We start from the raw sequence: 71,344 nt of genomic DNA on the forward strand, positions 1-71,344 counted from the left end.
ATAGTCATCCACTCACATTTTACTATTTGTCACTTTTTCTTTCATTCCTCTATGTCAAACCACCCCAACCCTTTTGTTTAATCTATTCTTTGTATGCGGAGATATTTCTCTCATTGGACTTTGGGCAACCTGGCAGGGGCCTACCTCCCTTTAATCTAGGGTCGCACACAAGATTATTTTCTACCTGAGCCATGGTGTAAAAACCCAAGGTGTAGCAGTCTAACCCTTGTCATCAAGTATGGTCCTCAGACCAGTAACTTCAGCATCCTTGAGAATCCATTAGAAATGCAAATCTAAGACCTCATTCTAGATCTGTGGGATTGGAAACTCCGGTGTCTGGGCTCTTGCAGTGTGTGTGTGTGTGTGTGTGTGTGTGTGTTTGAGAGAGAGAGAGAGAGAGAGAGAGAGAGAGAGACACTGGGGACTGAACTCAAGGCCATCACAATGAACTACCTTCTTTTTTATTCTTTATTTTGAGATTAGGTCTCACTAAGATGCTAAATTGCCTAGGCTGAGCTCAAATTGCAATCCTCCCGCCTCAGTCACCGGTGTGCTGAGATTAAAGCTGTACACCACCATGCCTGGCTCTTGATTCACGTTTTAACAAGTGCCATAAAGGATCCCCATTCTTCTGATGTTTGAGACCCATCACTCTAAGCCAGGTTCTCAATGCTGAAATTAAAGGTTGGCCATCTTCACCTTGTTTCTCACCCACATGATTTTTCTGCAGTGCTTGACTATTTTTCAAGCTCATCTTTCCTGGCTTCTATAATACTTCATGCTGTTTCTCCTACTTTCCACCTGGTAAGTTTTTTTTTTTCTCAGCTATTTTGCTTGGCTTTTCCTTCTCTACATCCTTTAAATGTTGTCACTCATGGTTCTGTTCTCAGCCCCCTCTTTTCTTGTATCCTTGAGTGATTTCATCTATTTCTATCATCTCTTATTTTTAGGTACAATGCTCCATCCAGTGATGTATTTCTGTCTTCTCTCCATCTTCTGCCCTGGGATAGCAACAGAGTTCAACCAATCTCAAAGCAAACACATCACAGGGTTTCTATTACCAGCTCAAAGCTCCTGTTACTGCTAGGTCTCTTAACCCCTAAAAGTAGATCTTAAAAGACAAATTATAAAGCCTTCCCTAATGCTCACATTCTGAACTCACCTCAGCCTTCTGATTCAGTCTTCCCAATCTCTATATTTTGTCCTTTCTTCTCATCTCTGATCTTATGTGGTGCTTATGCTTTCTTACATAGGAATTTGTAATAAACTTTGGTTGTCTTCGCTTTCCTCCACTTCTTGAATTCTCAGTGTCTTCTCAAAATGTAGATCTGAGCAGGGTGTGGTGGCTCATGCCTGTAATCCCAACACTCGGGAGGCTGAGGCAGGAGGATCATTGCAAGTTTGAGACCAGCCTAGGCTACAAGGTTGAGCTCAACACCAGCCTGAACTGCATAGAGAGACCCTGTCTCAAAAACACACATACACAAAATGTAGATCTGAGAATGAACTTAATTTGACCAACAACTGAGGCCTCCACTGTGGCCTCATGTCTCACTTGAGTTTCTGCTCCTGCCCCCCTAAACAGAACACTCACAGTTCTCTAAGCATAGCAGGCCCCTCTAAATGCTGCCCTTTCCCCAAGCTGGTCTTCAGCCTTTAATTCGACATCCCAATCTGCTCTTCTTGTCAAAATCCTCCCATAATGGCCAGCATGTGGGTCAGATGGTGCCTTCCCCTAGAGGGCCTCTCTGACTTCCCAGCTGGGGCCGAGTCTCTTCTCCTCCACCCCCACCCTGAAATTCCGTGCTGCTTTTTGCCAATTGAGCTCACTCATTCATGCATTAGAGCCACTGATTTGAATCTCCCCCTCCTCTGTACCATCTGGCATGACAAGATTGCCTTTGTCATCTCTGCGTTTTCAAGCACGTAGTAGGTCCCCAAGAGTTGCTTGCTGAGTTGACCTGAATTTATTGCATTGCTGCAGTGTTTTAGGCAACAGAGAAACAGGGATATGAATGTGTACAGAGGCAGGGTCCACCGAGAGGGTCCTCCCCAAGAGGTCATCTCCTGGGTCAGTGCTCCTCAGGATGTCTGGATGATGAACACCAGCTTGCAGGGGAGAAGGATTATGTCTTAGGAATCTGTCTTGGTTTTGGTCCCCTGCTTGCTTTCTCCTCCCTCCCTAGCAAAGATTTCGTTTCCCTCCTCAGCTGTGGTGGTGGAGAGTTCCCCAGCTGCGGCATCTTTGGTCTGCTCTGGCTTGCACTGTTTGTTTATTTCCCTGGCAGCCTTGCTGTGGCTGTGGTTGCCAGCGGAGCTGGGGACAGTCAGCCCAGGCCTGTGCACAGTGACTCTAGGATCTACGCAAAGGGTTACTGCGAGTGGTCAGGAGTGACTCTGGGCACTGGCCCAAGCTGTCCAGAAGATTTCCCCCCTGACCATCCAAGAGGAACTTCAGACAGAAGTGTCACATGGCATGCTCTCTCCATCTCCTCCTGATCTCTCTCACTTTTCTTGCCACCACAACCCCTAAGTCAGAGGTTGGGCAGGCAGCTTTAGCAGAGGCGACAAGTGACACTGAGCATTTCCTGCATGATACTCATTCGTGCCTAATTTTTTTCTCCTCTTTGAGAAAGTTGACATTTCACTTGATATAAGTTGCCTAGCCATTCCACACCCTAGGCCAAAGAGGCTTTGCAGGTTGTAAAAGGTGAGAGACAACCCTGAAGCCAGGTCAAGGATGTGGGCTTTGTCTGCTCCCTTTCCCCATCTCATAAGGTGAATGCTTCCGCTCTGGTCTGATTTTGAGTAAAAGCAGGTCATTCTTTGTTCCTCCTTGTCAGTCACCTTGCCAGTGACCTCCTGTCTCACCTATACATTCTGTCACCCCTTTGTGCTCTGCTTCTCCCTAAATTCCAGAGAGCCACCAGCCCCTTGGAAGCAGCTGCGATGAATAAGCTGCCAGCAGGAGAGCCACACAGGCAGTGCCATCCTGCTGGAGCCCGCTGTCCTCCCCCACTGACTGTGCGGCAGTGCGCATCATCTGTCAGAGGGTCCCCTCCCCTCCCTCCGCCTCCCCGCCCCCTCCCCGCTGCCTGCTTGCTCTTTCCTTTTTCATGAGATGCAAAGCCTGGTGCCGAGCAGAGTCAGCAGGAGCAGCATGGTACAGCCGCTCTTCTAGGGGGCTGTGCTGAGGGGCGCCTCCAACCACCACCCTGTCCCATGCACTACAAGGTGGCTGGCTCTGTCGCTCGGGGCCTCTCCGAGCCATGCCCAGCTGGGGTCCACAACAGCCACCTCTTCCCAGCTGTACTGCCCACCACCAGACAGGTAAGGGAGAGCAGCCGCTTCCAGCAGGCCTGCTTGGTGGAGCCTGCTTGGTGGGTGCCTAGGTCAGCCAGTCGAGCCTTGAGTCTTGCTGGGAGCTGCAGGATACCTTGAGGCAGAAAGGGACTGTTCTCCTGTCATAAACCCCACTCCTCCTCTGGTAGAACTCCCCAGAGCAGGGGAAGCTTGACAGCTTTGTCCAAAGCAAGGTGCAGGGAGGTACCCATCCTTCTAGCCGTAGGTACTAAGCTGGAAACTTCATCGTTGTTTTTATCACCCTGGACCCCAACTCCTCAGTTCCTCCGAGACTTGCTTTCTGGTTCAAGGGGATCCTGTTTCTAGGCTCAGATCCCTTAGGGGGCTCTGACACATTATGGGTTGATGTCTGGACATCGCACAATTTCTTTATTCTTAGTCTCATTCATGTCTTGTCTCACCGTTTGTGAATGGGTCACCGGCACAGCAGTCTGGTGGCACACGGCATCTGTTTTTGTTCCAGACAGCATGTAGGTCTCCAGCACTGCCAGAGACAAACATTCATGACACATTCTGATGCAGCAGACTCAAAACAAGTTGGAGGGAGATTAGGGTGTACTGGAGGTCACTGATTTCTAAGCAGCAAGCTGAGGACACAGGATCTACAGGATGGCGAGTCCTTGGCATGTCTAGATGGTGAGTCCCTTGGAGTGTGAAGGAGGAGGATGGCTCTTCCTTTTGTGTTAGAGCTACTTAGTATCAATCACTGTTTGACCACATATTGAAAACCTTGTAGGTCCTTGCCTTGGGATGCAGGCTGTCTACTGACACAATGAAGAAAAGTTTAACCCTATTCTACACCTTCGGGTGATTTTGGATCTCTTGTTCCTACAGATTTGGAAAACTAGGGTGTTCTTGAAGGTTGGAGGAGGTGCTGGAAAGTAGGAGTGAGGTAACTGTGTTCATGAGATTTTAATACTGCTTGGCAAAAGTTAAACACTGAACATCCCGTGTAGTATTGTGCTGAGGATGGCTGTTGCTGTCCTCTTGGGAATGATAGGTCCGTAAGCAGTCAATAATCTAGCTTTTATTAGCTGTTTTCTCCTACTCGTCAGTAGAATAGGTTTTCTGGAAGAAGCTGGTGTTATGGGTGGAAGGCCACTGGGAGTGGGTAGAGGGTGTGTATAACACTGTCCATGTCTTACTGTGACCAGGTCAAGGAAGCTGCTCCTGGGTATCAAATCTTTTCTTTAGCAAAATTTCACACAGTTTCTAACACACAAAGAAATCTAAAAATTCACTCATACCCTTTGTTGAGTTAAATTAAATCTGCTAATGAAACTAAGATCTTTCTCCCATCAGTCAGTGAGCTCCGACCCGGAGAACATGGTTTTTTAGCCACATTAGCCATGCTACAAATTCTAGGTACCCTCAGGGGACAAGTGAGAGGGTGGATGGATGGATGGATGGATGAGCAAAACCCATTATGCTTGCATTATGACAACCCCTACTAATGTGGCTCTCAGTGATGGAACAGCAGCAGCTGCAACAGTTGAACACGCAAAGATATAGAGTGATGGATAGCGCTGGAGGTCCTGAGTTCAAGACTTCTTGACCATTAACTGAATTACCCAGGGCCCTTTGCATGGGGTCACAGAGCACCTTCATTTTGCTACTCTGGGAAATGGGAGCACTAATAAGTGCTCCACTTATTTCAAAGGTTTTTGTAAAGTTTAGCTAAAGAAGTAATATAATGCTAGCTTCTCACAATCCAGCTTGAGGAATTTTGCTCGACTCTTTCCCTAAATTATGCCATATAATCCTCTAACTTCCCAGGACATAGTGGCCATAAAGACTCAAGGAGGCTCAAGTTGAGCTAGAGACATGAAAGAATTTTGTAAGTTGTGATTGTGCTATAAAAATAGAAGTTGTATTATGTGTAGTAACTTCAGGGCTTAGGGCATTTTCTGGATTAATCCTATTCCAGGCTTTCTGTTTTGTGCTTTCTCATTTCCTCTTTCTAGAGACACCTGCATCTCTAGAGATGCTAGAAACACTGCTTAGCTTTCCTCTGTTACTCGTGTAGTAGGACATTTTGCACTACCCTAAAATATCATCATTCTCATCAGGACTTTCGTCAGTGCTCTCTGTGTGCAATTTCGAGAGGCTTTTGAGCCCTTCAATAGAAGGTCCCAGGATGAGGGTGTCTTGGGAAAGCTGAGTGGCTTAAGGTTGATTCCTACCAGGGTGTTGCCTGTCAGGAAAAGTGTGAGGGAGAATTTGTTCAGCATCTGTGCATCAGAGCATGCCCACACAGCCCTCGTCCCTCCTCCCGCCCCCAGTGCAGACGTTAATGTGTACCCGCCACATGCCTGAAGGCAAGGTGCCTCGCTGAGAGTCCTCATTTCCCAGAGGGCTTTGCGGATTTAAGACCAGGTTCCTGTGGGGGAACTATCCCAGGGTGCCAGTCTGTGCCGTATTGTTTCCTGTTGGTATGGCTAAGTGCCATTCACGGCTGGGTAGCTGTGGAGTAGCCCTTCTTTCTGCCTGATCTGGGTGATGGGTTAGAAGGCAGCAGGAATGGAGGATGTGAAAGCCTTTGCCTGGAGTCATTAAAAATGGAGGATTAGAGAGAGCTTATTTTAGTCTCACTGTTTGAGTGTCCACTTTGTATGCTTTGATACTGTGACTTGAGCAACTATCTCTAAGATGATAATATGTAATCTATTAACTGATGATTTCTTACTGTTTTTTTTTGTAGTTCTGTATTACTTGTACCCTTACACTGCTTTGTTTTGTTTTTGTTTTTTCTCTTTTTCCTTTTAAATAAAATTTAAAAAAAGAAAGAGCTTATTTTATATTCAGCATAGGGGGAGAATGCTGAAGCCACCTTCTGCCCACAGCTGTGGACCCTGATGGCAAGTGGTGATGCTTTTATTACTAAGAAGGGGAGGAGATTGATAACTGGTGCCCTGGCATGCAGAGATAGGAGGAAGGAGCCACATTTCAATTGTGGCATCATCTCCTGCTTAGCACTCCGCCCTGAGGCCTTGAAAGCTGGGCCCTCCTATGTCCCACCTCCTGCAGCCTCCATCTCCACCCCCACTTTGGTGTTGGGCCTCTGCTGCTTTCAGTGTGCCTTTGTGTTTTCTTAAGGCTGAATAATTTCCCATCTAAGTTTGGTTCTCTGTCTCTGTAGATTCTTACCCTGTAACACCAGAAGTTAGCATTGTCTTAGTAATTCTGACTTCAAATATAAGAAAGCAAGGTCCTAAATTAGAGAGTCTGCCACGCGACAGCAGTGTTGGAGCCTGAATCCTTGTCACTGACCCAGAACACTGTACCATTTCTATGACTCCACTGGCTCAGCAGCCAGCATCCTGTTCCAAACATACAAACGTGATCTGCTTTGCCTTCCTGCTGGCTAGTTCAGGTCAGCTTAACAAACGTTTATGTGCATTTTCTTAGTGGCAAACACTGTGCTAAGTTTTAGAAATGTAGAGGTGAAAAACACACCCTTTGCTTAAGTAATGTACGTAGGAAATATAAGATATCCATGCCTGAAACACGACAGCACTTGGTACTCAGGGATACTTAAATGTTAGTGGAATGAATAAATGAAGGTTGAATACATAAGCATACTGTCTGGGACCTTGGTGGACTTAGGGTCTGGTTAGGTGGAGAGAGTTACGGGCACCTCTCTGCACCGAGTGTTAGGTTGAAATATACTCAGGAGCCATGGGAACTCATAAGGTACTTTACCATGGGGCTCAGGGTAGGCTTCTTGGAGGAAGTGCTCTTGAGGGCAGCTTGAAGGATGAATAGGTTTTAATGAGGTCAAAGGCATTCTAGGCAGAGGAGATGGAGCAGAGGAGGCCTGTGATGCATGTAAACTTGGTGAATAATATGGAGCTGTGGGATAGAGAAGCTCAAAATAGGGGAATGGCAGGCGACTCTCAGAGTAGACAGGACCCACTGGATTTGATGCTCATGCCAGGATATTTGTTAAGCTTGAACTTTAAGCTTAAGCCAGGAGGGCTTGGAGATTGCCAGAATGGAGCACTGTCATACTTGGGGTCTTAATAGGTGATTATAGCTGCAGGGTGGAGATGAACTTATGGACATGGGCTGGATCACAGAAATAGGAGACTGAGGACATCTACTAGGGCCCTTAAACTGGGACTCTGAGGACATGAATCAGGGCAGTGGTAGTAAGTATGGAGGGGAGGAGACAGATTTGAAAACGCTGAAAGAGATTTAATCAGTATGATTTGGTAATTGGTGGAAGAGAGGAAATGAGAGAAAAGGAGTCTCCTCTAATTACTTCTCTATTTCTGGCTTGACTTACTCAGTGGATGGTGGTGTTAGAAACTGGTATCAGCAATTTCAGAGGAGACAAAGGTCTGTGTGTGTGTGTGTAATGGGTGGGTAGAGTGGGGATGGCAGATAAAATGGGTAAGGAAAAGAAGGGGATATTTCGTGCATGATTTTTAGGCATATATTTGCATTTGTTGTGACTCTGGATTCTCTTTAGGGTGTACACTCAGTAACCTGCAAGCTGTAGGAGTGTATACAATTGGGAAAGGGACCAGAGTCAGTATACTTTGGCCAAAATGAGATTGTGCAGGCAGCGTGCAAGGAGAGAACAGCAGTGAGTCAAAGTTAAGAGGGGAAATCCCAGCATTTATGGGTTGGCAAAGGAGAGAGATCTAGCAAAAAAGCTGAGGGGACGAGCTGCCAGAGTGCAATGCCAGTGAGTTCAAGGGGGCAGGAATGCGATAAATGAATGGCCGTAGTGGCAAATAAGCCAACAGGCCTTAACAACAAGGACTGCAGTGTCCATTGGACCTCACAATATCAACGTGGCTGTTTCAGGAGATGCATTATAAGCCAGATTGCAAAGGATTGTGGTGGGATAGGAAATGAGGAAACAGAGAAAAGACCTTTTTCAGGCAGCCAAAGGGAGGAACACCCAAGAGTACACTTTTTTTTTTTTAATGAAATGAGCTTAATTGTTTTATTGCTAAGTGTAGAAATACATGGAGGAAGAAGAACAAAGACAGAGATTTGACAAAGCAGGACTCAAGTGAAAAAAGATGGCTCAAGGCCACAGGAGGAGGGACTGAATAGGCCCTCTGGGAGCAGTGGGAAGGAAGAGTGTGAGTGAATGCGGATAGATTGGAAGGGTTTAGATGGGGAAAAGAGGCCCGGCCTCTTGGTACTTTAGACCTCTTATCTTGATGAGCCAGGAGATGAGGTTTGGGAAGGATCCTACAGCTACGCCAGCTCTCCCCGCCATTCCCTTCCTTCTTGCCCTTCAGCTGCTTTCATGGAAACTGGCTGCTCACCAGGAAGCTAATCGGTAAAAACTTGAATTTAGGGTTTAAGATCAGGATCAAAGTAGGAACAGAGAAGGGCTGGAGAGGTGAGCAAAGAGGCAATCATATGTATCTTCATCCAGCGCTAATTTGTGGTTTGGAATTGGTGTTTGCAGACTGACGGCTCTGCCGCAGCAGAAGGATGAAGTTGGGACCTGCTCAGGAGCCATGGGTTTGGAATATTGACTATGTCTCGAAGAGATGTGGTCTTGAGCAATTTTTTTACAGTTTAATTTGTGCGGTTGATATCTAACAACCAATACCTGCCCCACAAGTGTTAGCACTACTCTCACGGAGGCAAATTATAGTTTTTTGGCTTCGTTTGCTCTTTTCCTGAAAACAGGTTTATTTGTAGGGAGGAAACTTACGGTGGAAGGGCCATGGGAAATCAATTCCCACTCAAATATCCTTTTCCTGTTTTTCACTTAATTGTCACTGGTCACACTGTTCTTAAAACTTTGTTATGCACAACTTTAAACATATACAAGTCAAGAAAACAGAACCACGACTCCCTATCCACGCACCCCCTCGCCCCAGTGTCCTCATGTCCCCTTCTAGAAGATGTAAAAGCAGTGCACAGATTGAAAATCATTTCAACCACAAACATTCCAGATCTCTAAATGATTCTCTAAAATGATTAGGTCTCCTAAAGGGAAACAGCCTCCATGTCAGTATCACACTAAAAATTTAACAGTGACTTCCTAAGATCATTAGAGACCCAATCAGTGCTCTAATTTGCCTCATCATCTCATCACATTTTTATAGTTTTCAATTTGAATCAGGAGCCAGCATAAAGCCCAGGATTTCATTTGGTTGATTTTTTAAATGTCTGTGAGGGGAAGAAGGTAGAGCGTGGAGGAGATAGCTGGGCTCCAGGTATAGTACTGAGCACCGTGTGGTCCTGTCTCTAATTTTGTACCATTTAATTTTAGGATCCTGGAGGAACAATTACAGGTTGTTTACCACTGCCTATAAAGTTTAACTGTAAAATTTCTTTCTAAACACCTTTAGAAAGCAAAAATACAAAGGCAGTGAATAAAAAGAAAAGGATACCAAGGAAAAAAGCCTATGGTGAGTAGAAAACCAGTAAGCTGGTGGCAAAAAATAAATACATACATAAATAAATAAAATAAAGAAAAAGAATCTTTGAATAAGGACATTCTGTTTATGTAGCACCTTTTCCCAAATAGCTAATCAAATTGCTTTATCTAAAGAACCCCTCTATGTCAAGCGGGGGAACAGTGGGAATTCTAGTTTCCATTTCACTGATGGTAAAACAGTGGAGAAGGCCAATAATGAATGGTGGTAGAGGTGGCTTACACTTCAGCATTTATCACTTTTCACGTATCGTGATGTCATATTACAGGACCAAATTAATGCTTACAGCAAGGTTGTGACATCAGTACAGTTACTACCAGTATCTTTTTTTTTTTTTTTTTTCCTTTTGGCTACCAGGGATCGAACTCATGACCTCGTGCTTCCCAGGCAGGCACTGTGCCACTGAGCTACACTCCTGATGTACAAGTATCTTCAAGCATTGTATTCGTCAAGTATATTCAAGTACAAGTATTTTACCCATGGTAGACATGAGGCTCAGAGAAAACAAGTAACAGATCTAAAAATTACAGAGCTGGGATTAAAACCTACAACTGTCACTGGACTTCCACATCCCACATCCATCTACTCTCCATTAAATTGATAACCTCTCTCTTTCTTCCTTCTTTTTCTCTCTCTCTTTCTTTTCTTTTTCCATTTATGTGCTCACTGGAAAAATTCCTTTTAAAGGAAGTGAAGATCACCTCCAAACATAATGTTACAGGGCAGGGTACTGGACTCTGCAGAGCATTTCCCATGGATTTTTCTCATTTCTTTCTTATGTTTACCCTGGAAAATAGGGCATGTGTTAGGATTTGTATTTTACATATGAGAAAAAGTTCAAAGCTCCTGGTTTTGTTAACTGGTGATCACAGAGCTAGTAAGGTTAGTGAGTGCCACAGAACTAGTTAATGACAGAATAGAGTCAGAGGCCTCTTCCTCTGATTCCAAATCCTGTGCTTCTCTGGCTTTCTTTGCAAACCTCATGGGTTCCCAGCTTTAGCTACTGACCTCTCTCCCTGTCCCCTTCGAAGTTCCTTAGGAGCAGTTGAAAAGGGTTATTACAAATTCAATATCTGGATGCTCGAGCTGATGAACAGGAAATGAGGCTGCTAATGCTCAGAGGAATGGAATTGAGATGCATTTTTTTTTTAAGACAGAATTTTGGGCCAAGTGGCCTCTTTCTGTCCTGCCCTTCCTTGTGTCCTTCCAGTCTCCATGGAAACCCCAAATCAATGCAGCATATGTTGATTCATGTTTCTGCTGTTACTAGGAAGCTATGAGGTGGAAATTGCTTTTAAAAGATTTGTGGAAGAGCCTGAGCATGCTGACCAGAATTCAAATCTAATATCCAAATGACTGTCTTATTAAAAGCTTTTAATGTGCTACTACCCAACTAGGTGGTATATTGATTAAATAAATACCCAAGGGCATTTGGCAATAAACCTCCTCTTCTAGCGTGGCTTTTCAAAATATTGTATTGCGGATTTTAATTCTCTTTATCTTCAATTTAATTGCATTTTCATGGCCCGTGTGACAACACCAGGTGCTCCTTTTGCTCGAGATTAATTCTACCATGTCCTGCCTGGGTTGTTGGGTACTTTAAAAAAGCCTTCTGTACCGGTGCTACTGGCCCTGAATGCCATTAATATTCTGTTGACTTCAGTCCTGACCGGGAGGCTGCAGAAGTCTAACACATTTCTGGTGTTAGGAAAGCACAGTGGTTTTTCAGACATTTTCATGCACTCAAAATCAAATTCAGCCAGTTTATTAAACACCTGCTCCATGTACAGCAGTGAAAATTGATAGCAAGGGAAGTAAGTCATGTAGTCTGTGTTTTCAGTGTAGACAGTCAGTTCTGGGGATCAGAAACCATAAATCAAAAGGGTTTGCTAAGACTGTGATGTGCTTACCAGAACCATCCTGTTAAGGTGGTGGGACTGGAGGAATTCCTACTGATTGAAGAAGTTCTGAGAAGGATTGGAAAGAAGAATTGTGAGCTTGGAGGTCACAGATTTTGAAAAGGAGCTGAGAGTTAAGCAGATCCAGGGGGAGACATCCTGAGCAGAGGAAAAAGCAGAAGAATCAGGTGCATGGTTGTGTATGAGACAGGGAAAGGATTGTAACAGGATGTAAAACTGGAGAGGCAAAAGGGGCCAACTAATGGCGAGGCACAAGGAGGAGCTGCAAAATACAGCAGACCCATCGAAGATTATTGTACAGATGATCGCTTTACGGTGCGTGCTCACCAGGTCACTGCTGGTTGTGTAGTGTGCAAGAAGATTTGCAGGTGGGTGGGGCAAGGGAGAGGTCATTTGGGGGAGGACATGCAGGTGCTGGGAGCTGACTCCCCACTGACACAATGCCAGTGAAAGGAGTTAAGGACTATTTCAGAAATATAACGAGATTTAAAAGCAATTCAGCAAGAGGAATGGGGAAAAGAAACCAAAAAAGTCCTTACTTGTCACCTCCAAGATGAAGTGATACTGTGGACAGAGAGAACCTTGTGGGAACTGAGTTCCAGGTGAGGAAATGTGGCTGCTGCATGGCAGACCGAGTGTGCGGAGCTGTCCAGCAGACCTCCGTGCTGCAGCCTGCAGCTCCGTGGAAGCGGACGGCGGGCTGTGGAGAGGAGCAGAGACTGACACGCGCGAGGGCGGGTTTTCCTGACAGGAGAGCTGTGGAGTGAGAAGAGCAGAGGGAAGCCGGGCAGCACAAGCAGCCAAAACAGGGCTCATCATCACCATTTTCCTGGGAAAAGCCACGAGTCTTGGCCAGTAGAAATGCCCTGTGCTATTTCCAGCCACTAGGTTGAGAGGAGCAGTCAGAAAAAAAATCTGGACCTTTGTATTGCTGCGGGGCTCAAAGCAGGGGAGTGCAGAGTCCAGGAGGACTGCTCCATTCTCCGAGCACGTAGACCCTGCCTCTCCTTGCCTGCTTCTTTTAGGGGAGATGAGCGCGCTGGAATGCTTTACTTTAGGCTCAGCTTGGTTGTGCCCTGGAGTATTTTATGCTCCTGTCTTTTTCGAAGATGATTTTAGAACTTTTCCACAAAAGGAGACTTAGGTCTGTGTTTCTCAAGCAGGACTGCTTTGTGATGATTCCTTGGTGTTTTGGTAGAAATGTTTGAACTGGTTTTAATTTTCTCTTTTTCTGCATGGTCGTACACTTTCATCCCTCTGCTCTTTCTATTCTTATATATCCTTTAACATTTATTAATTGACTTGAACATTTGACTTATTGACTTTCTGTGACTATATTATTTCTCTAAAGGCTAATTGCAGACTCTGATGGCTGGTTAATATTGACCAGTTTCCACTTGAGACTTGGGCCCATCTGCAGCCTGTCCTCCCTCTCTGGTGCCTTTTCAGCCTGGATATCAGACTCAGTAGCATGAGAGGAAGCCTTTGGCCTATTGTTGCAGCGCGGTAGAGAAGGGTACCTCGGTGATGCCACGTCTATTATACTGTGATGTGCTCAGTAACACAAGTTTGATATCAGACACCAGCCCTGTCCCTTATCAATGGCTTGTCTCATGTTTTCCACCTGTAAAAGTGTTGACTTTGTAAGTTTCTTGTGAGTTAGATAAGATAAATTCCAATGCAACTTGAGCATAGTGTCTGGCACTTAGTAAATGCTTATCAAAATTGTGCATAGCCGTGTACATTAACGATTAGCTATATAGATTCACCTTCTGGTATAAATAAGGTTTTATTTTATTTGTGCACTTGTTACTTATGGTGCAATGTACCAGACAAGTGTCCAGAAGTGAAGGATTCTCTGTCTTCTTAAATTCTAAATTCCAGCTAGCATCACGGTTCAAGATAAGAGACATAAAAATTAGAAAAATTTTATTTTGTATCATATCTCATTTTGCATCTGGGGCTTCCTTTGCCTGGCAGAGGGGTGCTGTGGACATCATGGGGGAGAGAGAGAGAAAGAGAGGGAAGAGAAAGAGAGAGAGAGAGAGAGAGAGGGATGAGTCACTATGGAGGCAGCATCAGAATTTTTATTCCACCAGACAATGAATAGCTTTGACAGAATCATTTCACTGTCACAGTATAGGTTATGCACCAATAGATGTGCCCAGAAAGTCTGGATCCGAGCGTGACGTAGCAGAAAAAAACTCTGTTGTTAGTCATAAGACACAAATTCTTGTCCTTGTGCTGACTTGCGTGCTATGTCACCTTGAAAAAGGCATTTACCATGTCTAGCCTCAGTTTTTCTATCTGTAGCATGGGATAATGAATAATACCTTCTTTACTGCATGGGATTTTACAATGACAGTGCATGGAAATGCTTCATACATTTTACAAAGTCACATATATGGAATCTATTACTTTTATTTTAAAGCCATCACTTTCTGTACAGATTTCCATTACCTTCTTGGTTTCAGAAATGACTTGCAGAAAAAGCTACATATATTTGGAAAAAGTTGGTTGTTCTTGAATAGATACAGAGACTCAGGTTTAGAAACCCAGAGTGAGGTAAACAAAATAAACTTTATCCCAGAACAGTGGTTTGCAAACTTTAGCATGCATCGGAATCACCTGGAAGGTAAAACCAGTTTCTGATGCTGTATGTCTGGCAAGGAGAGGTTGAGAACTGGCATGTGCAACTCATTCTCAAAGTGATGCTGAGCTGCTGGCCCATGCAGCAACCTTAGAAAACTACTACATTAGGACAAGCACGAGGAGTCTTCCTTCTGGAATAGAAGCAGGCAGTGTGAAGATCCATGTGGGCACGGAGGTTTGGAAGAGAAACTGGAAGGGACCGAAAAATAGGGATGATGTGCAGATGAGGCAGAACAAAGGGAAAAGTCTCACTGTCACAAACGCAAGGCGGGGGAAGTTGCTAGGTGATGGGTGAGGGAGAGAGGTGAGTTTCTACTGCAGGAAAAGCCAGGTGAGAGGCAAGAGCACAGGGTTGGAAATATGCATGTTTGGGGAGGCGGAGGAGGTGGAAATTTCTCATTAAGAAGTGGGAAGCAGGGTGGTTGGCACTGGTAGGGGTAGGCGAGGAAATGGCTTGGGGGGAGAGACGGCTCTGTAGAGTGAGGGACGACGGAGATGTAGTGGAGAGTGGTAATTTCAGGGCTGTGTGGATTGGTTTGGTAGTTGTGGCACAATAGAAATTGGGAGAAAGGGGGTGGAATTTAGATGTGTGACCTGCCCCACAGCTTTCTTGCTCTCTGCATTTATCACATCACATCACACCCAGCAAGACAGCCCCCTCCTCCTGGCTCATTAGGAGATTTGATTCGGCTTGGCTCCTGCCGTCAGCAGCTGTCTGGGGCAAGATCTTTATGCTCCCTGTGCAGCAACGGAGCCCTCAGCCAGCAGCAGAGCTCATTAGGAGGGGCCCCCTGGACACTTGATTTTCAGCTCATTGGTGGCCTGAAAGAGTTAATACTGACTCTTCGCTGGGTGCAGAGAGAGGCAGCCTGGGCTGTGGGGACTTCTCCCTGAGCTGCAGCCAGAGAAGCTTCAGGTTAGTGAGGCTGAGGAGGAAGGTGCAGGCAGCGTGCCAGGTCAGTCCGCTCAGGGGCACCTCCTGCGTCCTGCCAATGAGGATGGGCACGCAGACTGTGCCCGGGAGCTGAGCTGCCGCCAGCCGGGTGTAGGCTGCTTCAGTATTTACTGGATGTGACAAGCAGAGAGAAGAGCTTTCAGTGGGGCCGCTTGCTGCCTGGCTCAAGTGGTGGGAGGTGTGTTGTGTGCATGCACGCTTGTGTATATGTGTGTATGCATGAGCCTGTGTGTCCGTGCAAACGTGCCCTCCACCCGCCAAGAATTCCACTGCTAAAAAAAAGATCTGCTCTTTCCTCAGAGCTCCTTAACCCGCAGCCTCTCTGACCATCCAGTTGGCGAAGAACTGCAGGCCATGAGAACTGGTCAGCGACAGTGAGTACCGCTTTTGCTGTTCTCTTTCCTCTCCGGGGTGCCCTGGTGTGCCGATTGCATTATCCATATTTAATTAACTTGCCTCTTCATGCATATTGATTGCTTTCTCCCTGCTGAGGTTCTTAGTTTCTCTCTCCGTCTTTTTAAATCTTTGCTTTCTAACCTTTGTTTTTTTCTTGAGTTTTGTCTTTTCTCATTAGGTCTCATCCTGTCTGCTCCAGTCACCTGTGACTTGGGGCCCACTTATGTGGATGCATGCATGGTTGGGGGGCAATCATACCTTTGCATGTCCTGAGCTCTGGGTGATCTCTTACTCTGTCTCCCATCAGTCCTGAGCCAAATGGGATAAGAGTGCTGATGTGTCAGAATGGACCAGGCAGGTGGGACAGAGGATCCTGCTGGTTCTCATTTAGTGGAGCCCAAAGCTGGGCTCATCAAAGAGGTGCGGGTTAGTGGGCAGAACGAATTTGAAAGAGAGAGGCAGGCATCTGAACAGCATGGGCCAGCCAGTGTGAGCTGGCAGTGGAAATAGCTAGGGTGACAAGGTAGGGACAGAGAACTGCCCTAAATGACCCCTGCCTTAAATGACCTTGCTGTGTTCCGTGTGGGTAGTAGTATCTGCTTCTGCTCCACTGCAGGAGAATGAGGCCCCTCTGCTGGAAGATATCACACGAGCAAGAGGAAATAAGACGTAGGTGACCCGAACCTGATTTTCAAGGGACCCTTATAGCTGTAAAGGGCATTGATTTCCTGACTTCTGGCCAAGCAGGTACTAGTCTAGTTAGGACAGTGACTGAAGAAATGTCTCTGTTTTCAAGGGAACACAATCCATGGGGATGAGACCTGATATAAAACCTAATGTTTTTCTTTTTTTAGTTTTCATAAAACACTTATTTTAATTAATTATAGCATTCTTAGCAAAGCAGTTTGAAAAAGTATTTGTGAAATGTTCAGGCTAATATCAAAGCATTATTAATGGCGCAGCTCACATAGGTGACTTATCTATCTAAATTAGGTTTTCTTGAAAATGGATTTTATGCGCGGTGTCAGAGTCCCCCCAGGGGAATCCTTTATGGATAGGCTGTTCCCCTCATGTGTTTCTTCCTATCAGTTCTCTCTGTGGGAACAAAGGGCCTGAAGCACCGAGACCCTCAGGAGAGAGAGTCCAATCAACCTCAGTATCCCCTTCCCCCACCCCACGTCCTCCCTGCTTCCGGTCAGGAATGGGTCAGGAGGCTGAGGAGGGTCACACAGCCTCCACATGGGTGAGAAAGGATGACCTGCATGCTCGTTTCCTCAGTCTGTGCCAGGGATCCTTTGCAAAGGAGCGAGCCCTTGTGGAGAGGGTACCTGCCAAGGCCCCCTGGAGTCAGTCCCACCTCCCTCTGGTTCCCACCTTCCGCAGGTATCCACAGCCACCCACCCAGGGCAGGACACTTGGAGGGAGGTGAGAAGCACAGCAGGAGTCAATCAAGTTATTTTGGAGCAAGTATTGGCTCCCCACCCTCCCCTCCTGCTTGGTCACTTGGGCCCCACTCTAGTAAGAAAAAGACAACAGTAATTTTTGGTTTTCCAGGCTCATGCCTCCCTGGGGGCGCATGTCCCAATTTCTGTTGATGGCCAGTGGCTGGGGAAGTAGAAACTCCTGACCAACAGTCCGCAGTGCAAAGCCACTTATTTGATCTTCTCCATCCTTGGTTGGTTGCCCTTGCTGAGAAGCAGCGGGTGCTTGTGGGGGCTGGGGTGTTTGTGCATGGGGAGGAGTTCCTTTGGTAAAGAACCAGCTGAAGGACATGTTGGGCAGTCCAGTGAGAGAGGGTGGCTCCTCTTACAGCAGATTCTTTGATTTTAGGTGAGAGGAAGTGAAAGGGTAAATCCCTGAGCCCAGTGGTCTGGGTTCCTGCTCTGACGTCCCTGCAAACCAGCCCAAGGGTTAACGATAACCGAATGCCTGTATGGCTGCCTTACTGATGCCACGCAGGTAATGGATCCCTGACCTGTTTCCTTGTCCCTGTCTCTCTCCTCTTTCTCCACCTCCCCACCTCTCCTGACTTTTGGCCCAAGCCTTTAGACCTCTGGGTGGTCCTCTCATGCCTGTCCCCCAAGCCACCTGCATGAATTGCCCTGGTGATGCTGTGTGCTTCTTGCAAAGTCATGGCTTGCAAGCAGGGCTGACCTGAGCTCTGTGCACTGACCAGCAGGACCTCTTGGCAGTGACTTATGGGTGGGGTGAGGGATGGTGCATGGGCTTGTATGGAATCACTCAGGACCTCTACAAGTTTCTGGGCCAGGGGTTATAAAGAGAAGACATCAGAGGAGAATGCTACATGGAACTTGAACTTTGACACTTGCTTCTGTTCCTGTTGTTTTAGATCTATCTAGGAAGAGTCCAGTTTAGGTACCTGGAAAGATGGAAAATAAAAACAATGTTGTCTCAAACTGTATTTTGTTGAAGACTTACAAACGGGGAAAATCACGATGACTGGGTAACAAGTAGTAGCCTTACATTGGTTCCTGCTAAATCTTGTTAAGTGGCATCCATGGATTTGCTGCTTTTTGAGAGTTCTCTTAGTTGTTCTTCAGGGTTCAGTGAGCTGACTGATGATCCTAAGGCACTGAGGAATGAACTAGTTGACTGTATGTAGGGTTCTGGCCTCATGAGGCCTGAACAGGACCTGTCTTGGACTCATGGAAGGTGGTGGCTCAAGGGCCTTTGGTCAGCTGCTTGTGTGGCCTGGTGGTGAGTATCTGTGATTTTAAGGAGTGAGTGGACACATACATGCTCCTGATGTCAGCAGAAAGAATACCTATAGCCAGGGTATTGAAATGCCATGAAATAGATGGCTTCACAGAATGTCCTGGCTGACGAGGTGCAGGCCATTTTTCTGCAGGAGAGAAGTTATTTCTGGAAACTTGGATATTCTAGCCCTAAGAGGTTCTTCAGAGATGTGCTGTGGAATACAAATGTTGTCCATTCCTGCCAAATATAATGCCAGCCCAGTAGGCATTTGTTGGATAAGATTTCTGGCAACAAAGACAATTACCAGGATCAGGGATGGAAATTCATCTGAAGTATGTAGAAGTAACTGGATTGTATGACTTCTAAGGTCTCTGCTCAATTCTAGGATTTGTAAAAAAGGAGAAAAGTATCCAGGACTTGCTTGAAGGACTTGCTTTCAATATGGACAATGGCATCTGCGAGGACCCTTTCCCTGGCACGTTGCTACCAGTGCCCACGTGGCAGTTCCCTTTTATAAATCAGTCTGGAGTCCTGATTTGGTGACAGTTCTTCTCACTCACCTTTGCCTTCAACATGAGAGGTTACCGTGGTTAAAGGTCAGGGGTCTACTCTGTCAAGGGCCAGAGAGTAAATATTTTTTAGCTTTGTGGGCCACCTGGTCTGTGTTGTAACTACTTAACTTTGCCCTTGTATTTGAAAGCAGCTTTGGACAATATGGGAACAGTGATGTTATGTTCTAATCAAATTCCATGTACACAAACAGATGCCTTGTGGGGACGTAGCTTGCCAGTCCTTGGTTAAAGGGAAACAGGGGCTACTGTTAGAAGCAGGAAAGAAACATTAGTATGATTTGTCACTGGATCCTGTCATTGCGAGGGTCATTTGGAAAACAAAATTATATGAGAAATTTCAACATATACCTTAACATTTTAAAAGTACTTATTGAGACAAGTCAAAATATAAATAGGCATAGAAGAGTTTGGTTAACCACATAGAAGAATTGACAGAGGGGATATTGGTTCTTAATTATGGATTGTGTCAATTGCCCTCTGCCTCACTGCAGGAATCACTCTTGCTGGGCTGAGCCTTCTGTATCTGTGCCCTGTCCGGGTGAGGATGAGTGGGGAGAACCTTTGTGGGGGTCACTTGCCCCGAGGTCTGTGCTGCAGCTCTCTGCGCTGTGCCCTGTGTTCCACAAATCCTCCTCTACTCTGAGTGTGAGGACGACTTCTGGATTTTGCAATTAGGAGCTGCTGCTCCTTGGCCCTACAAGGGGGAAAGCAAAATGTGAACTGTTATTTTGTCACCACTGTGTTTCCTTTCCCCACAGAGAATCTTAGTTTAGAAATTTTTCCAAGCTAATGATCATCACTGACATATTAGTGACTACATCACTGATACTTGCCTTGTCAGCATTAGAAATCATTCATCTTCTAGGGACGGGACAGGGCAGGGGACCTATTGCTATGCCAGCGGGCAGGCTAAGGTGTGAGTCCATCCCTTGGCTCTGGAGATGTTCCTGGCCTGTTCTGCAAGCTCCTCAGGGGCCACCTGCCTGTGTGGGGACAGGGGATGCCCTTTGACACCTGCAGCAGCAGCTCCAGAGCCCTCTATAGAGCTGATGGCTATGATCCCTTCTGCCCCATGCTTGTTTCAGGAACAAAGGGATGAGGACTCGACTGGGATGCCTGTCTCACAAGTCAGACTCCTGCAGTGATTTCACAGCTATCCTTCCCGACAAACCCAACCGTGCTCTCAAGTGAGTAGTATGGAGCCCCAGTAGGATGCCCACCAAGGGCTGCTGAGTTGTATAACCTAGTCTTCTCTAGTGAGCTGGCAGCCAGATAACCAAGGACAATGCATTACTGCCTCTCAGCAGCTCCTGTGATATCCCTGATGTGAGTTGAAGGAAGGCGTAGCTTCACTGTGTCAGCATGGGGGCCCTTCTCCTCCTAGGAGAGCCGTGTCACGCATCTTCTAGGTGCTGGGGGTGTCGAAGGATACTGCTTGGTTCTACTTAGTTGTCAACTTGAGTTCTCAATCTGGAAATAAACATTGAAAGCTACTCTAAAAATATGCTTAGGTGCAGATAATCTGGATTCAGCGCCTGTTTTGTGCAGGAATTGTATTAAATGATGTCACAGATGTCACCTCGTTTCACCTTTACCCAGCTCTGGCATGGGCATCATTATTCCCTTTTCAGAGGCGAAGAACTCAAGGTGACAGCAAGAGACAGAGTCATGGGCTGAGTCTCGCTTTTCTTATTCCAACAGCAGTTTCTTTCTGGTGTTCCCATGACGTCTTTAAGTCATAATGTTACTTAGCTTTTGTTCAGATTGAAAACCAATACCCTGAATTTGCACCCTGAGGTTTTTCTAACCATTACTTAAGGATGTACAAATTTACAGCAACAGAATTGCAGGGTTCCAGCTGTAGTCTTCATTTGTCCCCCGTTGTTCCAATTTGTCCTCCTGAGCAAATCTTTGTGGTGGCTGAGGAGGAAGAGGTCATTTTAAAAAGATGTGTCTTCTTTCCTAGGAGATTATCCACTGAGGAGGCTACGAGGTGGGCAGATTCCTTTGATGTGCTTCTCTCTCATAAGTGTAAGTAGACGCTGGTCCCATTGCATGGTAGTAAATCGTCCAAGTGCCTCCCAGCCTCCATGTACTGGGCTGGGGTTACAGATGTTTTAAGTCCTGCGCTCACAGAGCCTCCTGACTAAAAGAACAGAAAAATAAGAAAATGGGTAATTTAATGCTTTGGCCGAGGTTTTCCTTTTCTATTTTCTGGTTCAAAGTCTAGTCCCAAAAAGCCTTCATCTTCTCAGCAATTTTAGTCAGAGAAGATTTAGTACCGGAGTCTGGAGTATAGGCTTTGATGAGCTGCAAGAATCTGGGTTCTATTCCAGATGTTGTTTATAAAATGAACTGACCCCTCCCTTTCCACCAGAGGACCTGGGGCGGAATCTTTACCTCCTAGGAATATTTTGTGCATTTCATTTTCTCTTGAGTTGACAGAATTTTGAATTGTCTTTTTTTATTTTTTGAGGGATTACTAACTTAGCCGCATTGTATTGTTTCTGAATAGAAAACAACTTCTGCTTTCCCTCATCTTCCATTTCTTCTTTCCTCAGCTGTTAATCTTTTGTCTCCTACAAAGACAGAAGGGCTTGTGGGTATTTCAGCGTGGGGAGGGTAATTTGTCATTAGTCAAACTTTCTTCTTTTTTCTCTTCATGAGCAAGTCTAGATTTGTTGGGCTTTGAAATCCCAGGCGGCATTCGGTGCACGGAGAGGCAGAGCAGAGGTGGGAGGAGAGAAGATGTTGTGAAGGGACAGGAAGGTTTCAGACAGACGTTCCGGGTTCCTCTTGAGTACGTCAGGCCAGTGCTGGGAGTCCAAAGTGATCTGGGAGCAGAAAGCTTTGAGCTGGTGTGTTGTTTCCACTTAGTTGGGGAACATGGTTTGGTACAATTAGGGCACTGTGCAGCTGGCTTAGTCACAAGATAGTTGAAGGGTCTTGACGGTGACACTGTGATTTTTAGAAGGTATTAGAAGTGAGTTTGCTTTCAACTTTTTGAACAGTTCCCTCCAACTCTGCCCTGATTCCTAATAAACTAATTAAAGAGTGCTTTTGAATAGATTTTAAAATCAAAATCTAAGAATAAGTACATATTGTAACAAGTAATTTTGTGAGGCAAAGAGTTACCTAAATATTTCAGCAGTTATACTTAGGCAGGAAAATAAAGTAGCATAGAAAAACAGCATATATAACATCTGGTCATACTCCAAACAGTACGTTTACACAATGAATTTGCCAAATTAATGGCATATGTATGGTAGATAATATTTAGGATTTGGCAGTAATGCTTTCTTAAAAAATGAGAATATTTTGATTATTTCTCTTGAGTCACATTTGGCTAAGTAAATGTCACTATCAATTTATACCTTCTTTTGTGGCTTGATTTGATTCAAGGTCATTTTGAAGTTCGATTTCTATTTCAGCCTCACAACTGATTTCACTTAGTTCAGATCCCCAAGGCTGTTTCTTCATTCTAAAATGGGGTTAGAATTACTTGACACCAGCATCCAGGAAATTTACTAAGTGGACAGTTAGAGGATTTGGGACTCTTTACTGAAAGATGTGTTGTAAGGGCATGGTGTATTAAAATAAATGATACTTTGCCATATGAAATGCAAAATAAATGTGCCTTGAGGATAAGGTTGTGAATTTTGTAGCCCATTTTTAATATTAAACTGTTATGTACAAGATTTATGGAGGTGAGGTTAGTGATTGGATGATTAAAATATATTTATGTCGTGGCAGTGGAATACCTGGAGATTTAAGAGATTTAATTTTGCTTGATTCAGTGATTTCTAGCTCTGAAGACACTTGGCTCTGCTTTGGCAGGGATGGTTTTGGTTTCTGGGAATGTAATAAGCCTTTTCTGAGATGAGGATTCTACTAAGGGGTTATGAGTTGACACCACTTTGTTGCTTTGTACAATGACTACAGAAACAGGCTTTTTGAACTTTGAAGTTCTATGATCTTTCTGGGAGTCTGATGTTCTGCTTTTTAATTTCTGTTTAGTACGGAATTTTTTTTAAAAAAAAACGGTAGTGTGAATGTCCTTGAGAAGAAAAGGATCTTTACTGAGGGATTCTTGGTAGAATTTAAAGCCTTAAACTGAGTGTTTACTACTCTGTGAAAGCTAAGGAGAGTTAGTGCCCAGGTTAGTTTAAAGGGTGTTGACAACTCTCTAAAAGTCTAAGTAATTTGGGTTGGTGTATGACTCAATTAGCCCGATTAAGCTTTTCCAGAGGGATTGTGCTTGTGCTGGTCCCTTAGGAGGTGCAGTGTTGATGAGAGGTGTGTGGAGCTTCTGATTAAGACAATCAAATGTCATGAGAAGTAAAGAGTTCCTGAGTGGGCTCCAGAAAAATGTTTGATCGTCTAGCAGCCCTCCTCGAGTTTTCTATTTAATAAAATCCAAAAGATTACTTTACCTGTTTCTCAATCCATAAAGCATCTTTGCCATCCTTGCTATGCCTGGGTGTTTGGGGCACTCTTTCGTTTTGAAAATGATGTGCTTAATATCAGTATGTGCAGAATCTGTGCTATGCAGCTGGGAAGGGGAACAAAGATAAAGAAGACACCGTCAATTCCTGATGGAGAAAGCACTCTGAAAAGCCTGGCGCGCATACCAACTGTAACAGGAAAAAAAAAAATACAGCGTGCTGGCTACACACTAGGTGGTCTCAAGATTTCAGACAGAAATCTGGCACCCAGCGTTCCTTCTAAACTCTGTCTTGTCAATATTAGAAGTCCTAATTGATCTGGGAGCAGAACAGTTGCTTTTAGTTTAGAGCATGGTTTCTATTTAATTCAGGAACCTGCTTTGGGATTAAATGCAGAGCACTAGCTGATAGGTGGCTTGGTGCTCCCGGTTTTGACCCAGCTCGGCTGCAGGATGGTGGGGTTACCTTGATGGAGCCCCCCAGTCTCTTAGAATTCCGTTTCCTCACCTCTATGTGGAGGATCAGGAGTAGGAGCAGGATGCATTGGAGGTTGGATTCTGTTCCACTCCTTTGTCCTAAGGTTTTCAGTGTAGCAAGCACCGAGCCTGGGCAATAACAGGTCACGGACAGCAGGTGGTTCGACTCAGTGCTGCCTGCAGGGTTATGTAAAATGCTTCAAAGCTGGAATGACTTCAGCAACCAGAAAAGGGACCAAAGGGCCCTCCTTGTCCAGGTCCCTTCTTAGCAAGGCACCTAGTGGGCTCAAATCTCAGGCAAAAAGGAAGTAATTTAGATAGTTTTTAAGGCTTAGCATTGAAATTATCTAGAAGGTAAATATTTGGAGTGGTTTTCTTTTCAATCGTATTTGTTTACCAGTGTAGTACAAAGAGGAACAGTTTCCAGGAAGGTCTGAGAGGAAATCACTTTCTAAGTGTTCTTTCTCTCTCCTTATTTAAGCTAACAAATGAAATGGAATTTGAAATTGCTGATAGCTTCATTGTAAGGATTTCTAATGTTTGTTAATTTGATATGTTTTTTCCTGTTTATCCAGTAACAATTAGACTTACCATATGAATTGTGCTTGAAGAATGCTTGAAGGGGTGTGTGTGTGTGTGTGTGTGTGTGTGTGTAAGCCTTTTCACCTGCCAGCTTTACCCAGGACAATGAAGACTTTTAGTTTATAAGAGATCTTTTGTGGCAGGTTGCTTCAGAACAGGAAGGAAACTGTGTGTCTTCCCTTTTATTCTTCATAAGCTTCAGGCATATGTTTGTTATTTTGTCCAGCTTTTAAGGGACATTCAGTCCTAAATGCTGAATAACTGAATAAATTCTCTCCTTTCCTCTTCTTCCTTCCTTCCTTCCCTTTCCCCTTCTCCTTTATTTCTCTCCGTCTTCTTCTTTGCCTTCTTCCTCCTTATTTTTTAGACTCATTCCCTTCTACTTCATGCCAAGGGCAGCTTACCCTGCATTTCTTCCCCTTCTCTCTCTTGCTTACCTGTGACCCCAGCACCTCACTGCCTTTATCTGGAGCTTAAGTCTTGCTTCTTTGTTTGTACAGGCACAGAGTGTCTATGCTGACTGCCAGGCCCTGAGGAACCTAGGTCAGTGGAATGGGACTGTTGAAAGCGCTTTTGCATTTGCAGTGTTATTACCTATCTCAGAGTTATTTTCTAAACAAAACCCATAAAGAGGCTTTTTGTCTTTAAAAAGTAGTCCATTTTGAGGTAATGATTGTGGTATGCAAAAGTACAATGACTTAAGTCAGTCAGAAAACCCACAACAATCAAAGACTAAATTGTCAGCTCATGAAATTCCGTAAATTATTCATCTAAACAGCCATTAGCACGAGAAAATATAGTTCAACAATTAGATTTCCACTCACAGGGCAACCCTGCCCGTATCCTTCTCTGTGTCTGAAGATTCTAGAACAGTGTTATTCAAAGAGTGATCCAAAGAAGAAGGCCTCAGTGCTGGTCAGGAGCTTGTGAGAACCGAACAATTTTGCATCCTGTCTCAGGTCTGTAGGCTCAGAATCCCTGCAGGTGGTCCTTGGGGTCTGTTTCCACCAAAGTGAGAAAAGCACTGCTCTCAAAAACAAATCAGCAAGACACAAAACTGGGGCATTCTGGTGGGGCAGGTGGCTGTGACTTTCCAAGACTGCAGCTTGTATTTCAGCTTTCCCTGGTCCTCAGGCATTGTGACCCTTTGTCCCTGGGAAGCTGGGTCCTGACCACTCGCTTCTGTGGTCCTTGCTTCTTTGTGCTCTTAATGAAAAGAATTTAGTAGAGATACCTAGATGGTTGTGCAGAAGTAGAGGTAGAATTTACTATAAAGGAGATATGTAGTGTTACACTTTCAAGGGAGAAGCTGGGCAGTGCCACGAAGGCATCTGAACTGAGTGCAGGTTTGGATACCTTTTTATGCACCTAAAAGTTACTTCTGGGTTCAGAGAACTGGAGTAATTATAATGCTTATAAGTTTTAAGACATTTCACTTAAAAGTTACTTTGGAACTGCAAAATGTCTTCCTGCCCTTTTCAGTTGGTCAGTGTTTGCTCTGGGGCTTTAATCATGTAAGAAATTTATGAAAGATTAAATTCTTAATTTAAACCAGGTTCCAGCCCGTGGCAAGAGGGTCTTTAAAGAATGTTTTCTTTCCTGATGTCACTGAGCTGTAGGCTATGACAGGCAGGAATGCTGTATGCCCTGTTTTGGAACTAGATGACCAGGTGGCCAGGTATGCAAAGGACTGTGCACATTGTGTAACTTTAAAATGTCACTGTGCTTTGTGGAAATGCTTTAGGTCTGAGACCTAACAAATGCTTATGTATGTATTATACTTTGAAGTCTTTGTTTCTTTACTTAACTGGAAATGCATACTATTTTGGCTCCCCCCAAACTCTCCCACCCTTGTCCTGCAGACCTGCTGGTGTCTAACTGCCTCCCCGACACTTTCAGTGGTATGTCACATGTCACAGACATGTGTGGAGGCTTCCACAGTGTATCAACAAATATGGCAGGAATGCTTTTGGAGAAACTGAGGCTAAGTGTTAGACATATTTATGTAATGTGGAGATGAGCAGGAAAGAAATTCCCTTACATGCCTGGCATTCTTTCCACAGCGCTGTAAGTTTATCTTGCACCGAGGCGGTGGGGTACTGTCAGCCTTTATAAAAGGAGTGCCTGGACTCTGTACAGTACCTCTTAAAAGTTTATTGTGAAAGGTCTGAAGGGAAGCAAATGGATAAGTTTTCAAAACCCATTTTGTCAGCGATGTGTCCATGGGCAAATTATGTTTTTTCAATAAACCTCACTTTCTTGTTCTGTAAAAGGGGAACATAAAAACTACTTTGAACTGTTGTGAGAGTTTGGTGTGACTGCTATTCAGAAATGCCAAATGTGGACTTGTACATAAAGGCATTTGATGAAGAATTAGCTATTTTTAAATTTTTTTTTTTTTTTTTTTTTTTTTTTTTGTCTTTTTCCTTTTTATTGGTACCGGGGACCGAACTCACGACGGCCTGCTTGCAGGGCAGGCGCTTATGCCGCTGAGCTAAACCTCCAGCCCCGCTAAACCTCCAGCCCCTATTTTTAAATTGTTTTTGCTATGACACAGTATAAAATGCATGGAGAAACCATGCGTTTTTGTGCATCCTCTATGTCCAGGAGCATGTCAGCTTCTTGATCCTAGAGGTAGCCTGAGGTAGCCAATTGCAGTTGGTACTAGAATCAGCAATGGGATTCATTCCAATCCATTTTGTTTACCCTTTGCCACCTGAGCTATTGGTGTCCTCTTCACACAACTTCCTGCTTCCTCTCCATGTGAGTGAGAGAAATCCATTGGAGATGGAGTTTCTAAAAACCCTGTAGGTAAATTTAACATGATCCCTTTTTAAGAGTCTGTACCATATTTCTCTGCACATCAACCTAAGAAATATTCTTGGGTACTTAATTTTTGAAATCCTTTAGGGTGTCAGTGAGTGTGTGTGAGGCTTGATAACACGTCTTCATTAAGGAAGTCATTTGTACATGTTAAACTTTCTCCTGTTAGGCTCATGTCTCCTCTGTCCCCCCGCTTAGTAGAGAGTTCCTTGCCAGTGTCTTACAGTAGTCACAGATGCAGGCCCTGCCTTTTTTTTGTTTTTTGATTGCTTGGCTCAGTTTCTGCTTGATAGGACAGGAAACACACACACACACACACACACACACACACACACACACACGAGAGAAAAACACGAGAATAGGAATTGTAAGGCCTAAGATCTCCTTCCTATTCTGTTTCCACATTCTAGGAATAATAAACTATGCAACCTCAGGGCATCATTCTTTGAGTGTAATGTAGGGTGTAATCACAGGGTCTTTCAACTCCTTTCTGGCACAAAAGAGCCTCACAGCCTTCAAGTCCTATTACAACCATAATATATCATTTTGCTATGTATATACTAACAAAGTAGAGATCATTGAAGAAAATTATGTTAATCACAAGACTGAACTATAATTAGCATACCAATTGCTTGCTAAAGAGTATCGAAATTGGCAATTGTTTGTTCCGTAAGCTCCCTACCTAAATCTTGCTTAGTCCCCAGTTATTTGTTTAAAAGCATTTACTTCATAAAATAAAACACACCAAAAAAAAAAAAAAAAAAAGCACCAACCCTGATGTTGTTCTCAGCACAAATTTCAAATCAGTGGCATGGTTCCAAATCAGAGGATTTGACTTCACTACCAGCACATCTATCTTGAATTTTATAAATGTATTTTCCTTTCCTGGTCTAAGAAAGACCTTGGAACCCATTCACTGTGCTATTTTCTCCAATTGATCAGGAATAAAAGATGACTGTGATCTTTGGGAGAGCACTTTGGTAAACACAGAGCTGAAAAAGAATCTTTTATTCTTGTGATCTTGTCTGGGAACTGAGCAAGGCTCAGGCCCACCCCAGTGCCAGCTAAATTGGGGCTGCTGGACCTTGAACTGTTACCTAAGTCACCCTCCCTGCCACACCAGCTGCACGCTCATTCATAGTGACCCAGTTTCTCTCCTTATGTAAGCACCCTGCATCAAAGAACTAGAGAGAGAAAGCCGGCAACTGGCAGCATGTGATGCCACGGTGTGCTCTCTGAGAGTCTGCGGATGCTCTACAGGATGCCAGTATTTTCTCCTCTGTTTCAGGAATCCATGATGCAAAGCTGGATGGGCACTTAGCTTAGAAAATTTATTGTGTTCTTGGAGCCTTGACTTCTCAGAGTGTCATTCAGAGAAAACTCAAATGAAACGAAGGTGAAATGACTACAAGGCAGATCTTCCTGCTCCTTTCCCAATTTCTTAAACTGCTCACCACCTCCCCTTTTAAGTCATCAAGGTTGTATTTGGCACTAGTGAAATTAGTTGCATTGTACAAAAATCACAGTCACTAATGTGGATTGGATCTGCGTTCCTTGTTTATGTGTCAGTTTCTGAGTGTGTTTGCATGTGTGAACTCCTCACACTCCTGTGACTTTCCAGAGGAGGTGCTAATAATCATAACTGCATTTTACAGATGAGAAAGTTGAGGCACAAATAAGTTAAATCTGTTGCTCAAAGTCATAGTTAGCTAGTATACTTAAAACCTGAACTCAATTCCCTGCAGAATAATTTTGGTGATCAAAGAGAAGTCACTCTTCCCAGTTGCCTGAAATCAATGGAAGTTGTGGTGCAGGGTTCTGATCCCTGAGAATCCTGTCCCTGTGTGTGGGGCACATGGGACCTGGCAGAAGACACACGGCCAATGCAAGACATGGCCATCGTGAGTGATGCCTGGAGATGCTGCTGGGCCTTTCAGAGCTGAGCCAGCTGCCTGCCTGTGAGCCATCTGCAGTTTATGACAAGCAGAAGGCCAGGAGAATGTCCCGGTAGAGAGAAAGGGGAATGAATGGAAGGACAGAGGAGAAAAAGGGCAGGGGACTGAAGAAAAGGGAGAGGGGGTAGGGCGAGATGTTGGACAGTCAGAGAAAGGAGCAGATAAAAAGCTTGCTGGGAGGACGTGTGAGGGAGATGGAAGGGGAGAAAAGATGTAGATTGGAAGAAAAAATCCCACTGGCCCTGGTCCCATGCAATTTGTTTACTGCATCGCTTCAGCAGGAGACGGGGCCAGGTGAGGGGCGTGTGGTCTGTACACAGGAGCGTGCTGCTGCCATCTGCTCCGTGTCCTGCTCCTGTGGGGTGGGCACCTCCCACCCCTTCCCACTTCCCCTGCTCCACGGTGACCCTCCAGGGCCTGCCTGCTCAGCACTGGCCTTGGGACCATAGAAAGGCTGGGAAGGAGCTGGGCCTGAGCGATGGGTGGCTGGAGAAAGTGGGTGAGCGGAGGAGGGGCTGAGGGAAGGTACAGTCTGTAGTCTGTGTAGGCCTTTGTGATCTTTGTCCTTTGGGACATCTTTGCTTCAATCTTTCTCTGCTGCTATTAGGTCCAGACCCTTCAGGAGGGCCCATGGGAACAGGAACATTCTCTCCTCTTCTCCATCTCTCAAGTTCTGTCTTTGAAATCCCCAGCCACTTCCAAGTGCCATATTTTGTTTGTCCTCCTGGTCTTTTTGAGCCCTAATTCTGGAAATGCAGGCTACCAGTTGGGCTGAGAAAGACTGAAAGAGCCAGCACCTTTGAGTATTCTGCGGTCCATGGTTGGGAAAGATGCCTGTCTGCTCTGGGGAGGGCCACAGCACCTCCGAGAGGATGATTTTGTGCTCTCTAAATGCAAGAGCAGAGATCGGGCTGGACATCAGTGCTGTGGGAGAAGAGAGCACTTTGGCAGGCTCCAGGTTCTTGGGGGTACCTGATGGCCTCAGTTCTCACCACAGAGAAGATGATGGCAGGTGTCCTCCTGCTGGAGAAGCTCCAAGTCTGGCAGCCAAATGGCACATTTTCAGGGCTGCTGTGTACATGTGTTCAGTGTGTTTGCCTGGTTGGAGTTACTGCCCATCCCTCCCTGGGGAGGTGACATTCTGAGACTTTCCAACCATTGCCAGAGGAGAGGCAGGTGGAGCGGACTTCGAAGCCATGCGGATGTGTGTGCAAACCCAATCATTTCCTTTTCCTAAAACAGAGACCACAGACAACTCAGTTCCTCATGTCTTGCTTCCCTTTTTTGCAAACAAACTTGTCAAAGAGCTAACATTTGTTGATTGCTTGTGAGTACTAGGCGCTTTTTGTGGATTGGCTCATTTGATTCTAGTAACAACCAAATATAGTAATTTCTGGTATTAAGTCCATTTTAAAGATGGTCTTCAAGATGTTCAGGTACTTTTCCAAGGTCATGCAAAATTCAAACCCAGGGTGTCTGGCTGCAGATCCTCTGTCTTCTTTCAAGAATAGGGTTGATGTAAAGACAAAGTTGGTTAATACAGGTACTGTGGACAGCATAGAATTTGTCTGGAGTAAGTCCTCAAGTTATAACTGATGATATCAGTGATGAGAGGAGTGGAAGTAAGAAATGGGGCCACAATCAGCTAAAAGCAGTGTCTGACATGAATGTATGGCGGGGCATAGAACCAAATGCTAACTCTACCTGGGAGGGCTCACCCAGTCCAGTGCCCCCTATGGATGAGAGTGCTGAGACCCAGTGAAGAGCAGTGCATCGTCTGAGGTGGCACAGCTAAGTACAGTCCTGGCTCTGATCAGGACTGGTGCTCCCAGCTGAGACCTGTGGTGTCTGCCCAGGTGGGACCTGTAGTCTGTAGTAGGCTGCCTTCTGAAGCTACCCGCTTCAGAGTGCCCACCTGGCTGTGAGTTTGCTGCGTGTGTTACTCTAAGCCACACGCCGCCGAGGCTCAGCTGTCTGCAGGGGAATTCTTTGACCTCTGCAGTCTAAGCCCATTCTTGTCGTGCTTTTCTTTGCCTTTCAGATACCTTCCATCCTTCTCCATTTCTCCCCACCCTGCTTGTTGCTGTCTTTCATGGCAGTGTCGTCCTCCGTGGTGTTTCTTATGGCCTTCTTGTCTTGCCATATATGGGGCTCTTCACTTCAAGGTGCACTGGCCAGGTGGTCAGTGGGCCCTCCCGTCCCCCAGACCTGGAGAGTAGACCACTGAAGCATACACGGATGCTGGCTTTGCGGTTCGGCATCCTTGCCGCTTCTAGCTATGGGAACTTGGGCGAGCTGTTTCACTTTTCTAAGCTCTGTTCTTCTCTCCTTTAATACGGTGAAAACACCAGGCCCTATGCCATTGATTGCTATGAGGAACAAGTACTGTAAGTCTCATAAGGCATTTGGTTTGGTGCTCATTAATACTCGCTGTGGTTATGGAAAATGCTTTCTCTGACTCCAACTTTTAAACAAATTCCTTCTATCTTTCTCCTCCTTTTCTTGATTCCAACTTCCAGTTCCTAACTCCGTGGTGTTTTCTAGGTTCAGGGTTTATTCACCAGCCTGGGTCGGATGGTCCTGTCTTTGAATGGTAGATGGGCTCCTAAGTTCTTACTCCCTTCTGGTGCATCGTTATCCTCTCCAAGACTCAAAGCCTGGGATTTTACAACTGTTTGCTTTTGCCTACCACACCCATATTCCTTCTCCAAAGGTTGCTCTTCCCAGTTCTTCCCACTCTAGGTGTCTTTACAAGGCAGGACATGCTACTCTTGTCATTGTTCAACTGAGTATTTTAAATTATTCCTTGATATTTGTTACGTTAGAGTAGCCTGAAAGTTCTGTGAGGTGGGGACGTTGTATGATTTGTTCATGCCATGGCTCTAAAATTTAATACCTTTAAAGCAACCTCATCCTAAACAAACAAAGATCAAGGCTGTCCAACTTGATGTCTCCCCACTACGTCTCCTTCCTGCCCATCTTTCTCTCTTTACCCACGGCTCTTTTTCCTTACTTCTGCCCTCAAGAAAAACAAGTTCTTCCACTTTTTGGTCTCTCTTCTCTAATATTTGTCTTCTTTCCAAATACTAGTATTTCAATTTTTGATCTCCCCTCTTCCCTTTCTTTTTTTGCCAAATGCTTCTGCAAAAATACTGCATTGGAGTCATGTGGGCACCTGGTTGGCACCCTGGCCCTACCAGCTGTGTAACTGGGCCATTTATTCAACTTCTAAGCTTTAGTTTTTTCCCAAAGGAAAATGAGACTGATATTATTTATGGATCAACATTGTTACAAAAATAGATTGAATTGAAGAAAGCATGGCAGATAGTAAATAAAAATATTTCTGCCCATACCCAAAATAAATAAGAAAACATAAAATCCTGCCTTCCCTACCTAGGCGCTTTGCTAATAGCAGATAGGAACTTTAGTTTCCTGCTTAAAACTAGTAACTTCCCTGCAGTTACACGTAGCCTTTCCTCTTGTCACCATCCTAATTTGGTTCCCAGATCTACATTTTCTGCCTTCTGAAGTGCCACATTTCCCCCTCTCTAGTCAGCCCCTTTCTGTCCTTTAACTTCAAGTCCTCATCAAATCTTTTCTGATCAGATCCATATGTAATATACCCAAAGCTATCTTAAAAATAAGCAATAAAACTCCTTCCTAACCTTCTGTTTCCTTCTGGCGATGTCCAATCGCTCTGATTCCTTCTCTGATGAATCTCTTGCAGGAGGCGTCTCAGTGAACTGTTTCCAACCTGTCCTCTCCTTTCCCTCTCCACTTACTGCAGTGTGGCCAGGGCCCATCACACCATTCACCACCACTGCCCTTGGTCACTGACTCTGTGACCCCTCTCAGCCCTATCTGGTTTGGCCTCTGGATAGAACTACACCCACTGGCCACTTCTCCCTTCTTGCAGTGTTTTCTTCCTGGCTTTCTGTAGTACCCAACCCTTTTATCTTTCTGGCTCTTTCATAGGCTGCTTGGTGTACATTTATTCTAAAATTATGTCCATATATATATACTTTTACTTTTAGATCATTTTTTAATGTTTCTACATATGAGAGAAAACATGTGATACTTGTCTTCTGCGACTTATTTTGCTTAACATGATGACATTCCAATTCCATTTTCCTTTAAATGATATGATTTCATTCTTCCTCATAGCTAAGTAACACCCCTTTGTGCATACACACCATATTTTCTTTATCCATTAATCTGTTGATGGATTTCTAGGCTGCTTCCATATCTTGGCCATTGGGAATAGTGCCTTGATAAGCATAGGAATGCAAGTATCTCTTTTGTATAATTTTTAGCTATCTTATTACTAGTAAACACTAGTCTTTCTAATTACTCAATAAACTTTCTTAATTCTCCCCTTCATGTATGTGGTTTCCTCTTCCTGAATTCTCCATATGCCTCTTCCTTCTTTTGTGGGGTTTCTTTGTCCTCACCTTCCTGTCACTATGTAGGAGCCTCTTCCTCCTGCAGGTCTTCCTTCCCTATTGAGAGGGACTCCAGCACCCCTGAGGATCCCTCCTTGCTCCTTGTACTTTACCTGTCATGTAACTTAAGGCCCTATGTCAGAATCACCATAACTATGCTTTCTTGCTCAGGCTGCCCTTTGATAGCAAGTGCCACGTGTGAGACCACTTTGTGTGGTCTCCCCATGCCTAACAGAACACCTGGGTTGCCCAAGGGCTGGATGAGTCAGTGGAATGGCCTCGCCATGACTTTGGATCTGGAGAGAGTATACTTTGTCTTAAGCTTTCTGCTACCTCTCATTAGTGATGTGAGATCAGGCCAGTTGCTTCTTTCAGCACCAGCTTCCTCCTCTATAGTGGAAGGAGCACACCACATTCCCGGGGCACACTCTTCAGGTGTAACCTCTGTAATCCCCGCAAAGACCCATCCACGCAGGGGCCATGATGAAAAGAGATTATCTATGTACCTGTCTAGCTTGGGGCAGACAGAATTTCCTTAGCAGTCAGTACCACAGAGGAACGCAGGAATGCGATATCTGTTCTTAGTTGAACTACATTCAACTTGATCAGGAGCTTTTACTTTGTTTAGTGAAAAAAAGCAAAATCTGATACAAATGGCAGACTTTAATTCTCTCATTCAAGGAAGTTAGTTTCTTCTGACTTAAAAACAGCAGGCTTGGACTGGGGATACAGCTCAGTGGCACACACCTGCCTGGCAAGCACAAGATCCTGAGTTTAATTCCCCGTACCAAAACAAAACAAATAAAAACAACAACAACGTCACAGGCTCTTGTGAGTCACTTCTTTCCTTTTCTGGATAAATTTAGAGATGTGGACATCCTTGTTCCCCTTTGCATCCCACTCCTTGACTACCGCAGAAAGTGTGTAAATACGGAGCACGTAGTGCCTGATCACACTCAGATGTGGAAGATAAAAAAAGCTGATCTCATAGACGTTGTGAATAGGATGGTGGTTAGCGTAAGTCAGATAGAGAGGGGAGAGAGACAGACAGAGGGAGACACACACTCAGAATATGGAGGGGGAGGGATCAGAGAATGTTAACCAAGGGATGATGAGTTGCAGTTAGGTAGAAGTAAGGAGTTTGGTGAGCTAATGTAGGGAGTTGGGGAGATTGACCATACACAGCAATACTGTAATGTGAATTTTAGAAAGCTAGAGGAAAACATTTTAAAAGGTTTTACCATCAAGACATGATAAATGTTCAAGGAATTTATATTTAACCTAATTTGAACCATACAATGAATAGATTTATAGAATATCACTGTTACCCCATCAGTATGTATAATTTTTGTGTATCAGTTGAAGCTGAATTTACTTTAAAAGCTCACACAAATAAAAGGATGGAGGTGTGTGGGAGACCCCTGGCCTGTGGGCCTCGGCTCTACCCTGGGCCCGCTGCAGAGCACCCCTGAGTCCCTCGCTTGTTGAACCAGCACCTCCTTGGCCCTCGAGGGCACTGAGCCTTTTTGAAGGTGTTTCCAGCCCCAGTGTTTTTCCTTTGCCCTTCTGCAGGAGCCCCTTGGCCTGCCAGGCATGCTGGTTCAAACTATGGAGCCCATGGAAACATCTGCATCTCCTCCATGGGGAGGCTGAGGCTCAGGATATGGGAGGGCTGCCAAAGTGAACCCCCACAGGGACCTAACAGGCAGCCACGATAAGATTTCTTCTCTAATGCAGCCCAAGACTTTGAACAATGCTTTGTACATTAGTAATTTAAAAATCATAATGGAAATGAACACGTGATTCTCAGACCACCTCTGCCTTAACATTGCCTTGTTCCTATTGAATGCTCACTTTGATTCCCATTTATTGTGAACTCACGTTCTTTTCCCAGAACTTTGACCCTGGTGTGGGAATGGAGTGGGAGGTTCCCTAAGTAGACATCTCTTTTGGTTTGAAACCATGTCTCTCTCTTCTTCTTCCTTGCACAGGAATAATTTTATTTCCATCATGCCTGATGGGAAATGGCCCAATATTACTTTCTGCTTTCTTCACACCCCATGCCTTTGAGCTGCAAGACTGTGTCCTGGGGTTGCCTGTGGCCATCGTGGCCTAATCTGATCATCCCGTGTAATTAACAGTGGTTCACCATTTACACTCTGCAATGTCCTTGGTTGGATGATAAACTGCTTAGTCACTCTACTTTTTTTTAACATAATTTAGATTCATCCCTCTAAACTTAAATCTTCTCGGGATTTAAAGCTTAACTTTGGGAGACCTATGAAAACCCCTAACTCTTGCAATGAAAGGTCTTGGCTTTTATGATTACTGTTCTAGTGGGTATTAAAATATCTATGTTGAAAGATAAAGGCAGATGATGACTTTCATAGCTGTAGAAGTAAAAAATGTTTCAAAATAGCAAAATAAAACATCTCCAAACAGCATGGCACCCATAAGCTACTGGATGATCACGGCCAGCACACTGTCCTGGTACGTACTGGTGAACATCGATTAAGCAGTTCCATGATCATTTAGATTTAAATATTGCTAGCATCTTTGTCCTCCTAGTGAATTTTTAGAAAAATTAAAATCATTACTAGAGTCATTTTTAACCAGGGCAGCACTTTTTTATTTTAGGATATATCTGTTCTTCTTCTGAGGACAGTTTACAGAAGCCCATATAGGTAGCAGTTATTTGATTAAAGAAGAGCACTTTAAAGGCTAAAATACTTATTAAAAATGTTTAAAATAAAAGCATTAAGTTAAGATGCAAACTATAAATTAGTGTTATTTCCCCTGCTGTCTTGATGTGGCAACCCTGAACATCTTGTGCTGATCTGAAGATCTGTTTGGCAATACATATGATGTTGATTCCTAAGGATGAAAAGCCATTAATCATTAAATTATCTGGAAGAGCCAGGATATAGTTCAGCAGCACAGTGCCTGCCTGGCAAGCACAAGGCTGTGAGCTTGAGCCCTGGTACAAAAAAAAAAAAAAAAATCTGGTAGAAAAATTATAGTCAATCTCAATTAAAATATGTAATTCATAGCTAAACCTTAAACACTGCACAAAATAGAACATCAAAATACAGGGCCTCAAAGCTTTTCTAACAAAGCCTGGGGATACTATATATGCAACAGAGTGATATTAAGACTGACTTTCAATAAGGGGATTTACTTGGAGAGAGAAGTAAAGAATTGGCCTTGAGACATTCACATTTCCCTCTGGTTTATCTAACTTGTTCTGGTTTGTGTATGTGCATATGTTTTTACTGTGTTGGCTTGGATTGGGGAGGGAATAGATTACAGGCATTGCTTTAGCCTAATTAGCAAAACGGGCTCAGTGGGGGCTCCAGGAATAACCATCTCTGTGTTAGGAGAGAGGCAGTAAGCACTGAGTAATGATTAGAAGTGGCTGGGCCTTATTTTGATCATAACTTTATTTTTTTTTTTTGTCTTTTTTGTTTTTATCGGTACCAGGGATTGAACTCATGACTGCCTGCTTGCAAAGCAGGCGTTTATGCCGCTGAGCTAAATCCCCAGCCCCGATTATAACTTTTTAAAACGTTCTTCCCTGGTAGTACTCTAATCTCTGAAGAAGAGGTATAGCTTGCTCTGAGGATGTCTAGCCCTAAGGGAGTAGAGTTTTCAAGGGAATGTGGAGAAGCAGCAGGCCTGGACAGTTGCGGTCCCTCAGGTTATATTACCATCTTTCTCTTTCTTCTGTAGTCCTTGAATTTAAATTTCTTTATATCTTTCTTCTTCTACCTCCACATCCACAGATGGGGTGGCTGCCTTCCGTGCTTTCCTGAAGACGGAGTTCAGTGAGGAGAACCTGGAGTTCTGGTTGGCCTGTGAAGAGTTCAAAAAGACCAGGTCTACAGCGAAGCTGGTCTCCAAGGCCCATAGGATCTTTGAAGAGTTCGTGGATGTGCAAGCTCCACGAGAGGTGGGTAGGTCTCTGCTACCATTTTGTGAGACCTCAGTCTGTGGCTTCTGGCTCTCATCTCTTTCCTTGGAGGAGTTTGAGCCAGACTTGGTGGAGACTTTCTTCTACTGAGCTAAGCTGCGGTACTCTGGTGGCCTTTAACAGATGATGATAATGATGATGTTGATGGTGATGGTAATGATGATGATAATATTGGTGGTGATGGTGGTGATTTTGTGGTGCTGGTGTCTTGTGTATGCTAGGCAAATGCTCTACTGCTCAGTACATCCCTAGCCCAAAAGGACTGGAGGCTCCGAGCACTTGTCAAAGGAGCTGTATTAGGAATATCTTCACTGTCTGTCAAACATGAACTGGCAGGAATTGTGCTGCTCCAGGGTTTTGTAAGATTAGATACCTTCAAGTCCATGTTTATTTTCCTAGCAAAAATTAGCAGTTTAATACAATAAGTATTCTCTGGGATTTTGTTCCAATCTCAGCTCCTTATTAACTTCTGTGATCAGGGTCAAGTTACTCAACCTTTCTGAGTCTCATTTGCCCTGGTGTAAAAAAGGAAATTCTATAGCTGGCGTGGTGGCTCACACCTGTAATCCTGGCACTTGGGAGGCTGAGGCTAGAGGGTTGTTGCAAATTGGAGACCAGCCTGGGCTATAAAATGAGCTCAAGGCCACCTGAACTGCATAGTCTTAAAAAGACAAAAAAAAAAAAAAAAAAAAAAAAAAGGAATAATATTACCTTTCAAGACTACTCTGAGCATTAGAGATTTTACCTACTCAATATTTGCTGCTCATTAATGAATATTTAGTTATTTATAGTATTTTATTTTAAATATGATTAATTTCTATGTATTGCTATTGTGAGTTATATTACAGAATTTCAGTTGGGAGGATTTAATTGAAGAAAAACATTTGTTGTCTGTGAGTTCAGATGCATTGTATATCTGTAAGTCTTCAGTTGTAGTTTGACTTTGTATGCATGAAGTCTTTACCAGTGGAATAAGTAGGATGCTGTAAACCCCTTATAATGCTGGTTTGAATACAGATTACATTCTAACCAGCATCTCTCTCTACAAGGTCTCTATTTCTTAGTGGTTATGAAAGGCTTACTCTGGGGAAGCTCCTTGGATTAGGAGTCCAATCCAAGGATTTGGAAATTTTTGTCTTGGTTCTGTTACTAACTTCCCATACTACTTTAGACAGTGACCTTGTTTATAAGTTGAAACTAAGAATACTCAGTCTTCAGACTTCACAAGATTCTTGCTGTGATCTCAAGAGACAGGCTTCTGAAAGCAGCTTGAAATGCCCATATGGCATTAAAAATAGAAGATGTTGTTAATGATTATTCTGTTTCTATGGCCAGCTGCCAAGTGCTTTGGTCCTTGAGGGTCTGTAACCTTGTTCTCTGTTTCTCCAGGTAAACATCGACTTCCAGACCCGAGAAGCTACAAGAAAGAATATGCAGGAACCATCCCTGACTTGCTTTGACCAAGCCCAGGGAAAAGTACACAGCCTCATGGAGAAAGACTCTTACCCCAGGTTCCTGAGGTCCAAAATGTACTTAGATTTGCTGTCCCAAAGCCAGAGGAGGCTCAGTTAAACCTCAGATGGGGATCCTTGGAAATCACTGGCTTTCCCCTCCCCTTGCTGCCAAGACCATATTCTAATGGGAAATCTCATAGCTGTTTAAAGGTGGTGGCATTTGGGGTAGGAGGCAGGGGTCAAGGAGAAAATGAAGGGCCATTCCAAAGAGTAACCCAGTTGCCAGAGTTCAGATGCTCTTCCATTTTCCCATATTTGTGTTTAAGTTAGTGGTAGCACCTTGCTGGTGTCACCCTTCTGTGGATCAACAACTTGACCTTCATAATGTCTCGGGTCATCCACTGAGAAGGCAGAGTTGCTGTGCTAGGCTAGTCTGTAAATAATGCAAATGCAGTTTCCAGTGTAAAGGCCAGCCCCAGGCACTGAGACTTCACAGTATAGGAGAGAGGTCTCTGGAATCCCAGCCTTCTGGCACTGTCATGTGGAATCCCAGGTTTCTAGTATCACTGGCAGATGTCCTCTGGGACAGGTCAAGTTCTGTAGAGTCACCTGTTTCTTCCATTTCCACTGACCAGTGTGAGAATCTGTGACCACTGCCCATCTTAGCCTAGGAAATTTATAGGTGTTCCTTACCTTTGCATTTCCTGAAAGAGTCTTGTGAGATTTCTTTCATGACTTGTGAGAGGAGCTGTCATTAAGAAAAATACAGCTTGCAAATATTCCTCAATTCTACCAGGAACTTTTCTAGATGTTTTCCAAATGACCAGGGAATGTAAAACCTGTAGATGTTTATATAATGGGGCTCCATATAACCTGTTTGTTGCTTAATGTATTCTTTACCCTCACCTCCCAGTGACAACACATATCTCTTAGAAAGACAGCTTGGCAAAGGGAGGTAAATTCCCACAGCATGACAGCTCTCCCAGTGCCTAATACACTTTCCCTGTTTGCCCATCTCCCCCATTCCATGCAGGCCATGTCATTATGATGGGGGAGAACAGGGAGCCAGGCTGATGCTTTTTCCAGCTTGCTTCCTGGGAGCTTGCTTTCTTAGAAAGGCCCCTGTTGGCTATTGAGAGTCAGCGGCCTTCTCAGTTGCTAGCCTTTGGGATTGAACATAAAATATGCAGGTGTGGATAAGAAGATCACTGTGAACATTTAACTATGGATATCTTCCTAAAATGCTTTCATGTTACCCTGCGGCCACTGTTGGAAATGTTAGGAAATTTCCTTGGAGGATGAATGATGAAGAGCACAGAACTTCCTCCAGCTGTGCAGGAAACAACTGACTACCACAAGAGCAATGTGGAGTGGATGAATCCTCAGCAGGGAAGCCGGACTGTGGAAGAGGAGCCTGGAGGATGCTGGTCTCCAGGGGATGTGGATAACAAGAATGTGGTGGAGATATTACTGGGAATTTCTGTCCGATGCATTTAGATTCCTTGCAAATCTTCAGAATTGCGTCCTTGAAGAATGTAATGGGCATGAGATTAGGCAAAGGCCTTGGAATGTGGGCAATGGAGAATGAGCCAAAGCACTGTCCTTTGGTGGGGTGCTGGACGTTTTTAGATAATGTCCCTGCATTTGCACTCCTGTCTTTGTGAATCACTTTCTTCCTTGGCTATAGCCAGACAAGGCCAAGAAGGCCCTTGGGTCCTGCTAGTGTTAGTGCCTACTTCTCCGTGTCAGCCATTGTCATCTGCAAGTGAGGGTTGGCACTTCTGGATGAACCTCTGGAAAGAGAGAAATACCTGCTTCCTGGTCCAACATTGGACAGACCTGTGGGAGTTCATTGCTTAAGTACTCTGAAGCCTCAAATAGTGTTCATAGTTAGGGCAGATAGTATCTTCCCATCCCAGTGGAAAAAAGATCCATTCTTAGCTAAAGCTGCCAGAATTAATTTAATGATTAAATTATCTAACAGGGTAATATAAATGTTGTTTACATATAAAATGTGCATCTGCTGCCAACTCTAGTGTTGAAAATGAGGTGCATATAAATTGGAACCGTGGAGTTTTGTCCTGGGGAGGTTCTTTTCTGCACTTCCACTACCCCAAGGAGGAAGGTTGGAGCAAGAGTGTTGGGTGGGATTTCATTTGGGGCCTCGAGTTCTCTTCAACGTTGGTGGAGTGAAGGCTGTCAGCGGTGGTGTTATTGCGTCTTGGTGACTCCCTCCCACAGTGGGAGGTATTCTGAATTATGTAGATAGACAAGGGCATGTGGGCATGAGCCTGTGTACAGAAGGACATGGTAGCTCTACTTATGGTACTTCTATGGAGCATCTGTGTGTGTGACAATTGTGAGCACTGGACTAACACACTCCAGGCATGATCTTCCCATGTGGGTGGCTTCCTTCCACCCTGTACATCCTGCTTCCCACAGAAGGCCCAGAGCGCCCTGCTCTGATGCCTACTTTTAGGCACTTTGGTCATGCCAACCTAGATTTTGGTCTGTAATGAAACAAAGAGAAATGTTTACAACATCTAGAGCAATATCAAACATACCTCATCCCTAAGCTTCCATGTCTCTGGGTCCTGCCCCTGTGCCCTTTTTTCTTCATAAGCCTCGTTCACTTCACGGTGGGCATTACTGGAGCTGCTTCCAAGTTCCACCTTCCTTTGCTCCTTGTGCTTGGCCTGCTCTGGGCTGGCATCTTTGTAGACTCAAGGCAAACCCAGGCAGAGTTGTGGCTTTGAGTTCCTCTCGCTATGTCTCAGTGGCATTTTGGTTCCACTGGAGTGCTAAGCTGCTTGGGGGATGGTGTGAGGTTTGCTGTTGCCTTTGCTGGACTGAATAGAACAATTATTGACAAAGGTTCACAACCCAGGGCACCTTTGGGGAAGTGTTTTATTAAACTTTTGTATGCTCTACGATCACCCCCAAAAGCCTATTACAAATGCAAATAAATGTCTCACACCGAGACATGCTGAGCTGATAGATCTGGGGCAGGGCCTAGGAATATGTATGTTTCATAAGCTCCCAGGTGTAGTGACCCCATGGTCCCGGAACAAAGATGTTCTAAGACAGTGGCTCTCAACCTGCCTATGTATTTGACTCATCTGGGGGGTGTTACAAACCAAATTGTTCAGGTCTTGCCTCAGATTAGCTGAGTCAGAGAGCCTGGTGGGACCTGGGTGGCAGCAGTCTTTCAAGCTCTGCAGGGGGGTGCCAGTGTGCAGAGGAGGTGAGGAAGCACCAGTTAAGGACTAAGGAGACGCAGGCTAAGGCAAAATATAGGGTGAGAACTCACCCAGAAGCAAAAGCACAACCAGGAAACTTGCCAGCGCTGGAAGTGGACTCTTGGGGGAGCTGCCTCTCCACCTCGCAGTCTGACTTGTTTCTTTGCGATCCAAGGGCTGGATCCGAGCCACGTGTTTCCCCTGGCAGCAGGTATGCCAAGAGCGAGCCGCAGGGGTCCTTGGTCCAGAGACGCTTCCCCATGCTTTCTGAGTCATGCGCACAGTGCTTCTCCTAGGCTTGCCTGATGGGCCAGATCGCCTTTGTTTGTTTTCTGTTTTCATGTGCTTTTGTTTTTGGTCTTTGTGCGTCAGGATGTGCTCTGTACCTAAGGCCGTGTAGCGAGGGAGTTGGAACTCAGGTAGTGAGTGAAGCCCGTTGTGGTAGTGAAAATAGCAGTAACACAACAACTTTCACATTTCTCAGCAGAGGAGGCACATTCTGGGGAATATCGGAATCTGGGAGGCTTTTCCAAGGCCATGGTGGGTTTTGGGCCCTGATCCATGCCCTCCCCATTCCCATTTTGGTCCCAGGTTGCACAGACAGCTGGGAAGCTGCCAGGTGTTTCACTCAATGGTGCTCTCACCAGATCTTGCTGCTCTGACAAACCAAAGCTGTGAAGAGGCCTTCTGCCCAGGCTGTTAGGGCTGGCCTCTGGGCGTGGCCTTTGGGCATTTCTCCTTGGCCGGGCTGGGTGGTCCAAGTACCCAAGACCTTGGTCAGTGGAGAAGCAGACACTGCTGTGAGGAAATTGTGAGCGTATTGTGCTGAGAGCTGGGGGAGGGTGGGAATGTTGGAAGAGGAAGGAGCCAGGCAGGAAAGAGGATGCCAGCCATCAAGATGCCTGCTCCTCCCCCTCCCAGAGGGAAGCTGAGCACTTTCAGAGGCAGGATGGCCTCCCACTACCACAAGCACTGGGAACTTGGCCTACTCTGTGTGTGCCCACATGCAAGCCAGGCAGAGGAGCTGCGGCTTCCCGATCTCTTCTTCAATCTGCTAGTGTCAGCCCTCTTTAAATCTGTATCTTTCTGAGTTAAAACACGAGGTGGCACTGAGTGCACATGCCACCAAGTGTGCCGCCATGCCACTGGGCACGAGACTGTGGGGAGGCCACCAACAAAGACATCTTCTGGTCCCTGTGTTGTCTCAGGACTCCACAAGATACTGGCGGCCCTGAGAGACTCCAGGCTGTGGTCATTGGTCTTCTTAAGACGGGTGTCCAGTCCCCTCAATAAATTTCCTTTCTTGATTCTTCTTTCTTTTCTGTCCTTCTGCCCCCTCCCCTCTCTCAGGCGTGGAAAAGGTGGCTGGGCACCGAGTGCCACGCCATCCACGGTAGCATTCACTGCGTCACTCGCCAGCACAACAGATTTGTAGCAGCTCATCGGCGTACACACTGCTTGGCTGATGGAGTCTCACTGAGTTGTTTCATTTCCATGCAAAGTGGAATAATGTCATTCACCTTTACCATAAACAAGGCTGTGAGAACATAATAAACAGAACCTGAACAAGCTGCCCTTCGCTCTCTGCCCACATTTCTGGCTGGCTGACTCGATGAGCAGACTCTTCTCAGGACACGTGGAGTAAGGGAACATGCAGCCTCCCCCGCAGCGGACACGGGGCTGGCCACCAGGAAAAGCAGCAGTGTGGGTGGAATCGGGGTGTGAATGGTCTGGGGCTGAGCGTGGGGGCTGGAGGATGGCTTTAGGTGACGGAGAGTCCTCTGAAACTGTAAAGTGCTCTACAAAGGCCAGGTGGTATCTTTATTTGTACCACCTACTGCTTGAAAACACAGGGAGAGAAAAGGCTGGAATGATTTGTCTATTTGTTCAGCTGGAGCAATCTGGAAATGCAGTGGGTTGCTCTTGCTTATGGCTGCACCTCACTTTACACAGCTGGCATGTTCCCATATGGTCATCAAGTCCTTGACTGTCTCTAATGATCAAGTCCCAGAGAGCAAGGCACTGTATCTGTATCTGCTGCCAAAATCGCCTTCTTCAGGTGGTGCTAAGATAGACACACAAAACCTTAATTATCCTAACAATTTAAAATGCACCACCTAAATGCTATATTTAAAGGAAAGGTGAATCATTTATGTTAAACGAAAAAGGTTTTGTTATGCAAATGATCATCCCGAGAATTCCAGTACTGTAAACAAGCAGTGAGTGGGGAGAGGTGGGCTGCTGTGAATAGGAGACCCACCCTTGGGAAGGGATATGGCTGTTTTCTTTTTTTCCAGTTTTGTTTTTCTCCTCCTACCCTTATGTCCACCTGAGGTTTCTGTTCTTTACTTCCTGAGAATGGAAAGGGCAGGTGAGACCAAGGGGCAGGAGTAGGGTGGAGTTTTACACCTAGTGTGGATATTGTCTGGAGTAGGCCAGGGCTCTTGGGGCCAGGGAGGACTCTAGTGGATCCTTCCTGGGCGCTGTCCTTTAGGAATTCTGGCTGTGGATTTGCAATGAAGGGGAACGATTCCTGCTGTAGTGGCCGGCCTGCTCCTTCCTGGACAGAGCCCAGCTCCTCTAGGCTGCAGTCTGTTTGCCTCTGTAGTTTGTCTTCTTGAATCAGTCCTGGAGAGACCTCTGCCACTCCTCTCAGAAAGCACCTGCTTGCCCACTGTGAGCGCTGGGGTCTTTTTGGTGCTGGAATTAGAAAGCAGCAACTACATTCATCTGCTTTGACACAGGGCCCCAACCAACCCGCTGCTCACTGAATTGGTTTTCTAGGCTGGAGTCTGACACCTCTCTATTGTCCTCAATGCATGCCAACCTCTCCAGGGGACCAACTGCACCTGTTCCCTCTGAGGAGAGAGGCAGGAACCTACCCTTCTTCCAGGGCTTGGGGATCACAGCACCAGAATAGCTCTCTCAACAGACCTCACAGTTCTTTGGTCCCCTGTCTCTTCCTCTACAAGACAGGTCTCTAGGGCCTTCTCCCTGGTTCGCCACCATTCCCTGGGGCATTTGGTTGGTCTGGAATCTACTTTGGAGTCTGAGCTCTCTCTCCTAAGCCCTGATAGAAACTCTTACATGTGTAAGACACTTAGCACTATGTCTGGTCTTTCACTAACACATGGCACACATGGAAAAAAAATACATTTGATTATCTAAATCAACTAAGTAGGAGCTATGGCCAGATGCAAAAAAAGGTTTGAGGCTACACCTTCCATGGAGCCCTTCTTAGCTAGGATTTATCTGCTTTTGCTTGCTTGGGCCGCTGTAACAAATTCCACAGACCAGGTGGCTTGTAAGTCTCAGAAACCTATTTCTCATCATTTTGGAGAGTAGGAATCTGAGATCAGGGTACCTAAAAGGTCGTTTTGGTGAGGGCCCTCTCTGGGTTGCAAACTGCTGTCTTCCTATTGTCCCTTAACATAACAGAAGAAGAGCAAGCTAACTGTCTGCCTTTACAAAAGGCACCAGTCCCTCATGACCTAATTGCCTCCCACAATTTCCACTTTCAAAGTGCATCACATTGGAATTTGCATTTCAGCATAAGAGCTTTTTGGACAGAGCATAAACATTCAGCTCATCTCAGTGGTTGATTTGATTCTCTGTTCAGCACATGGTGGACAAAGCCCTCAGGTTTAGGGGACATATCACAGGTGCCACCTTCCCTATTCTTGGCTCAGACCATAACATAGAGGGGTGTGGAGCCCACTCCCAGGTCACAGTGGCTGGATGTCTAGCAATGGGACTTGAAAGGCCACATTCCTAACAGGACTGCACCTTTGTTCAGGGTCACACCAGAACATGCTTTCTGATAATTTGGGCTCTGATTGATAATTTGAGCTAACTGATCTGGGCTGGAAGCAGCTTTAACCAGTACACAGTGTGCCAGCCTGAGCAAGTACTGCAATAAAAATAACTGAGTCTGCACTTGGGCTGCTGTGAACACCGAGTAGGTTAGCAAGGGAAGAATGTGGCACACAGAGGCACAGAGTATATGCCCAGTGGCATCACCAAGCAGTCAAACTACTGTGTTTCCCTGAAGTTCCCTAAGTAAGCAGCCCCAGGTGGTTGTTACTATGGTCATGGCCAGTGCCAGGCAGAAGATTGTACCTCACTTGTTCCACGGCTACTCTATCATGGCAGGAAAGGCAAGGGTAGGCTTGTCGGTGTCGCTCCCGGCCTGCAGGAAGAACACGCGACAGATTCTGACGGTGTGCAATCTTGCCTTTATTTGTCTCCGCGTGGGCCCCGCGAGGCCTCCGCTCTGCCACCAGCCCTTTCTCGCCGGTGGACTTTCTCTATCTCTCTCTGTGCTTCTTCCTCGTGGCGGGAGAGGCATTCACTTTTATAGGGTAACAGTGGCCAATCAGTTCAAAGCGCGCGATGCGGGCTGACTGGCTAACATCAGTTGTTGCTAGGCAGACTATCTTACAGAGCGGGTTGTTTAAGTCGCCAGGGCAATCAGGGGGCAGGAAGCAGGCGCCAACTTGGCTCACTCGATGGGAGGGGTAACTTAGCTCAGGCTTTGCTCTTTTCTACAGGCCTCACGTCCGCCAAGTAAAGCGACCGGTGTCGGCCGTGGCTCCCAACATCGGCTGATTGGGGCTGACATGTTTTATTGGAGGGTTAGGTCTCATTTTAAGGAAAATGTGTAGCATTTCTATCCTTAGCTCACTTGCTTCTTGGCTGAATGCAAAGGAAATACTGAAAACAGTGATATTACACAGACAGAATCCCATCCCTTCCTGCTAAACTCTAAACTCTGTGGACAGAGACTGTGTCTACCCTGTTTATTACTCTGGTCCTAGATATTTATTAAAAGACCAAACCCACCAAGTGTCTTTTCAGGCTCCTCTTACATATTAGGCACTTGGTAGGTTAGAGGTGGAAGCAAGATATCTACACCTGGGCCCTCAGAGAACTTGCTTAGTTCTCATGAGGACATAACCACTTTATAATCACTGGCATTACCAATTGAATGGTACTGACAGTAAGTGACTGCACAGTCACAAGTAGGGAAATGAATAATGTTTGGGAGCTAGGAACTTCACTGGGCAATTTTGATGCTTTGTCTACTTGGGTCCCTGAAACAATTCTATGTAGTCATGCATTAGTTTGTTAGAGCTTCCCCCCAAAATACCACACACTGAGTGCCTTAAACAGGGGAAATTTGTTGTCTCACAATTGTGGAGGCTGGAGTTCAAGGCAAAGGTGCTGGCAGAGTTGGTTTCCCCCAAGGCCTCCCTCCTCGGCTTGCAGATCACGCTTTCCTGCTGTGCCTACACGTAGTCTTTTTCCCATGCCCTTGAGCTCCTGGTGACTCTTCCTCCTCAGTCATATTGGATGAAAGCCTTGCTTTACAGTCTCTTTAACTCATTTACCACTTTACAAGGCCTATCTCCGGATTCTGAGGTTCTAGGATTTAGACTTCAATATATGAATTTTGGGAGAAGGCAACTCACCCTAACAGGTAAATACTGTTATTATCCCCACTTGTGCAATAAGAAGCTAAGGCCTGAGAGGTTTCACGACATTCCCAAGGGCACGTAAGGTGTTGGGGCAGAACTGGGTTTAGCATCCTTGAATTGTAAATCCAGAAATGGCAAGCAGTGGGGTGAAAATGGCATAAGAGGGTCGGGGATTTAGCTCAGCACAGTAAGCACCTGCCTGACAAGTGCGAGGTCCTGAGCTTCATCCCAGGTTTAAAAAAAAAAAAGGCACAGGAACAAAAGTACTACCGGTGGAGGATTGTGGGGATTCTGGAGCTAATCTGCTTGTGGGATGGGGTGAGGATACCTCAGGGCTGCTGGCTGAGGGTAAGGGTGGGAGTAGAAATGGGGTCAGTTTTCTGTCTGTCACTCGCTCAGAAGCCTGTAGAAACTGGTGGAAGATGATGGTGGTTGGAAGACATGCTGCCAAGCCCACTTGAAGCTAGATTGGCCAATTATGTGCTTAACCGTTCCTTGGCAGTGAGTACAGCCACGGGCACCTGGTTTGTTTTGTTCCTGTTCTGCCCTTTGTACTGTCTCCATTAGGACGACCCATCTGCAGCTGTCTCCCATGGCACAGTGCTTCCAGCATCCCCAGAGTGCATCTTTCTTCTTGGGGAGGCTGAATCACAGCCCTGCTCACAACCTGAAAACTCATGTTGGCTCTGTTTACTGAATCTGCCATGAGAAAGCACATCTGGGGCTGCAGGCTCCAGGCACACCCTTCACAAGGAGGGAGAAGTAGCCCTCATGCCCTCAGGCATTCATGCCAGCCTTGTGGGTACCACAGGGGCCTGAAATCACTCCAGAGCAGTGTGGGACTTGTGTGTGTATGTGTCCCTGAGAAGGTAGTTAGTCTCTCCTGGCCTCACTTTTCTTCTGGAAATGGGTAGCCAATAATGCTCACACTTCCAGGCATGTTGCTTCAAGGATTAGAGATAGATTGTGCAAAGCTCCTGAGGCAGGACCTGGTGTGATGGAGGTACTGTGAGGAGGTACTGTAAGGAGGTCGTGGTCCTGGTGAGCAGATGTCTCAACACTAGGTTTCTTGACCCCATTCGGGGTCAGAACCTGTGCCAAGGCGGTTGGCAATAGAAGATTTAGTGAGACGGGTGAAGGTAAGGTGAATCTGAAGCAAAACAAGGTCTCTATCAGCTAGACAAGGGCCTTAACTCAGGAGGATGCACTGGTCCAGCTGGGGCGTCAGCACCACTCCTTAGCTGCTAATATGGCAGAGATCATTCACTCGCCGCACAGCTTTTCAGTGCAGCACCCGAAGTACAAACAGATTAACTGCATGTTTGAGTTGGCAGAGGGAAGAGGCAAACTGCCTGAACCAAATGAACTGATCAGGCCCTTTCAGCGTGCTCTTATCTGACCTGTGTCACCAAGAGCAGCATGATACAGTTAGCCCGGAGGTGCTGGAGAATCACAGAGAACATGAGCGATGTGAAAGGTCCTTTGGAAGCAGCTCTGGAATGGCTTGAAACGCATCCCTGCTTGGCAACAGAACAACTGTTTGTAGGTCTGCTGGGATGCTCAAGGAAGTTATTTTAATCATACGCTGTAAACATGAAATTGTCAGGGTTTTCCAGTAAAGGCCTCATCAGGTCAGTTGTAAACAGTGAACAAGGATGACTTCAGCCCAGAAAATGGCAAGAAGAGTGAGAAGCTGGGAAACAGGACTCTTAAGTGAGGCTTCTGGACTTGCATATCATAATCCTATTCAAATCACGATGCTGAGAAGCCAGTGCGTGCCGGGTCAGGAAAAACTTCTCTGCCTGCAACTGGAAAAGAGCAGCTGACTACTGGGAGAGGAGTACAGGCAATTCTAGGGAGTGATCGTGTCCTCACATTGGCCAAGGCCTGGCTGAAGTGGGATCTGGCCCAGTGAGGACTGAGCCTTGCCGGAGGGCAAATAGGTACATACTTGTGTTGGCTGCCAGTGTTGCTAAGATACAGCAACGGGAGGAAAACGCACTGGGTAAGCCATGGAGCTGTGGGACCCTCAACCTCTTGCTGGCAAAAGGCCCTTTTGCAAGCAGCTCTGCAGAGGGATTTGTCTCTGCCAAGAGGAAACATTCTCACGCAGAGGGGCGGCATCTGGCCTGCTCTGCAGCAGGGAGACAAGCTTGCTCTGTGCAGGCAGCAGCTGCTGGCCACCTGCTCACCAGGCTGGACTTATCCCTCTTTTGAGTAGGAGTTGGGAGTCTGGCTCCCAGGATAAAGGGCCGGAGAGACGGTGGGGAGATGCCATGGTGTGTGCAGTGCCTCGTGGCTGGGCCACTAGCTTCTCAAGGTGAGCCTTCTGTGGCAGCCTAGGCACTGTCTCCTGCCCCTCCTTGACCTCACCGAAGGTCCCCATTCTGCACCCTGTCAGCACACTGGCAGCTGCCCAACCCGCTGGCCTTTTTGTCTTCCTAACACCTGCCTCTGCTCCTGTCGCCTGCAGTGTCTGTCCCAGAGCCAGCTGGAGAGTAGCAGGCTGGGCAGATGCTCACAATGCCTGGAGGGATTCCAGGGCTTCAGCTTACCGCCCTGTCCCTCCGACAGGACAAGTGTAGATTTTCCCGTGGTCTGCTGAGCAGAGCCAAGCACATTTAGGATGTCTGCGCTTATGTGATGGGGTGAGATATGAAAGGGGTAGAGAAGGGAGATGTTCTCTAAAATTGTTGAAGAAAATACCACTGTGTACACATTTACTGCCAATTGAAACAGCACAGAAACAGGCCAGAGCTGAGGAGTTTGGGTGCTATTAGCTGTGAGTTTGAATGGAGGCTTTGATGCGGAGGGCACGTTTAGTTCCTGATGTGGGGTGAGGCTCTTACAGATACCGTCTGTCTTACAAGTACTACGTGTTTCACCTTCACGACAGTGCCATGTGGCAGGCACTACTGTTCCCATATTGGGACAGGATAGAAGAAATCAAGATAGGTAGAAAGGACACGAGGGTCTTCACTTTTGAGGAAACAGTAGTGCTGTAGTCATGGTTTACAAGATAATAGATTTAACATAACTGATGGGATTGTTTATTAATATTTACCCAAAAAGTTTAATGCGGAAGAGTGCAGGAGATCTGTCCATGTACTAAAGATCCAAAGAATCCAGATGAGGGCCTGAATCCCACAGCAATGCCCTTCACAAGTCCAGCTGGAGGCCTAGCGCTCACAACAGTGTCTCATGAAGGTCTCTATCAAGGCTCTGCACTGGAAGCTTTGGGAAAACTGCAGCTTTAGGACATAATCAAAGCTAGCCACCATTAGGTAGGCCTTTTACTCCCCAGGCCTGTGTTTGTCTTCAAGGTGAAAGAGTTGCCGGCCCAGATGAAACACTGTAACCAGAAAAGGCTGCAGCTAAACTCCTCCCCCACCCTGCCCCCTGTGGACTTGATTGTAATTCTATATCCCCATCCTTAAGGACCTGTGCGCCAATGAGATACCTGTGCATCTCTAATGGCCTTTGGGGCACTGCCCTAAGCTTAGGCTATTTAGATCCCCCACGCCACGTGTCCGAGAGAGTTCGCCAGAGAGAGTTCGCCAGAGAGAGTTCGCCAGAGGGAGTTCGCCAGAGAGAGAGAGACCGCCAGATTCCAGCGGCCAGCGCCGGCCAGCGCGCCAGTCTCCACTCCCAGTGTTCCCGGAGAGACCACAGCCCGGCCCCGGGCTCGGTGCAGAGATGCTGCGCCCCGGGGCCGGCGGCGGCGGGGGGCCCCCTCCCCGCATTCCCGGAATAAAGCCACCGCTGACCACTACTTTCACGGCCGTCCACTCCGCTCCATTCCTCCCACGGACTTCTCTCTCCGCCTCCCCCTTCTCCCAGACCTAACACAAGGCTCCTCACACTCCTCGATTTCAAAGTCTTATAATACTGTAAGTCCCGTAAACTCAGCCTTTGTTTTTCTTCTGATATGGTAAGTCCATAAATTCCAAAAGTTATATCAAAAGACTTCCTTTCTCAAAGAAACAATAGTATTCATTGGGTACCATATCTCTAAACTTCAAATGTGTATAAGTGGTTTGTGTTTGAACCAGCTAAATGTTTATTTTTGGTTTTGCCCACTAATGGGCAAGCTAATCTTAAGAAAACAGATGATAATAAGTGACAAATAACTCAAAAAATAAACATCTTAGATCTCCCAACTTAGGGAAACCCCCAAACCACATAGATACCCCACTGTAGGCCACAGTATGTCTCACCCTTGAGGAGGCACTCTTTCTTTCTCTGAGAGTGTACTTTAATTCTGCCTGATACACCTCCACATTCCTCTCACCCATGGGTTGTCAAGAACCTGCTTGGGGTGAGTTGAGGTTGCCATCTCCTCCACAGAGAGACCTCCTCAGATGCCCTCCAGTGACACCATTACAGGAAAGGTAAATGAGGCCTCGAAGGCTACCTGATTCCCCAGCTGAGTGGTGGCTGGGTTGCAGCTCGTCTGTCTGACTCAACACATGCCTAGCCTCCTGTTACCATGTCATGCTTTGCCTTCTTGAAGTCCCCAGCCCTCTCTCAACCGTTTCTTCTAAGTCATTTAACTACATCTCTTGTTCATTCTTCTCTCTCCATCCACAGGATGAGCTCTCAGGAGGCTGGGGTCAAGTCTAACACTTTCTGGTTGGCAGCCAGGTGGGACTCCAGATTTACACCCAGATGTTCTGTAATGATTCAAGGTAGTGCTGGGAAGTCTTTCCTGAGCAAAGATGATGCTCCTCACACTTACCTGTAAGGCTTTGATATTTCATGATCTTTCCAGTTGGCATCTATAGTCCATTCTCTAATCTCCTCTTAAACCTTCAGCAAATTCTGTGGGGAGAAAAAGTTTGGGTGAGCACAGGTCAATGGCTGCGGGCAGGAGTGAGGCCCCTGGGGGCCTGGGGGCCCCCTGAGGTCAGGTTTTACAGGCCCTGCCATGACTCATATCTGAGAACCTGTAAGCCTGAGAGCAAGCAACAGCTGGGCCGCTGAACACGTATGTGCCTGGTAATTCTAATTTTATTTGAACATCCGTCCGCCCACTGGTAACATCAGGGTGCACCTGCAGGTTTGTTTTCCCTTCCAGCTGCATGTGCCTGGGGCATGGCCTTGCACACCACTCGGGTGATTTAACAGCTCTGTGGGTGGCCTCGCCCTGCTCAGTGTGTGCTGGATGGGGGAGGGCCAGAGGCTGGTGGGGATGATGGGCAGAGCAAGAACAGTGGGGAGGATCCGGCTTTGTGTCCTTGAACCCCCAGGGAGCCAGGGGCACCTCGTGGTAGGAGGAAGGCGGTACCTGGGAGCAGGCTGCCCCTGAAGCCCACAGAAGTCTTCACCGCCTGGAACAAAGTGCTCAGCCCAGGTGATCAAAAAGCCAAGTGACTCTTCATCCAGAAACAAGACCAGAGGTTCCCTCAGACGTGGGGCTTCCCAGGCCCAGCACAGGCCGATGTATGTGGGAAACAGGGTGAGGGTGGAGTGAGGGGAGCGGCCCTCCAGCAGCACCTCCAGCAGTCACATGTTCTCCTCTCAGGATCGGACTGTAAAGTATAAGTGTGCTTCGATTTCACCTTACATCCTTTGTCCTTAGTTTTTCTTCATTTCAGTTTCTCATAGAAGTCCTGGATTCAGATGCCGATTCTGGATATTTACTTGCTGTGTGATCTTGATAGTTTCACTGACCTCTCTGAGCCTTACTTTCTTTATCTGTAAAATGCACCCTGCAATTCTACTCCTTAATATATGAATCTTGAAAACATTTTCATGCAGGCACTCCAGAAAATATGTAGAAGAGTGTTCTTAGAAACACTGTTAGCATCAATGAAAGACTGGATACAATACAACAGGCAAGGCTCCAGACAAAAAGAATTGGTAGTGTGGGTTGTGGTGGTTTATATCTGTAACCCCTGCATTCTGGGAGGCTGAGGCAGGAGAATCACAAGTTCCAGCCTGGCCTGGGCAACTTAGCAATTTAGCATGACCTCACCTGAAAATGAAAATGAAAATAAAAATAAAAATAGAAATAGAAGGGGCTAGTAGTGTAGCTCAGTGCTAAGGGCCTGGTTTCAGTCCCTAGTATTGGAAGAAAGAAAAAGAAGGATGAGGACAGAAGGAACAGGAGGAGGAAGAGGAGAGGCAATAGTGACCCAGCCGTAAAAACAATCCATAGCTGTGAAAATGAATGGGCCATATGACATAGAGAGATCCCTTATGAATCCTAGCAAAACACTATGTGAAAAGCTTTTATGGAAATGCAGATAGAATAAAAATAAAGGGGTCGAGACTGACTTGGGTAACTGGACGCTGGGAAGACAGGCAAAGAGCCTGAGGACGGATGTAAGTTAACATCCGTGTTCTAACTCGTGGGCTGGATGTCCAAGCCTGTTCTTCCCAGCTCTAAACCAAATGATTGAAAAAAAGAATAAATAATGAAGATTCAAACATGGATCATAAAAGATAGTATAAAATGACTTAGTTATAAAGATGAATTCAATTTTGTGTGTAGTCAGGTTCATTAAAAATACGATTGATAGGGACTACAGGATTGCAGTCCATGAAATATTCTATTCTCTTAATGACTGTTTGGACTTTTGGCCCATTGTTCTGTACAGTCCTGTCCACTGTGTTTACAGAGCCTCCGTATCTTTTTGTACAGTACACCATGTTTATATGATACTGTAACTTTTACAGGTTGTACTGTTCTGTACTGTACTGTACTGCAGTTTTATGGTCTGTTATACATTACTGCATGTAGGAGTTATGCAAATAAAGGAAAGTCATCAAGTTGGAGTTTCCTTTGGCCATTTCTTTGTTCTAAATACTGTAGGGTGCATACTATACGTGTTTCTTCATTTAGTGACCATTTCATTTAATTGATCCACTTGCAGGAACTGAACTGTTAAATGAGGGGTATCTGTAACGTAAATCCCAGCCTACTCAGGCACTATGCATCCCCAGTAGGTTTCAGCTTATCAGCTAATCTCTCCATTCTCCCAGCGAAGCAGGGAACCTTATGATGGTGGTCCTCGTATCTTGGGATTCTGCTCCTGTGGGAATGAATTTTCAGTCTCTCACTAGCTTCCCTAACTTCCCTTCATTCTCTCTGTCTCTCTGTCTCTCTCTCCCCAGAGCAAATAAAACTTACTTCTCCTAAGTCATGGAGTTACAGAGACAATATGTGAGGCGGTTGTTTTTTTACGTGCCCTGCATTTCCTTAGGAGACGAAAGGAGCAAGACATGACTCCTGAGCCTGGGGGCATCTGGTCCTGGTGGAGGCCACTCGTCGGGGAGACAGACATGCAGCCAGGCCATCAGTGCTCAGAGCGCAGAGAGACTGATGTGCTCTGTAAGCATCCAGGAGGACGCTGGTAGGGGATGGACAGAGACTGCACCTGGAAAGTCACCTGTGGTCATGAAGAGAAACTTGCATGTGGACCAGGAATTGTAAGTCCTAGATTAGCATCATGACCTTCCCACTCTCTCACTGGCTGTGGGTAAGCAAGTTTAACCTCCCTGGGCCATGCTGTTTGCATCTGTGTGTTACAACTTGGAATATATGTTACACACACACACACACACGCACACGCACACGCACACACACACACACACACACGCACACGCACACGCGCACACACACACACACACACACACACACACTCTGTCTCTGTCTCTCTTTGCCTCCCCCTACTCACGATTGACACAGTGGACATTCAAAGAAGTTTTACTGCATTTGGATCCTATTTTCTCTCTAGCTTCCCTCTAGAGAACTGATATCTGATAACCAGAGGAAAATGGTTTAATCTAGATTTGGCAAAACTGTATGATTCTGAGTTCTAACACTGACAAATTGGTGGGATGCACAAGTAACAGTTCCTGGCCCCAGTCCACGCTTCCTGACCCCATACACATGTGACAAGACACAAGCCACATGCACTGCGTCTATCTTCTCAGCTTTGTGTCAGATGGAACCAAGTGAAGCCGACAGCCAGAGCAGGCCTAGACTGGAAAGTGAATCAGTAAAAGCAGTTCTGGAGAACTTTGATAGTAACAGAAGCTGGGGAGGAGGCTTGGAAGTATTGGTGCTTTGAAAAATTTTGCTTTTTAAAAATTGGTGCTTTTAAAAAATTGTTAGACATACCCTGAGAACATTATCTCTCTTTTCCTTAAAAAGTGACTTAGTTCGGCCCAGTAGCACTATTCAGCCTGTCTGTGACACAGACAGGAAGCGTGGGATGAACTTTGCTAGTTATTTCCAAAACAGAGATTCCCTGAACATACATTATGTGCTGGGCATGGTGCTAAGGATATATATTATATTTAAAAAAAAAAAAACCATCGTATCTAACTGCTGAATGTTTCCTATTACTCAGTTTCCTGGTAAAAAACAGACTTGGTGACAGTTTCTTAGGTCAGAGGGGGTTGTGCAGGGATAAATAGTGAAAATGTGGGTGCAAAAACCAGGAGAGGGGGTGGAGGTGACTGATGACAGTGGGTGCTGCTGGTCGCCACAGACAGGAAGTGCGGGTGTCCTGTGTCTGAGGTACATCAGCCTGTGGAACTCAGGCGGGGGTGGTGGCGGTGAATTTTGACTACATACCAGCCATGAGACTTGGGAGGAAGGCCCCTGGAGGTCACCAGCTTCCCAGTTGGAAACATCCTGTTACAACTGGTCTTTCTATACCCCCCATCCTGCCACACCGAGCAGTAAATGCAGCGGAATTAAAGTCAGCAGCAGCCCAGCTGTACTCACCTTTAGCTAGGATGAAAGCCTTATTCAGAAGGGACAAAGCTTGGTGAGACTTCATGGGTTAGAAATTGGGGGTTGGGATCAAGGATTTGCCAGGTGCCCTTTGGGAGCCCTGCTCATCATCCAGGGAGCGGAATTCTGTCCTCTTTGAAAATGTGACCTATCTCTCCCTCTGCTGCCAATATATTTGAAATTCTAGGGTATTTGATTATCTTTGTGAGCGTGGAAAGGCTTGTTACTTGTTTGAGGTTTTTAAACGATATATGAAAGTCTTTTATAAATAGTAAAGGTTACGTAAGTGTAAGGTGATGTCTGTGTGACGCCATCCCCTGCAGCAGCAGCAGCAGGTGAGGGTTCTGACCTCATTCCCACTGGGAGCTTCTCTCCCTTCTCCGAGCCTGACCCACATTGGATGCTGGCGAGGATAGCTTACGTAAGATTTGGCTAAATTGAATCCAGTCCCTCTTTCCAGTCCAAATTTGATTTGGCTTACTTCAATTAAAATTTTTACCAAGTATTCACTGCATGCCCAGGCACTGTGCATAGCTAAAGATATCCAGGACAGTAAGATATGCGTGGTTCCTGTCTTCAGGGAATTTGAAGTTCAGTAGAATGGCCAAAAAAAGGATGGAAATCTTTTTGTTAAATAAAATTTTAGTTAAAATCCAACACATAAAATCCAGAAGGTATTAATCAAGATGGAGATAGAGGAGAAGAGAGGCGAAAGAAGTAGAGAAGGAAGAGGGATTGGGGGCTCTGCAGGATGGCCCTGTCCTTCCTCCTTGAGGATTTTCTAAGGTTTCTCAGAGGCAGGTTGAAGAAGCAATGATCTCCGTAAGATCTCCAAAACATAAGAGAATACTTTCATGGCTCAAGAGTGGGCAAAGAACTCTGAGCACACAAAATATTAAGCATACAAGGAAAAAAAAAAAGATAAATTAGTACCACCAATGTACCATAATGTAAAACTTCTGCTCATTAAATGACTCTCTTAAATAGGGAAACCAGGTTGGACAAACGGTATTTGCCACACCTAGACCCAGATCTCCTACAACAAAAATAAAAAGCAAAAAGAATTAAAACATTGCTCAAAAGACTTAAACAAGAAATCCAGTAAGTGATATACATAAGTGGCCAATAAATCAAATTTTAAAAAACAACCAATAATCATGAGGGAGATGCAAATCAAATAGTTTGCCAATATCTTGTCTTATAAATAATGGTGCCAGAGTTTGAAACAGATTTATTACCTATCAGTTCTGTGGATCCTTGCACAGTCACTGTTTCATTACTGTAACTAAATACCCAACATAATTAACTTATACAGATAAGAGGTTTATTTTGGCTCATGGTTCTGGAGGTTGCAGTCTAAGAACCATTCCTCGGGCCCCTAGTGAGGGTAGCCCATCATGACTGGAGTGTGTGATGGTAAAAACCCTTATATCACAGGCCAGCAAGAAAAGCAAAGAGTGAGATCAGTGTGTACGATCTCTTTTAAGGCTCCCCTGACCTAAGCAACCCCCACGAATACGTCTCCACTTGTTAGTAGTGCCCCAGAGTACACAAGCCTTTAACACACTGCGGAGACTTACCCAAGCCATAGCAATACTCAAGTACATTTTTCATTAGTTATAAAACTTTTCCTCTCTCCCTTTCTCTGCCTTCATGTTATTTTTATCTGTGGTACGAATGCAATGAGAACACAGCTAGATTTCCATGGAGGCTAGTGGTTACATAATTTTCCACTTCTGGCCCTAGGGACTTGTTTTTTAAATCACAAATCACACATTAGTACTTCTTTTTTACTGGGGAGCAGCCTCTCAGTGGGCTCTAGTTACTCCTCCCTGTTAACACGTGAACCTGAATTTCTATTAGCCTTGTGTCATGGTGGTTCTCTCCGGCCCATAAAGAGCTGCATTTGTGAAGCATAAATGACAGCTGAAAAGAGTGCTAAGGGACCCCTGTTCAGAGTTTTAAGAAGCTCTCCCAGGGACCAGAGAACATTTCAAAAATAATATCAAAACCCTAAGTAAGATTGTTCTATAAACCCACTAGAATGTGTAAAACAAACACCCTGGTCACAAAAGGATCTGGCAAAGATGTGGTTTGTCTGAAATCTTTATACCACCCTGGTGTGAATGCAGAGTGGTATAAAGCACTTCCCAAAGCAGCTCGGCACGCTCCTGTAGAGCTAAATATATACCTACACTATGACCCAGGTACTCACTCGCAGGTCTGAATGTACACCCCCCTAAACGACTTGTGCAAATGCCTACGGCAGCTTTATTCACCACAGGAAATAATTTGAAATGACCCAAACAGGCAAGACAATAGATAAGCACATTGCAGCATATTTATATCATGGAGTATTACTTTGTGATTAAAAGGAAGGTTTGATAAATGTACCAACGCGGATGAGTATAAAGTGTGCTAAGTGAAAGAAGCAGACATGAAACACTAGTTTCTGAATAATTCCATTTTTTCGAAATCCTAGGTCAGGCAAACTAATCTATGATTTAAGAAATTCAGAGAAGTAGATGCTGGTTGGAGTAGCACGGGGTGGGATGAAGCTGGAGACTGGGAAGGGGTACAAGGGACCTCCCTGGGAGGGATGGGGACTAAGGGCTGTTGCATGTGTTGGAAACTCTTGAGCTACGACTGCTAAGAGCTCACCGTTTTGCTGTATGTCAGCTGTATCTCAGTGCAGCCCGTTGGGCATGACACTCCAGAAAGACAAAACTATGAGAAGATCAGCAGTTTCCAGGGATGGGGGAGGGGAAACACAGATGGCTGAACACAGTGGATGTTCAGGGCTATGAGAGTGCTCTGTATGATACCACAATGGTGACACAGATCATTAGATACTGCCCAAACCCGTACAGTGGACAACACAAAGAGCAAACGCTTATGTAAGCTGTGGGCTTTGGATAATCAGGATGGATGGAAGTAGCCTGTCAATTGAAAGTGAGCCACTCTCACGGAGGGTGTTGGTAATGCTTGAGGCTGTCTGTCGCGGCATGTGAGAAACCGCTCTACCTTCTGCTCAGTATTACAGTGAACCTAAAACAGTTCTAAGATAAAGTCTAATAAAAATGTGAGCCACATAAACCATGAGTTGCTATTTTCAAGAAGGCAGAGTTGACAACTTTTCAAATCTTTTCTCAAAAACAATCCACACATGATTAGTAGAAGATACAGAAAAATAAATGCTAGCTCAATGAAACTAGATAACATCTGTAATCTACAAGGTCACACAGAGAAGGAAAGCAGATGAAGCCATGACAAAGGACTTACAGCTAGAACTGAAGCCTTCCTTGAGCCCGGTGGGCGAGGTGAGTGGATGGCCAACAAGAGGCAGGTTCAGTTGCCTGGGGAATCCCAGAAAGGCTCAGGGCTTGGGGGCTGGTGAGATGGGGGCACACACAGGACTGTTGAAGAGCCTGCGGCGGAGCCTGAGTCACCCTCCCCTGGGCTGCCCTAAGGCACCATCTGTGTGAACCCACAAACCCCTTCTCCACTTACCTTTCTGCAAATCTGAACACTTTTAAAGGCAGGAGATCTGCAAGCTGTTTCTACTTCCTCACTGTATAATAGTTCCCTGACAAAATAAGATACAGAGCTAAATATTTACTTAAGTGGAGAAAAAAAATTAGGTAGGAAATAAAGGCTAATATTGCCAAATAGCATCTAACTACTTAACACATGCATTTCCACCATAAAAGAATTTGTAAGGTAGTGCTAACATTATTATTCCCTATCTGACTCATGAGAGAAACTGAGGCACATTGGATGATATGACCTGTCCAAGGTTACTGTTTAACCAGGATAATGAACCTAGTTTCTCCACTCCAAAAGCATTATGCTTTTACTATTCAATGATTGCTTACTGTTTCATTAAAACATGAGCTGACAGAAGGAGAGAGAGAGAGAGAGAGAGAGAGAGAGAGAGAGAGAGAGAGAATGGTGTCTGATTCTATTTGTATGCTAAAAAGTGTAAACTAGTGTACAGTGATGAGACGCAGATCTGTAGATTATTGATTACTTGGGAATGAGCAGAGGGAGGTGAGAAGCAGGGATTACAAACAGGCACCAGAGACTTTTTGGTAATGGATGTGTTCAGTATTTTGAAAGTGGTGACTTCATTGTGTTTACTAGTCAGATTGTCAGATTGTCCATTTTTTTTAACATGTAGTTTATTATATGGTGATTAAACCTTAAAGAAGATATTTAAAAACATATGGGAAGAAATACATTAGTTGCTGGAAGTTCATGCACTAGTCATTTCTATTTTTTTAACTTTGATGGAATTCCATCTGGATGCTAGACATACAGAGCAACATAGCACTTACCTTCATGGGGACTTACTTAAAGAAGAGAACTTCTTCTTTTGGAAATCAAGAGAGTAAATATTTACCAAGAGTCTAACATATTACCCTTTGTAATCTTCACTAAATCTTAAGTGATGAGTATTATCATCCAATGCATTTTACCAGGAGGAAATTCTCAAGCCAGTAATAATTCATGGTTGAAGGAGCCAATAATTGACATCTCCTTTTTTCCACCGGCTTCCGGATTCTATACCCTCTGACATAGGAGACAGATATCTAGTGATGAAAACATCAGCTTTCTTACTAATAAAGCTGCTTTGCAAGGCGTGGCTGCGAACTAAGTGCTGCCAGTTCAGTCTGCTAGCAAGTTCTCCAGAACTGAATTTAAGTCTCAAAATGCAGGCTTTCCCTGAAGCCCTGCTGAACTTGCCAGAGCAGGGGTGGGCTTCCTGGTCATTCCCAAGCAGAAGTGGGCATGCCCTGGGCCTTTTTCTGAACTCAATAGATAGAAAGTTACTACTTCCAATGGATGGGGCTCCCTAAATTTGGAGAGAATGTTGGGTTGAGATGCAACTTTAGGACAGCCCTTTTATGAGAAAACACAGGAATCAGAAAGAAATGTTCCCCCAAAAGTCAAGTGGGATTCAGACCCAGATTCACATGGGTTAGTACATCACTGAGCTTCATTCTAAAACTTCTGTGCAAAATAATTTCTGTACACTGGGTCCTAAATTAAATGGACTAAAGCATATTTGATTTAAAGGAACCCACTAGTTGCCCACCAGCAGATGAATGGATAAAGAAAATGTGATATATATGCACATTCAGCCATAATGAAGAAGGAAATTATGTCATTTGCAGGAAATGAATGAAACTGAAGATCAGTATGTTAGGCAAAATAAGCCAGACACAAAAAGACGAGTCTCATATATTTTCCCTAATATGTGGAATCCTAAAAGGTGAAGATGACATGAAAGTAGAGGGGCCTGTTCTTAAGCAAGAAGAAGGGAATAAAGGGGATGGTAATAGGAGGTATAAAAGAGGGCAAGAGTGAGGAATGTGACTGAAATGTGTTATATGCATTTATGAAAATGCACAACAAAGTCTAGCATTTTATAAAATTATTCTATGCTAATAAAAATATTAAAAGTAAAGGAACCCAGTGGTGAACTTTTGTTAATGAGATAACTTTCTACATCTTTTCCATTCATTTAGAGCCTTTCACACACCTCCTCTGCCTTAGATCCTCAGCCTGTCCCTAGGTAGGTGAGGGTGAAGTCATGGCCGTGTCCTTGGAGAGCTCAAGGAGTCACCAGCTACATCTAAATGACACCTCAGGCCTCAGTTTTTCTTTCTGGCACATCTTTCACTGATTGATTCTTTTTGTGCCTTCTATTACCCGCAAACACAGTTGTGTTCTCTATCCACCAACCTCACGCCCTTTCTCATCCCTGGCCTTGACTTATAGCATGCCCTACACCTGGAATCCAGTCTAAGTAAGCCAGAATTCTTTTCCGTCTGTGGTGTTAGCTCCAAGCAGTACAGTGAAGAATAATACCATCCATGAATGATATAGGGGAAAGAAACTCCCAACCTGCTAGATGTCTGATGGAAGTTCATGTTCTCTACAATCGAAGAATGAATTTTAGGAACAATGGAGGTTAAGAGCAGAATATAATTGCTGAGAGAAAGAAAGCTTCTGTCTGAGAGAGACAGAGAGAGAGAGAGAGAGAGAGAGAGAGAGAGAGAGAGAGAGAGAGAGAGAATGGGTCTTGAGTGTGTTGCCAAAGATTCTGTCTTTTCTAGGGACTTTTAGAGTGCAAAATCACAAAGTGAGGCAGCTCGAAGGCAGGGAAAGCAGGGAACTAGCTCGCTGGGCATGAGGTGGGACGGAACTGTGGGGATTTTATCTGCGCAGTAAGATTAATTGATTATAACAGGGACAAATGGGGAAGCTGCATGCATAAAGAGCAGAGACTCTTCCTGTAGAGGGCTGGGTTAGTGACTAGACCTATTTAAAATACCAATCCCTGATGCTTATCCTTAGGAAGCATGTGGGTGCATTTGTTTTATCTTTTGTCTTAAGGTCAACAGTGAAAGTGTCTGTCTGCCCCACAGTTGCAAGGTATCTGGTCCTCTGTATTGACTCCCTCGAGGGCCAGGCCCTGTTGGCCTATAATATTTCTGTCTAACTCAGTTGCCTGTAACACTGATATGGTAAGTTTGGCCTTTAAATGTCTAAATCCGTTCCATTTTTTAAGTCCCTGTCTTCCACAGAGCCTTCTCAAGTGTCCCAACCAACTATGATCTCTGGTATCTGCTTGCTGGAATATTGGAGTTGTAGCCTTGAATGATGCTTTCTCCTCCTCGCTGGGGGTTCAGTCACACCTACCTACAGAGGTACAATAGAAACACACTGTGATTCGGTGATTTACCTCCATTAATGGGTCCCTGAAAAGCGAATCTTTTATCCCCTCACTTAAACGCTTTTCCAGGGCTGGGGATTTAGCTCTGAGGCATAAATGCCTGCCTTGCAAGCAGGCAGTCGTGAGTTCTGTCCCTGGTACTAGAAAAAAACAAACAAAAAAACAAAACGTTTTTCCGCCAAGCTTACAATAGGCAGGAAGAACACTGTAGATAACAAAGACCACCACTTGGCTTGGCCTGCATTTGCATTTTGCTTGGTTTCCTTGGGCCCCCAATTCATCTTTGCCTCTGAAGCAAAGGAACCTTTCTGTTGCCATGGCTACTGTCCCCTCCATTTTAACCTCCTGTCCAGTTCTGCCCCTGAAGCTTGAACGAGCCCCTTCCACAGATGCACTCCACTCCCCTGTAATCTAGGATCTCAGCCTTTTTATGGCTCAGCCTTTTACACCCATCTTTTATCATTCCATCTCCATCGAACCAGCCCATCCTCGGCAAGCTGAAGCTGCTCAGTCCTGGGACTGGAGCCAGATCACATTTTGATGCAACTTTAGGGAACCCTTTGGGGTTTTCCAGGCTTGGACTAACCAATGTCAGTGACAAGGGAACAAGGTCAGATCTTTTCTTTTTCTGCCTGTATTAGAACAAGAATTTGGGGAAGCCCCTATTATTTACAGAAAGTTTGGTTTGCTCAGAAGTTCAACTCAGATGATCATTCATAAAAGGGGATTTTGGTTAGTATAACATCCCATGAGAATATTCCATGGGAACTGAATAGAGATGCAGCCCAGCTGGGATTATAAACAGTAAGCAGAGCCCTAAGAAACCTAGAAGCCCCGTGCACGTGCTGTACTCTTTTCTCCTGCAGACTATTTCTATTTCCCAGTTCACACGGCAGAAAACGGCCAGTAGCTGCCATGTTTACATACGTAACAGTCTTGACACTCAGACATGGCAGGGAGACCATTCTGTCTCTAAAGGTATCTTTCAGATCCTTGTACAGAGCACATAGAGATGACCACCCCTCTGAGAAAGTGGTCTCTCCCTATTCTGCATCCAGCCACCAGGACACTATAGCTGGCACAGTGTACTAAATATAACCATGTTTCCAATCATGGGTGAATCTTTACCCCCACCCCTATCCTGCTTAAGACCTGAAGGGTAGGGACAGGCTTAGACTCATTTGTACCTGCCGAGCTCAGCCAGTGCCTGCAATCTGTGGATTTACCTTGTGTTTACTGAGAGAATGTATCACTTACATGTACCAGGGACTGTTCTGGTCCTATTACATGTTAACTCATTTAATCCTTGAAATAGCCTCTGAGATAGAAGCTCATGAGATCAAGGCAGTTATTGACTTGTCCAAAATCACACAGCTGTAGATAACAGAGCCTGCATTCAGACCCAGGGGTCTGAACTCAAGTCTAGGCTCTTGGCTAGAGTCTGTGTCCTCTCCATCAGTGTCGGTGAGTGGCTTATTCTTGGGAGCCACATCTGGGCACCCACACTGGCAACAATACCCTTAGATAAGGAGGGGAAAAGGCATCAGGAAATACCTGGCCCTTATCCTTAGCCAGAGATGGCTATGCCCACATCTTACCTGTGCACTGGTAATTCTTTAATTCACTATAATTCTTTCTTTCATTGACCTGTTTAACTGTTTCGAATACACAACCAACAGAATTCCTTCAAAATATACTTAGCATACTTTTATTTTGAATAAAGCAATGCCAGGCAGGACCTGTACAAAAACAATAAAAGCTAGCTCTGGTTCCCTTCTCTGTCTCGTCTTTCTCCAGAAAAAACCACTTCCAACTTGAAGATTAGTTATTTATGGAGTATTTTCACTATATTCTAAGTCATAGAGCACGCAGCTTGCTCTTGATTCAACTTTAGACGTTAGTTATGGATTTCCTATTATGGTAAAGAGAATTTTAAACACGTGCATTCCTTCCTTCTCTCCTGATCCACTGTCCTGTCCCTCCCATTCCTGGTTAATGAAGTTTTTGTTATCTTGGTCAGTGATCCGGTTTGATATGACTATAGCCATCTTGCTCATAACTGCTGCGCTGTCTACCAGGTGACTCTGGCACACATTCCACACCCTACAGGACAAAGTCATTAAGAGAACTGAACATTTTGTGCAGGCCAAGATACTCAGACTTTGTAAACTCATGTTTGACATCCTACCTGTTTTGAGACAGCCCAGGGACATTCTGGTTGGCTGTAGTCCACGTTGATCTCTCTTAGCACGTAAACTGCCTTCCTTCTGCTTTGGGGTGTGGGGATCCTCCTGTTTTGCTGCTGCCTAGGACATGCTTCTGTCTATAAGTCCTTAATAAATTGCACTTGTGCAAATCTGGGTTTATTTGCCTCTTTTTAAAATTTTTATTCGTACGTATTTGCAGTACATCATTGCCCAAGAGAAGAAGTGAAGCAGCAGAGAGCTGCTGAGGGGTTTGCAGGCAGGTTTCTTGGCAGAACCCAGACCCACTCCTCGGCGCCCGACACTGCGTAAAGGCTCTGGAGCCTGGTGCCATTCATGAACAGATGTCTTTGGAAGGTCTGATTTATGGTTCTTTTTTTCTTCTTTTCTTTCTTTGCAGTCTGTAGAAGGAGGATCTCTCTGAAAGTACAGTCAGCCAAGGGAAATAAAGAAAACAGTAGTTTATGCACTCTGGGATTGTTAATTGGCATATGCTCATTTTTTTTTTTTTTTGGTCTTTTTCATTTTTATCGGTACCAGGGATCAAACTCACGACTACCTGCTTGCAAGGCAGGCGCTTATGCCACTGAGCTAAATCCCCAGGCCCAGCATATGCTCATTTGCAAATGAACTATTTCCTAGTGTATCAAATACTTACAACATAACAACAATTCCTTGGCCCCACACAAGGAGTCTAGGTAGGCTTCTCCCCACAGCCCACAGTTTGTATTCTCCAGCATTGGAGGGGCTGTGGAATGTTTCTACCCATTGAAGTTATACAGCATCCGGAAATCACCAACTCTCCAGCCAGAAAGTCAAACAATTGCTGCTGAGATCACTGACATTTCTGGAGAGGTCATTAGTCATTCAGTTTAGGAATAATGTGTGGGGACAACTGTGCACATGCATGCCCAGATGGACTGGGTTTCTGACTGAAGTGATCCTGAGAACAATGAGGAGAGATAGAAGAACTAAGCCTACTTCCAGCTCGATACCTTCCCAGGGGTCTCTTAAGTAGAGCCCCAGTGTTTCTGGAGATGTTATCACAGTCCTCAGCAGGTGTCCAGGTCAGGAGTCTGATAGCCCCAGAGAGGCAGGGTGGGTGGAACAGAGGTGGAGTCAGAGTGGGGAGGTGCCCAGCAGAACATGGACGGGACTGGACCTCTCCTGAGCTCTGGTGAGAGCATCTCTCCCCTCCCTCCTTCTGCTCCCTCAAAGCCCCAGTGCTGGAGGCAACATGTCACCATATTTTCAACATTTCTGTTAAACTGTGTCTCAGAGAAACAAAAGACAAATCTCCAGAGGTTCACACATTTGATTCACACCTAACATGGCAGCTGTCTGCTGCTAAGGGGAGCACTTGTGCATGCGTTTCCAGCAACAGCCGGGACTGAGGCTTCAGCTTCATAACCACCTTGATTTTCTTGATTGGGCCTTGGAGAACATGTGAATGATGCAATGTCAGCTCTCCTTGCTGGGACTCAGGTACTGGCACTTTGGGAAAATAGCTACCTGGCCCAGGGGACGGCACCTAGAAGTGATGACCGCCACCTTGCATCATACCAAAAGGGAGCATCTGCTCTCTTCACAGGTGCAGGCAGATTGCATTCTAATAATACATTGTGCTAATCTTAAAGGGCCTTAAACAGACAGCTGCATTTAAACCTCATGGCAGCTCCATGAAATACACGAAAATCTGCTGGCTTCAGATTGCAAAGAAACAAAGAAAGCTGGCTGGGTACCTGTGAAGAACCAGGAATAGGAAGATTGAGAAGCCATCTTCACAGGTTCTTTTTCTCTCTATTTTCTTTGGTCAAACACCGATTTTAAAGTGCTGATTAATTACTAGATGGCTAAGTCTATAATTGATTAATAAGAACTACGATGGAAAAAAATCTAAATCACAATATGAATGTTGTAAGGAATAATCTCTCTTATCAAGCAGTGATTTTTTTCACTTTTTAAAATGATTTTCTCTGGGAATCATTAATGGTGAGCTTCCTTCATACATTTAAATATTGGCTTATAGATTTTTGCTTGCTGAGAAAAGTTGGGAAGGGAGGTAGTGATGAAACTTTAAGCAGAAGCACCCAGTTGTTCCTGAGAGCTAAGGAACAGCTGGAGGTTGACAACCATTTCTAGAATGCTGGTGTAAGCCCGTGAGTGTAGATCCATCCCCAGTCACGTCTGCGATCACACGTGTTACGGATTTAGCCCTGTAGCTATGTAAACCCAGAAGTATAGAGTCCCAAAAGGTTTTTATAGAGACTCCATGGGTGCACACTGTCTGGGTGGAGGGGTCTGCCTGGCTCTGGGAGTCCACCTGCCATGGGCAGCTGCAGTGGCCTCCGTATCAGGAGGTGGCTGCCGGTTTCAAGGCTCCTAGAGTCTGCAACCCTGAAGCCAGTTTTCCTCCTGTGTGTCACGATCAGGCTTCTAGGGGAGATAGGGTTCAATTCTGTGCTGGCCATTTGCCTGCCTTCCCGGTCCAGTTCCTGAGGGAGGATGTGCTCCTATGAGAACAACAAACCTGAGTTCAAGTTTGGTTTCTGCCACTTTGTTCAGAAAGCCAGGCTGCAGTGTTTAGCCTTCTAAGCCTTAAATTTGGGGGTGGAAAATGGGAGTTGATAACTTCCATACAGGAAGGCAGGTGTGATGTTTATGATGGATTTGCACTTAAAATTAGCAGCTGTTATTTTTATTGGAAGAAAGCCTGACATTCCATCAGGGAGAAAGAAAAAAAAAGTGGTATCAGCCAAACTAGGCTGTGTTTGTGTGTGTTGGGGAAGGAGGTTGTCTTTCAAGGAACAGTGGAAGGGTTGTCAGTTCCCTCTACCCTCTGCCACCACCCCACCACATGCTCAGCAGACTGGGAACAATGCCGGTGGCTGCATGTCTGACCAGCAGATTGGAACTTTGCATCAGCGGCCCAGGTGGCATAGACACACACCTCCTTCTGACACTTTGAGTCAGGAGATGGTGATGTACAGCAATGGGATAGTGTGGAATCCGCTTTGGAGTTAATAGCGGCCACCACATCCGGTTTCCTGGGGTAGCAGAACTGGCAGGGCTGTCTGGGGAGTCCCCATGTTGGTTGAAAGTAGGCTGAGGTGTCTCTTGCAGTCTGCTGTGGCACCTGCTGGGCTGTCGTCACAGTGGTTCTGTGGAGGGGTTTTGGCTGCCAAATTTCCTTTGGTTCCTGTCTGTATTCTGAAATACCCCAAAGATTCTGCGGACTCCCCCAAACTCCTTACGGTAGGTGTTTTTCCATTTCTGTCCTTACCAAAAGAAACTTGATCAGTACCCTCCCAAGCCACGCTGCTCACAGTCATTCTCCCTATTACTCTGTTTCCATAGTAGTGTTAACCATCGCTAACGGTATTTCACCAACTTGATACTTGCTTATTTTCTTCCATCATAGACTGTGAGCCCCCAGGGGCCACACTTGCCTCCTCACCACGCCCCTCAAAGCTGCTTGTCATAGACTGGTTACCTAAGAGCCCGCCTGCCACTGTGAGGCTGTAGATCTCTCTATGCCTCAGTTTTGCCATCAGGAAAGCGGGGATAAGGCAGTCTCTGTGTACTATACAGTTGCGAGAACTAAACAAGTTAACACAGGACTGCCTGGCACATGGTGTCTCTGAATGAACACATTTAGGAGAGTAATAGTTGTTTTTTCAGGATTTTAAAAGATTGGTCCCATCACCCCCCCCCCACCATAGTGACCCTTTCCCTATGGTCAGGCTGAAAGAGTGCCAGACTGGGATGTTGGAACTGGTTTTCCTGTCTTCAAGGTGGTGCTCCATTTCAGTGCACCAAACACCATAGCATTTTATTACATAAGCACCCCAGGTCTGGTCCTCAGAGTCTGGGAGTCAGGCTTCTCTGGAACCATTGAGTCACGCACTTTCCCCCTCCCTGTGGCCTCTTGCTGTCCTCTGGCTGCTAGGGCCAATGGATCCACCACTGCTTCCCAGAAGGCTGCTCCTTGAGAGCGCCCAGGACTCCAAGCCCACAGGAATTTCACAAGGTCTCAGCCAGCAGATGGGCTGCCAAGCCAAACACAACCTTTCTGATGCTGGCTCTTCCCTGAAAGGCAAGTATTACGTTTTCCACAACCTCAGCTCTTCTGGGGCAGAGGGCTGAAGGCCACATGGACCAAGTGTGTGTGTATTCTGCGATGTGATGGTGCAACGGAGCCTGGGGCTCTGAGCTCTGTAGATGTTTGCTACTCTATTTTAAGAATCCCAGTCTTGTCTGTTTCCTGGCAAGTGGCCCTTGGTCGGAGGAAAGGGAGAGCGAGGGGAGGGTCAGTGAAGCCCAAGCTACAGGGTGCAGGATTTCCAGCTGGGTGGAAATTCCCATCCTTCCTGGAAGCAAATTACTTCCCCTCCCCCACACACAGGCCACCACTGTGTGACTAAGAATTCTTCACTGGTTAGGGCAAGTCTTCCTTATTTTAATAACAAAATAAGAAGGGCTCACTGTTTGCACAGCATGTTAGATTCCCCAGAGCACTTGCAATCACTTTCTCCCACATTTGAGTAAGACAGGTATTATTATTACTCTATTTGCAATTCAGAAACCTGAGGCACTGCGAGGTCGGTGACCGCACGTGATCACATAGCTGGTTAATCATACATTCAGATCGCCTGAGTTTCAAATTATGTTCTTTCCTTTAGCGAACGGTCATTCATTATCTCTCCTCCACGCCGCAATGCTTTTCCTGTGCTCATGAGCATCTGTGTTGTGGGGAATGACGCAGTGATGGACCGGTGAGCAGTACCTGGCTTCCTACTCCTGTGGCTCTTTTCCCCTTGTAAGAGAGGGTATTTTTCCTTGCAAACCAACAATTACTGAGCACTCCCTTCGTGCTGCTACTGTGCTTTGTACAATCTATGGGAGAAAGTTTCCAAGCATATAATTATGATAAAGTGTGATAAAACTGCTGGAAAATACAGAATATTTTCTGTATAAGAAAGAGGCAATTTACATTGTTGGGGGCAATGAGGAACCTTTCAATGGCTTCCCCACAGTTTTTGTTTTCTGGTTGTAGCTATATTTATTTATTCAAAAATTTAATATTTTTATTAGTACGTGTTTGTAGTGCACAATGTTTACATTCATGGTGGGAAGTTGGTACATGTGCATAACATATTTTAATTCTTTTTTCATCATCTTCCTCTCCCTTCCTGACACCTTCTTTCCAGCTCTTGGTCCTTTTTCCATTCAACTTTTTATTATTACAAAAAAGGTCAAGCATTCTGGAGAATTGAGAGACGGCTACAGTGGCTACCATTTAAATTCAATCACCACTAGCATTTGTCATACTGACTTTGGCTCTGTTGATACATAGATAAGTAGATATGGACGCATAGCTCATATCTAAGTACACGTGTGTAGATTTACAGCTAAAGCATTTGAAAGGAAGTCAGGCATGTCATGAGCTTCACTCCTGAACATTTCAGGAATAAGGATAGTCAAAGAATTCTGAGTTGGGTTTTGCAAGACGAATAGTTCATTGAACAAAACGGGAGGACCCCTCCGAAAAGTGGCAACTGTATGTAAGTAGCATGGGGTTCTGGGGGGAAAATGTGTTGAGTAAGACAAGACATAGGGGTGGGAAGCAGCTGGAAGAGGAGATGGGAGCAACTGACTGTACCCAGAATGTGAAGGAACTGGATGAGGTGTGAGCTGGGGGGGGGGGGGGCTAGAGGCTTTAAGGAGGGGATGATAGCTCTGATTGATGTTTATTTGGCCCCAGAATGGGTAGAATCTGGAAGATGGGTTAGGCT

General features: G+C 45.4%; 1 protein-coding gene across 17 annotated transcripts; it reads left to right on the forward strand.

The window, feature by feature from the left end:
• The first annotated feature begins 3,101 nt into the window (after positions 1-3,101).
• Positions 3,102-43,948, forward strand: Rgs8 (regulator of G protein signaling 8). 17 transcript variants are annotated; one of them, XM_063240242.1, is made up of 11 exons: positions 3,102-3,330; positions 3,827-3,999; positions 4,198-4,255; positions 15,606-15,679; positions 16,318-16,370; positions 17,256-17,376; positions 17,532-17,660; positions 20,077-20,178; positions 20,958-21,022; positions 37,497-37,663; positions 39,074-43,948. In XM_063240242.1, exons 7-11 carry the CDS (start codon positions 17,635-17,637, stop codon positions 39,254-39,256), a joined length of 543 nt encoding a protein of 180 aa, XP_063096312.1. In that variant the 5' UTR covers positions 3,102-3,330; positions 3,827-3,999; positions 4,198-4,255; positions 15,606-15,679; positions 16,318-16,370; positions 17,256-17,376; positions 17,532-17,634; the 3' UTR covers positions 39,257-43,948. The 17 variants fall into 17 exon arrangements, with proteins under 17 accessions (XP_063096312.1, XP_063096313.1, XP_063096303.1 ...); XM_063240243.1 differs by lacking the exon at positions 16,318-16,370; XM_063240233.1 differs by lacking the exons at positions 16,318-16,370; positions 17,256-17,376.
• Positions 43,949-71,344: the final 27,396 nt, after the last annotated feature.

This window comes from Cavia porcellus, unplaced genomic scaffold, assembly GCF_034190915.1.
Source record: "Cavia porcellus strain 051 isolate PalLab524CR breed Dunkin Hartley unplaced genomic scaffold, mCavPor4.1 scaffold_29, whole genome shotgun sequence".
NCBI classification, from domain to species: domain Eukaryota; kingdom Metazoa; phylum Chordata; class Mammalia; order Rodentia; family Caviidae; genus Cavia; species Cavia porcellus.

Coding starts and splice junctions, on each gene's coding strand:
- Rgs8 (XM_063240242.1), top strand. CDS start 17,635: ATGGCTGCCTTACTGATGCCACGCAG. Junction 20,179..20,957: donor AAACCCAACCGTGCTCTCAA/GTGAGTAGTATG, acceptor CTTCTTTCCTAG/GAGATTATCCACTGAGGAGG. Junction 37,664..39,073: donor ATGTGCAAGCTCCACGAGAG/GTGGGTAGGTCT, acceptor CTGTTTCTCCAG/GTAAACATCGACTTCCAGAC.